A 72,089-nucleotide genomic window follows, 5' to 3' on the forward strand; every position below is an offset into this window, starting at 1 on the left:
TAGGGTGGTGGAAAGCTTGTCTAGAGGACATTTGGAAGGGATGTGATGCTATTAAAGTCAATTTCCTCCTATGGAAAGTGTTGCACATGTGGCTACCAATAATAAGGGGCTAAGTGGCCAAATGGTTGTGGGTGAACCCAATGTGCCCACTCTGTGAGGGATCTGTTGAAGACATTTGACATTTGGTGTGGTCATGCAAAGGGACTAGAGGGCTTTGGCATCTAATTGAGGGTTCAATAAGAAAGGTGCAGCTAATGGCACACTTCTCCCTTGGGGCCAAATAGAGGTTTGCTCTTACTAGTGGCCCAATGGGGTTCACATCGACTTTGGTGGCTTGCTGGCCTTATCTTCAATGGTTGTGTTACTAGTAATTAGGTGAAGAACCTAGGTTTGGGGCATCGAGAGCACACTATCTTGGGCTATCAAAATGAATGTTGATGGACCTAAGTGGAGTGACCAATAAGAACGAATCTCTCGTTAGTTATTGCATGTTTGGAAGTTAATGCTTCTCTCAATAGGATATGATCAAGCTGTTCAGGTAGACTCTCTCAGCAAGATGATCAGGATGCTTAGGAAGCATGTGCTACAGGCAATGTGCCCACATGAGATAGCCAAAATTTGTTCCTTTGTGTGCTTTTTGGAAGGTGACCTCCCCTTTAATATAAGTCGGCTATTTATTCAAGAGAAAAGCTTGCATTTTCTTTGTAATAGGTAACTCGCCCCATTATGAGGGTGTAGGTTTAATAAGCCAGGGTCTTGCTCTATGATGAAGGGACCCTATTGTGAGATTAGAGTTGTAAAAGTGCCCTTGTACATGGTTCAATAAGAATATGGCATTAACAGGGGTCCAAAAAAAGTATGGACCTCTATGAACATCATACATAAAATATACATCCATAAGGGGTATCCTTAAACCTAAAACACTTTTTGTTGAACACACGTGATGTAGGGGAGTTTGAAATAGTGAACGCCCTAGGAATGAAACATATAAGTAGTCTCTCCAATTGAAAAGAATTCAAAAATGTATTAAATAGCCGAAAAGTGGAGAGGAGGGGTAAAGAGGAGGGTGATTAATGAAGACTGGTGGGGAACTTGTGTGCTGCTATGGCAAGCAATTCACGATGAATTTTTGCATGTACTACATTAGATTCTTGAAGATACTCTCTCATTGGATGTTGTTATAAGACTCTATAATCGCTACCCTTTCCTTATGCTGTAATAGTGATGATTGTAGCTTTTCTACATTTCTCATCTTGACTTCCGCATCAACATCGCCCACCTTAAAAGTTAGCTTATCAGAAATTCATGCTCTTGACTGTCTTGATTTGTGCTTTTAGTTCACATATCCATACCATCTTCATAATCCTAGAATATGTATGATGCCTTACACTTAAAGTATCCTGAGAACTTCACTTTAACCTTCTATCATTCCAACTTCTTAGAATTTGGTACATAACAACACATCAACGTCTTTGTGTAGGTCCTCAACATGGACATAGTAGCCAGATCAAAAGCATATGTTAAAACAATCCAAACATCTTACAAAAATGATATATCTACGATATGTGTGGATTGATTAATCAAAGCAAAGAGATCCCTGCAAAGGGCATTAGGAAAAAAGGGAGCTCATTTTGGGGCCTTTTACGGTTTGGAAAAATAAGCTCTCAACCAATCAATAGAGGGCCAATGTAACGTTGGAAATTCACGAAAATAAGAGAAAATAGAAAAAAGAAACAATACTTTATGTAGGTACAAGCGTGCTACATTAATGTGGAGATTGGTTTTTTATTCTCACAAGATCTTTGGACAAGAAGATAGAATCTAGTCTAACATTTTATCTGACAAGGGCCTTCCCGCTTCCACCTTCCTTTGAACTTTGAAATGTTGTGCCGCCTTTCCTTTGAAAGGTCTACCATTCTACACCACTGCCTCATTGTGCAGCAGCCTCTTCTTTTCCAAAACTTTTCCCTTGATCTTGTTTGGCATAGAGTAAGATGTTTCTTGTCAACTATCTGTCTGCCCACTTTCTCTTTCTTGAAACTTCAATTTGTTATCTTGTTTACATTACTTTGCTATTGTTACAGATTCAGAAGGTCTCCATGGTGAATAAAAACCATGGCCGTTCTTGTGGAAGATGCTCTGTGGATGATAATGCTATGAAGGCAGAATTATACCACACATCCTTACCCCGTCGACCTGCTTCTTCTATTTCTTCGGTAGAGAATTCAAGTACAGTCAAAATGGAAGGAACTTGGGAAAGGTTTAATGTTTCGAAAGGAGCATGGGTGCTCATGCAACCTAGCAAAAGAAAAAGACCCCAGGACAAAAAACATTTTCTTGGCGTCATGGAAGGGAAGAGTATGAGATTTTAAAATCACCAGAGGGAAGATATCCGTGAAAGAAGTTTTGATTCAGCATGTGTACATGCATAAAGAACTTGTCTTGCGAGACTATCCAAATGATCTTCCGCAACACAGGCCTATTGTATATTTTTCTATTGTGGTTTTTTTCTTTACAAGGTGTATGGATTTTTAAGATGAAGCTTTCTTTCTTTGCTTATTGACATTCTTGTGTTGTTTTATTTCAGATTTATACCCTTCATCGTATGAGACATGGCAAAACATCAATTGTATTCTGTGATTTATAGATGTTCTGCATGGATCGATAGGAGAACAACAATGCCAAGGTCGATGTGCAACATATATTTTTTACTGATCATTTTTATCAGTTGCTGGACAATGCTAACACACATGGTGTGTTAAGGAAACAAGACCTTCTGGCATGGAATTCAGTGGATTGGCCTCACCCACATTCTAGTGTTACAGAGGCATATAGGGCCAAGCTTTTCAAAGCAGTACAAAAAGCTCTGAGGCCCAATATTGCCACAAGGATAATAAAAATTTATTTATGCATGCCTCTCACAGTTTTTGTGGACTTGTTTAATACCTTTCCAGTGAAGGTTTCAAAAACAATGTTCACAGTTAAAGCAACAAGTTCGGCATGCATGCCACAATTTTTGGATAAAGGTTGGGATAAGAAGACATGTAGTTCAGTGTTTTGTGAGGTTGTCCAACCTTCTATGAAACTGAAGTACATGGTTGCATCACAAAATTTTATTTTTTCTTTTTATTATAAGTGCAGTCGAATGCTAGGCACAAAACTAGTCCCGATGGATCAAGATGAAGATTCTGTTGGTGCAAAAAATAAACTTCATGATATTGATGTTGTTGAGAATGGTGATTTGCTAGTCAATATCTCATTAAGAGAATATTGCTCCCTAGCTCAATTGCGCAATGACATTCTGTTTGCGACAGAAGGTTCTATTTCAAATGACTTTTTATTTATCTACAACAATAAAAAGGTACACCATCTGATTTATCCTAGTCTCATTAAGCACTACTATTAGTTTACTTTACCTATTGATTCATATTGCTTTTTTGCAGGTGCTCAAAAGAAGAGAGAGCTCAATAAAATGCAAAGACATTGAAAATTTGAAAATTGAGATAACACAGACTCCATAAACAAAGGTTTTGTATTCAATCAAGTAAAATTTTGTATAGAAGTGTTTAGTTGTACATGTAGAACATATTCCTGACATCCATTTTCTATTTATGTACAGCTTCATCCAGAGGCTTCTCTACATGGTCCAAGCTCTCCCTATCATCATTTTTTGGAGAATCTGATTTCTGCTGCTCCATCCTGTCCTATATAGTATGTTGGTGCTGCTCCATTGTCTCCTCTACTGCCCCAGGAGCATCTGTTTGCTGCTGCTCCATCTTCTCCTCAACAACATCAGTAGCAGGTCCTTGCTCCTGTGGCTTCTCCTCATTAGCACTAGGTCCTTGTTCCTGTGGCACCACATCAGCTTCATCTATGGCATCAAGGTGTATGACACCTTCTTGTACTTTAGAGCTCTCACCCAAACTCGACAGTAGCTGGTACAATAAGTTTGGGGGAGGCATAGCTCAAAAACTTCCAAATTGTATGAGCTCTGAAATTATATACATAGTTTGAGCTAAAGCTATCTTCTTTCATCTGCAATGGCATATGATGATTTAGAACACTTTGTATCACTATCAATTATCTTCAAGCTAAATGAAAATTATTTTTTCTTACAAGGTTTGGCTGTTCTTTCTCAAAATAGCTTGAAAGTAGATATTTGGCACTGATCAGCACTCTCCATCTGCAGCTACTTGAATCATCTTATTGTGGTGTCTGTACAGTTGGAAAGATATGTTAGAAACTGTTAACATCTGAACAAAATAAAATTATTCAATAAGTTCAAAGGCATAGCATGAAATAGACATCAGTAGAGGGAACGACTTTTTACCTCTAGATTTATTGGCTCTATTGAATCCAAAAGAGAGACATTAGGAGGATAGTGATCCAATGCATCTAGAAGCCTTCTAATACAACTGCAATACATATAATTTAGTTAGTATGATATCAAAATAATGAAGTTTTAAGTTCAAAAAGCACATAAAGCACTTACAATTTCAACTCTCTATGTGTGTTTTTAAGAGTTGAATATAAAGCATTGCTTCTGCTGGATGTTAATAGAAACAAAACTCCAGTGGTCACTACGTAAGGAAAAAAGCATTAGGAAATTAAAGGCTACAAGAGTTTTCAATCTTAAAGAAGAATCTTAAAAGAAGCAGTCACCCACATACTTGTTATGGTATGGAAGTAGCAATCACATCGATAACTTCAAAATTGCAGTGTCTGAACCAGTTGGAAATGCTAATGGGAGTTTCCTTTGCATCTCTTAACTTAGAAGAAATAGCAGGATCAATAATATGGACTGTATGATGCTGTACAGAGGGGTGAAGCCAGCTTCTCATCATGCTGCATAGGACCAAAAAATAATTAGGGTAGGTTATAAAGGAGGTACAAGGAGGATTGTTTTGCAAAAAATATAAAATAATAAACACTTACTAGAGCATTGCGAGAATGATAGTATCTGAGCAATACTCATTCTTATGAGCCAATGCTGCCAAGCATGGTTTTGTCAAGTCAAGATCATTCACTGAAAATTCATCCTCAATATGGACAACTATATTAGGGCCCAGCTCCTGCAACCTTCTATGTATCTGCAGCTCCCTCTTTCCAGTCTCCGCATCTATAACAGATTTTGTTTCTTTTATTTGCTGCTTCAGTGACTCCTCATAAGCAGCCTTCCCTCTGGCGTTCTTTGAGTGGGTTACTTCAACAACCTTAACCTCATCTACCTTCAACTTCCTTGTAGGTGGAATTAATAATATGTCTCTCATCTTTATGTCCTGCCATTCCATAGGATGAACAAGCTTGTCATACCTCCATCTCACTCTAGACAAAGTATTGAAGTCTTTGGCCATCACAGTCACCCTGTGAGCATGGGCTGCTACCAGTATTGCATCTTCAAAATATTTTTCTAAGTAATCCTCTACCATTTCCTATAAGGAAATAATGGCAGTCCTATTCCACCTGAACCCAAGGTGCCAACTATCACATATTTCTTTCACCAGTCTTTGAAAAGGTGCCTTGGGAATTGCAAAGCCTATAGCTTTCTGTTTCTTCCTGATCTCCCTTAGCACACCTGCACCATGATTCAATCTCTTGGCCTTTTGCTGGAGTAGGCTCATTGGCTTACCCTTCCTGCCATGTGCAGCTCTTCCCTTTGGAGGCACACTAAATTTCTTGGTACCTGTCCCAGCTGCTGTTGCTGCAATCCCTGGCCCTTTGCCAGCTTTCCTTGCAGTTGACGTGGTTCTTGCCATCACTCTGACAAACTGCATACAAAGCAATGGAAAGAGATTACAGCCATGGAGAACATGGTATGACACAAAAAGGCAATCACAGGGGTGGATGAAGCAACATTGAAAATTTTGCAATAAAATGCGATATGGAGAGTTTGAAATTCCTAACAGGTCCAAATCGCGTTTTCCTGCAAATACCTGAAGTGACATGCTAGTGCATTCCTACAGTGATTTCTCTGTCTTTACAACTAAATACAATATGAATGGAGTTTATGCAAGAAGAGTACAGCCATGGATAACTATGGAAGTCACAAAACCAGAATGACAGGGGTGGATGAAGCAACATTTCAATATTTGCAACAAAACGCGATTTCAGCTATTTGAAATTCCTAAGGCCTTCTCCTCACGTTTTCTTGCAAATTCATGAGGCAGCATGCTGGAATATGCCTTCAATCATTTGAAGGTGTTTGCATGTCCATGTAGGATGGATTGAGTCTATGGAAGGCAAGAAGTGTGCACAGACTGAAGGAAGAACCCATAAGTACAGTTTTACCCTCACATGCAATTATCACACTTGAAGATCTGCATTCCTACAGTGATTTCTCTATCTTTACAACTAAATAAAATATGGATTGAGTCTATGTATTTCCATGCAGGATGGATTGTTTCTATGGTAGGCAAGAAGATTGCAAAGACTGAGGGAAGAACCCATTAATACTGACCTGAAATCTATCTGTGGGTGTGCTGTGCTGCTGATGAGTACCCTATGCTGGGGATGAACCTGTGCTGCTGGTCAGGATGCTGATGTTGTAGAGTAGGGAGGTAGGGAGGCAAGAGAGCTGAGACTGGAGGGCAAGAGGGCTGAGATAGGATAGATTAGACAGGAGGGAAAAGATAAGTGCAAAATACAAATAAGGCAGCTACTAGATCCCACACATGTGGAATGTAGTCATTTTTCACACGTGTGGATGGGACCCAGATCTCTTGGAGTTTGAAACTTGGCACATGTGAAAGGTACACTTTATGCCTTGGAACTTGTGCCATTCATGATTTCATAATCAATTCCACAACCGCTCTTCCCTCCCCTGCCTCCCAATCTTTCATCCCTGCCAGGACCCTCGCATCTTCCTTTTCCTTCTCTCTCTGATCCTTTCCTACCCAGCACACTCCATCCAGACTGCAACCTCGGAGGGTCACTCATCATATGTAACCCTATCACGTGAGTTCAAAAGAAGGATATTTTTTATTCCTAAAATTTACAGAAATAAATATACATAAGGGACTATTTAAAATAGTTTTGGAAAAAATTTACAGATTTGTATAGAAAAGGGGAACATTTTATTAATGAAAAAATTTACAGATAAGGGATTTTAAATATAGGCCTTGAACGCACGTGATATAGAGGGTTTATACATAGTGACCCCCCTGAGACTGCAACCTGCCTGAAGACTACTACCACTGCCAGATCTCCAAGTTACCTAGAGTGCAGAGTTCAAGCTAGTGAAAGAGTAGGAGATTCACCAGTGCAACTCCAACAGCATGGAAAAGGAAAAAAAGGTCAAAATTCTAGATTTTTTTCAATGTTTTTTGACATATATTTCTTCCATCCATTGGATTTTTTATTTCCAAATGTCTTCACTCAGCTCCCTTCTTGTTACATATTCAATTGATACTGTCCAAGAATGTGGTAAATCACCCAGGAATTTGATTGGAGATGGATTTGAATAGAACCTAGAAATTTACAACAAAATGCGAGGAGAGTGCTTTATACATCTCTAGGTAGCCCATATCCCATTTTGCTGCAAATTCCTGTTGTTGACACATCCTCATGAAAAGCTTCACTCAGCTCCAACCTTTCTCTTGCATATCAACTCATACTGTCCAGGAATCAATGAGATGAACCTAGTGTTTGATTTGACATGCATATCAACAGAACTGGAGAATTTGCAACAAAATGCGAGGAGAGTGCTTTATATTTTCCAAATGGTCCCCCATTGTGTTTTCTTGTAAATTCCTGTGTCTCTTTTGGTTCTCACTTTTACCTCATTGTTTTGCTATCTTTGGCCCTGTGGAATTCTTCCTTGATGATGAGAAATGTCGAGGAATCAATGAGATGAACCTAGTGTTTGATTTGACATGCATATCAACAAAACTGGAGAATTTGCAACAAAATGCGAGGAGAGTGCTTTATATTTTCCAAATGGTCCCCCATCGCGTTTTCCTGCAAATTCCTATGTCTCTTTTGGTTCTCATTTCTACCTCATTGTTTTGCTATCTTTGGCCTTGTGGAATTCTTCCTTGATGATGAGAAATGTTTTTGCTTTGGAACAGTTGACTCCCAGGCCCCACCTTTCAAGAGGAAGCTAGACTTTTCTGCCGCTATTATTAGACCACAGCAATCATCAGGTGAGTCATGAGAGCTCATGAAGGAATTTTCTGGTGATATCCTATGCATTCACTGATTGCATATGTCAGCATATAAAATTCAATGTATTTAAATTTTGGAACAGGCAAAAGGAAGAGACTAGAGCAGAATGTTGATTCTTTCATCACAAAACAAAAGGAACCAGAAGAGGACAAGTCTCCAGATTTGCTCCTATTTGAGTTTCTTCACAAATGCAAGGCTCAGAGTAACTTCCACATATACCACAGTATTTTCAACATGGAGTTCACAATGAGCTCTGTACTGGAGCATCACAAAGATTTTCTTTCAGACCATTGGGATACCTTCAAAGAACTAACAGAGGTAGGAAGAATTGTGGAAGGTGAAAAGGTTTTTGTGCATATAAATCATATTGTCTCCATTGACAGGCTGAGGTACCATGTGAATAGAAGATTTGATAGCCTGCCTGATCAATATAAATTCAACTGTAACTTGCACACCAGAAAGTGCAGAGTGCTTGAGGAAACCATGGCATTCCTTATGTACATTGTCTTCAGTCAGGACTCTTTGGATGAACAAGGGCAGGAGACTAAAGAAGAAGACACATCTGAAGCAGAGGAAAAAGAGGATGTTCCTTTGGTAACAGAAATGGCAGAGCAAGAAAAAGATATCAACCTTCAGGATGAGGGGCTGCAAGTGGCTGCTCTTGACCTTGTTCAACTGAGGACAAAAACTCTTAGGGGAGCATAGCCAATTGAAGATTTTAATGTTCAGAGCAGCAACTATGTAGCGCCCATGCTTCCAAGTGTCTTGATTGGTGGAAAAGATTATGTTTTCCTCCATGATATAGAGTGTATGTTCAATTTGAGGGAGGACAATGCCATTTCCCTTATTGCCCAGGCTTCAAGGCTTGACAAGGAGGTTGGCATAGAGGATGACCATTCACTACTAGCTTTGGAAACAATTTTTGATCCTGCAGAGGCCCTTACTTTTTGTTTCAAAGAGGCTGAAAAGTTCCAAGAGCCAGATGAAGCTACCTTCCAGCTCACACAGGAAGCTATGAATCTCTCAGCACTATACACGGAAAAGCTTAAAGAAGAGGTTGGACTGGAGGGGAGAGGAATAAATCTTTGAAAAGATGAGCTGCTTGTTGCTGATGAAAATGAGAAGGTACTTCAAATCAAATAATTTGTCTTCTACTTAAATGTTTTGTAGGTTGTGTATTGTCTCACTCCAATCTTTTGATATGTGGCAACTACAAATTGAGGATGACACATTCCTTCAGAGATCAAGTGGAAGCAGGCCGGTTGGGTTTCGCAAACTGTCAAGCCTAGCTCATTATATTCATGATCTAGGCAGGCTAAGATCTTGATTTACCATAGGCAGTTGAGCAACAATGGAGAAGCCATTGTTTACTTCTTAAAATGTTTGTTCAAGGTTTTAGCTGGACATGATCTTTCATGGCAAAAGGAAAAGATCATTTTGATAGAGAGGTTGTCTGCCATAGATATATTTGGAGATTATGTGAATAAGCAGGCCTCTAGGGCCTCTTACTTTTTGTCTTACACTTCTTATGCATTAGCATGTGGTGTTAAGGAGCCCAAATGTCTGGAGGGCTATGGAAAACACAAGCTCATAAGGTTTCAAGAGCCACCCATGATTGCATCAGGCGACACAATCCAAGAAGAAGAACATGTGGAGACAACTGAAGAAAAGGATACCCCTCCCAAACAAGCAATAGAGGCAAGCATTGATAAACAGATAGTCGACATCAAGCCAATAAAGAAGAAAGAGACTCCAATCAAGATCAAAAAGAGAGTTCTGATCGACAGGCCCTGGGAGAAATAGGATTTAGTCATCAAATATAGCACAAACATTATATTGAAGTTGAACTGATTTGTACAAAGTCTTTGATGTCTGGTATGATCTTGTATAAATGAACAATAAGTTGAAGATGAAATGATTTGTACATTTAGATAGAGTGTGTCGTTAAATATTAAACAAGCAATATATTGAAATTGTGAACAAATTGTATTACGTTTAGATCATATGTTTCACAAAAGAAATACTGTTGATGGAGTCTCAAATCATATAGGCATAACACCAAGAGTCACTTGTTCCACAAAAAAAAATTCTATTAATTGAGTTTGAAAACATGTGGACATAACACCAATAAGTTACAAATGAGTCCTATTCATGTTTACTTGTCCATTTATGGTTTCTAAATATCTTCGATTCCCTCGATTGTCTATGTCTCTCTGTTGCCATTGAATTTTGTCTTCGTCTTTGCTTTTGGGCTAGAAGAAAAGCAAGCTTGATTTTGGAGCTAGCAACTTTTCTTTTACCATGCAGCCTCTGTAGTATGCCTCGGTAAAACCATTGGAAGACTTCCTTCAGACTATTTGCCTTCTGACTCCCTCCATAGTGTTGTGTGTGTCTGAAAAATGCATTACGTGCCATGTAGTGAGACTTCTCCATGCCTTGGGTAGACCAAATTGCTGGGCATCCATACTTTTTGACAAAATAGGGAAGGTGATTGTAGATGATATGCTGTAAGACATAAGAATGCATAGTAAGTAATAAAAAAAAGAGGATCACATTTAAGTAAAAGAAGAAGATAGAACCTTACCATGTAGTGAATTATATTGCAGGCTGTCCACGCGTCTTTCATTGACTTCCCAAAATGTTTAATTGCCTCCTCAAAGTTCTTGTAATCGCTCTTTGTCCATGTTACTTTGTCACAGAACATGAAGAGTTGTCGATCAAGAGACCTCCACACCTCTGCCTTCACATTTCGTGCTTCCCCATCTGCCTCATGATCTTTCACAACATTATGGACTTGCTTCCACAATCCATAATTAATCTTTGAAACCGTTCTACCTTGCCTTACTTGCTTACTGTGTTTGGGTCGAGACAAGAATCTTCTTGCCTTAACACCACCAATAGAGGGCTTGATTGGTACCTCCTTGCCATTGGTAGACTTTTTAAAATCCTTTGTGATTTGAACATCTCCTCCATGCAGACCTATATCGGATAACACTTTTTCCAATGCTTGAAGAGCATCCTTTCTATTTTTTTCGAGACGGAGTTTCCAAGCAAATCCAATATATAAAAATACCAATTTCTCAATAATTTGACATAGACCATGCAATGTGCAGATGTGAACATTACATAGTGGAATGTCCAGAATGGCCTTGAAGTCAGGGTCAACTTTATCTCTATTAGGTGCTCTCTTCCACCATTTGGAATCCATTACTTGAGCTGATTCTTTGCAATAAAGACAAATAGACTTTGAGTTGCCTCCTTTACTAACGTTATACATGCACTTAAGTGTTTTAAGATCCCCGGCCATGTGCCACCCTACTTGAAAATCACCTTTTCCTGCAACATGGAGATTCTCGCCTTGCACTTGTCTTTTGATTATTCTTGGTATTTCCGTGTGGTAAAACACCCAATCTAGTTTTTCATGGTCTTCTGTCTTCACCTGCCAGATTATAGAAAACAAAAGTCTTACTATAATAGATTTGAAAACAATGACCAAAATCAAGTACAAAACAAAAAATGATCATACCTGGAATGAGCCTAACCACCATATGTGTTTCTCCAACTGCACACTAAAATACTTCGAACTCGCTTCAGTCAATGATGTATCAATTGCTCCATTCATCAATGTAATAGTAATTCTTTTCCTTTACAACCTCACACTCATCCAGTTTGATAACAAATTTCAAAATGCCTTTGCACTCCTCAAATGTTATTCCATAAAACTCGACCATTCTTCTTTGAAGTTGTTGTGGATCTACAAATATATTGTTCCAAGGATCATACACAGTGGTTCCTTTACCACCATGAAATATTTCTTCAATATGGATATATTGCCCAATAAATTCATCTATACTTTCATTCAAATGACCTCTTATCCTCCACACGGTCGCTGGATTTGGTAGTAAAACTCATTTAATCCTTTGATCTTTCAAAGTTGAGGATATCGCATGGAAAATCGAACTATATCCCTTCCTGCTAACTCCACTAACATCAAGAGCCTCTTGGATTGTAGTGCCATCAACTTGATTATTGGATACAAAGTCCTCTACAACATTGCGTTTGATTGTTTTGTATTTTTTTTCCTCAATCAAACCTTTTGCTACACCACAAGAAAGCAATCCTTTCATTTGTTTAACAGGAAGAAGGTTCGGATCCATATTTTCTTTTGCAGGCTCCAATAATTTCCTATAGTAACAACACAATATGCCTATATTTTTCAGCACCTCCATTCTTGTTTTGCGGTAAGGGACGAAATATATATAGTCATTTGAGAGCCTTTTTGAGTATACAAAATGATAAATTTCAATCTAACCTTGCTTCTTGAATTTGTTGCTTGCATCCACCAGTCCCACCCTTCAAATTTGCAATGTTTTTAATCTTCCTACTACGTAGTCTGTCTCCAAGCACGGTTCTCTTCTTTCTTGCTCTTATCAACTCTTTTTTACTCTTTGAATGCTCCTCAATTTCATTCTGCAACTGCTGCTCCAATTTTGCACGAATGGCTATCTCCTGCATCTTGGCCCCCTTTTCTTGTAGGTACATCATTTTATACATTTCCGCAAATGCAGACTATGCTGAAATATAACCAAGAAGTCCATTTTGTCCATCGCCGGCAAATCTTAGTAATGTGGTGGGATTGACAAATGGAGGTGTAGAGTTTTTTACTTGACAGTTTGGATATATGCTTCCATCGCACCATAAGTCAATATGTTGAAGCCCTTCTCTTCTCATATTTTCCCGCTGTTGAGCATTCAGCACCGTATCCTTTCGTCCTTTTTGTGCTGGAGCATATTGTTCTTCTAAGTTGATGTGAAGATGGTGTAATCGCTTCTTCTGAGATAGTGACTCACTAGTATCGGCCATTTTTTGTGCTTCTGAGGTTGCGAAGTTTGCTTGTCAATCTCATAGTCGTTTTGTAACATGAATCGTGGAAGTGTGGCGGTATCCATGTGAATATTTTGAAAACTTGCAATCACCAATTTCAGTGATGGATTCTTTATGAAAGGCCTGCACACGTCGGCAAAAGAGATGCGGAATCTTTGGTAAACAAAAAAAAATCTAAGGAGATATTTAATGCAAAATCGTGTTAGTCAGGCAAAAGATTATCTTATTCCTTTCTGAATTGACAGTTCTGTAGTCCTTACTGACAGTTTTGAGCCACGTTTTCGTATTTTACTATTTTTGAGGTCTTTTAGGAGAGAAATAAATCAAAAAATAGTGAATTTCTTACAGGGCCCCAAAATGAGCTCCCTTTTTCCCTAATGGCATGTTCTCCTCCTCAAGCGAATGCAAATTCAACTACCTTCAATGCCGATCACCTTGTTGTCATACTCAAAAACTCCGTATGCATCTTTGCAGCTCTAACTTGCCTATGATATCTGAGTTAGTTGTGGATCGACAACAATGTTTAAATACTAGATCCAGTTGCCCACTGCAAAGAATAACCATGGAGCACCCTAGCATCAGTAGCTCCACTTGCAAGTGTAGTTTGACGAGTTCTTTATAGTAAAGTCGAAAATCTTTTGAGCACTCTGGATCAGGGTCATCATCATCAAATGACTCCACAAAAAGAGAGAGTAGCATTGGAAGACATAAGCTAGCAGATGAGCCTCCTCATCTTCCTTTCCTACTTGGTCTTACGTCCACAACAATATGTTATTTAGTTAATATTGCTCGCTGTCACACATCAGGACCAAAGTATGGAGATCTCTATAGATAATGTCAGATGGAATTGCATTGCAGTGAGGGATAGGGGTCTGGATCACCTTGAAGAGGTTCTTGGGTGATAATTTTCATGTCCTATTGGAGCATCTTAGTGACGTGTATATGGCTTAAAAGCGATGTCAAACAAATGCCCGAGCTAGTTGCTAGAGAGACTGGCAAAGCAAGAGCCAAATCCTTTGCAAGGTCTTATTGCAATTCTTTGAGAAAGGTGATGTTTAGAAACATTGTAGGAACACATTTGGATTCGATTTCGTCTCCCTCGCATACGTCCCCAAATAGTGGCTTCTCCCTTTCTTCTTCCTCACCACATGCTTCAGCTATAGCCTCAAATAATTTACCCTCTCTCCCTTCAACAACCTCAGTGCATCGAATCTGCCATTGAACCTTTGTGCTTTTGCATTCAGCGATTCATTCTTGATTTAGCTTCGATTCACTTGATTACCTTCAAACCTTTGTATTCTTCCTCTCAAACATCTTTCCTCTCAATGTCTTCACATGTCCACAATTGGTTCCTCCTTGCTACCACATGTCCTAGTTTTTTTTTCTATTTACCAGTGGGTTATAAATAATAGAGATCTCCCTCTATTTATGGGAGGAGGGGCCCCTTGCCCTCTTATTTATAAAGAATTGAAAACATAAAACCTAGGGCTAAGACCTAGAGCATGGGTTGTGGATGTCTTGTGTTCAAGTCCCTCCCTTGCATGAAGTTTTGAGGATATGCCTAAATAAAGGACTTTTTAGCTGCCTTCCTCCTTAAGTTAAATTATATGTTTGGAAATAACTTGTTCAACTAAGGGCCTCTAGAATAGGTATAGATAAGCAAACCATTGGTGGAATACATAAGAGCCATTTAGGGGTATGATAATAACACGATAAGAGAACCCTCTAGTTGACCTTCCAGGATAATACAAAAATGATTTTTACACCACCATCCAAAACTCCATTTTATGAATAGGGTGCTAGCATGTCCCCCCAGTCAATAGAAAATTAAAATTCAAATTAATTAGTTCAACCCCCCCCCCCCAAAAAAAAAATTTGGTTAATTTAATGTAAATTAGATGCCCCCCCCCCCCCCCCAAAAAGAAAAAAGACAAAATATTATTGTTAGTCAAAAAATTACCCCCTCCCCCCCCCCCCCAACCCCTTACAAAAATTACCCCCTCCCCTTACAAAAAATTAATCTTGCTCAGTTTGCTCCCCTTGCTCTCTGTCTCCACATGCCTCCCTTCCCATCCCCTTCTACTATCACGCCTCCACTCCGTTCCTCTGCTTCTGTCTCTGTTCCTGCCTATGTTGTTTCCCCTTCCGAATGCTCTATCTCTCTACCTACACTATCTCTCCCTACCCATGCTCTCTTCTAGCTTCTCCTATAACTCCTTGCTAACCTTCTCCCCGTGCCCTTATCCCTACACCACCTCCCCTTTCCCTCCATCTCTCCCTGGCTCCCATAGGTCCCCCTCACCATTTGTCTCCCCCTGACCCACATTTCTCCCTCTCCTTCCCTTCCTAGCCCCCCTTGCTGCCATTTTAGTCACTCTACTTCCCCCTTCTCTCAACCCCCCCTTCTCCTCTGCTTCCCCCTTCTCTTAGCCCCCTGCTCCCTCCCTCACACCACCTTGTCTCGCCCCCTACGCCTCCCCCTTAGCCCCTCTCTCCCCCGCACCCTCTCTTCTCCTCCTCTTAGCATTCGTGGGATAATATCGACGGGTACCTTCTCCTTCATTATTCATGTTAGGTTACGTTTCGATTAGGTTAGGTCAGGCTATACATGCTAGGTAAGAGTAAAGTATTTAGGTTAGCTTAGGTTAGGTCTCTGTAATAAAGTATTGCCCTTTGCGTTATGTAGGTCTGCCTAATTAATGTGGAATTCAAAATCCAATGCACATTTCTTTTTTGGCCCGTGGATTTTCTAGGCACAAAATTAAAAATATTGGTATCTGAATCAGGGTCATATCAATTGTACTCTATAAGTTATGGTTTTTTAAGGAAACGATACTCAACATGTCCCCCCTTTGATAGAAAATTCCATCTAGTTGACTTTCAAGGAGAATACAAAATGAGTTGCACACCAACATGAACCATAGACTCAAAGCTGTCTTGTAGTGCATGCAAGAGCTAGGAACTAAAATGATTGTTAAGAACAATTACCATGGGACCCCCCACTCGTCCATGGGACTTTTGGCTAGAAGTTAGGGGTGTTGGAGACCAAAAGACCTTTGCCTAGAGAAAAATTTAAGGACAATAACTATGGGACCATTACCTTTGGCTAGGGAAAATTTTAAGGACAATTACCATGGGACCGTGATGGGAGGTGCCCCCACTATAGAGGCCGAGGGTGCGGGAGGCCAATGCCTAGGGTAAAGGGGCCAATAAGTAGGCAACCATGAGTTTTGCAAAAAATGCCCTTCCATTTTTGGGAGCAATTTGAAGCCCTTTACAGATAAAGGATTGCCCAGCCTTTGTTAATAGGAGGACTAATCAGGATGCTCCTTTGGAGTATATGAGTACAACCCCCCTCCCCTCTGGGACTTTTGGCTAGAGGCTAGGGGTGTTGGAGACCAAGGGACCTTTGGCTAGGGAAAATTTTAAGGACAATTACCATGGGTCCATGATGGGAGGTGCCCCCACTGTAGAGGCCAAGGGTGCGGGAGGCCAATGCCTAAGGTAGAGGGGCCAATAAGTAGGCAAACAATGCCCTTCCATTTTTGGGAGCAATTTGAGGCCCTTTATGGACCAACCGTTGTCAATAGGAGGACTTATCAGGATGCTCCTTTGGGGTATAAGCCACCCCCCCCCCCCCCCCCCCCCCCCTAGAGGCTAGGGGTGTTGGAGACCAAGGGACCTTTGGCTAGGGAAAATTTTAAGGACAATTACCATGGGACTGTGGTGGGAGGTGCCCCCACTGTAGAGGCCAAGGGTGTGGGAGGCCAATGCCTAGGGTAGAGCGGCCAATAAGTAGGCAACCATGAGTTTGCAAACAATGCCCTTCCATTTTTGGGAGCAATTTGAGGCCCTTTACAGATAAAGGATTACCCACCCCTAATTAGGATGCTCCTTTGGGGTATATGGGCACCGTGCCCCCCCCCCCCCCCCCCCTTTTGTCCCCCCTTTACACAGCAAAAATTCCAAAAAGTAGAGATCACTCCTCATTAAATGCTATCCTTTAATAAAGATTCTTGGTAGGGCACCTTTGGGGCACCTTTTAGTAGTGTGAACTCATCCTAAGAGTTCACATAGTAGCAATATTTATCTCGTGCCAATCTTGCCACATTGAAGGTGTGCTTTTGAATTTTGAAAATCCTCAATGTTCTTGGAAGTGATTTGGGACATTCGGGGAGTGTAACTCTAATAGAGGCCCCTCTACCCTTATAGGGAAGGAAAAAGGTCAAACCCCTTTGAGGGCTATGTACACATCATTTTGAAAGGCAGGATAAGCGGAGCTTTCCCCATTTCTTATGGATGGCAAAAGCCCTCAAGTACAAGTCAACAAAGGCTGGGGCAATCTTATCGAGACACATGGAGAACGTAGAGGAACTTCCACGTAGAGGCTAGTTTTGTGGAGGGGCATGAGTGGCTAGGCTCAATGGCACGTTGTACCTATTCTCTCTAATCTCTACAAAATCTGTGTGTGTGTGTGTGTTTGGTGGGTTTTTGCTTGAAGCCTTCAGTTTCTCCGAGTGCAATCTGAAGCTCTGTCCAAGCTTCCCACTTCCTCAGAGCATGCTCATATTGTTGGGTTATCTCGTGCCAATCTTGCCACATTGCAGATGTTGAAAAATTCCCCAATGAATTCCGATAAAAATGATTTGGGACATCAAAGCGTGCAATTGTGGCCCCTGTATAGGAAAAGGTCAAACCCATTCAAACCGCTTTGAGGAGACGCCTCTGGCACCGGTGTGTAGTTGACAGAGTAGCAACATTGATCTCATGGCAATGTTGCAATAGATCTCATGGCATCAACGGTGTGCTTTTGAATTTTGAAAATCCTCGTGATAGGAAAAAGGGATATGTATGGACACGTCATTCCGCGAGGGCGAGCTTTTTCCCCTTTCTTCGTCATTCTTATCCAGACACGTGGAGGACGTGGAGGGAGTGCCACGTAAAGGCTAGGCGTGCGGAGGAGGATGAGTGGCCAGGTTGAGCGGCACGTGGCGCCACGTCGATCTCTTCTCTCTACTCTCTAAAAAATCTCTCTCTATGATCTTCTCTCTCTTTCTGTTTGGTACGTTTCTGGGTTGAGCCTACACATTTTCCGAGGATCTCTCTCTGCAACCGGCACCTTTTGCTCGCACCCTCTTTGTCCAAAGCTTCCGGCTTTCTCTCAGCACTCTTCGGAGCTCTTTCACTCCACCTTCCCTCGAGAATCACGGCCAGGCCTCCTCCTCTTCCACCTGGATTTCATCTTTTGCTCCATCTTCTCTTTGGGTTCCTTTCCTTTCACTCCGAACCGATGTGAGTGGCCTTCACACTGGGAAGGAAGCCTCTTGACGTGGGTTCCTTCCGCAGATGGCCAATTCTATGAACGTTATCGCTTCGACTATAGCTCCTGCCCATTCCCGAGAACGATACGTCATCAGAGACGGAACTTCATGCAGCGCTCCTGTACCTCAAGCCCAACACAAAACAAGTCGTGCCTGTGATTGGAATGTCAACCGCATCAAAATTGGCCAGAAAGCATTAAAATCTAAATATGTAACTCGCAAGCTGAGATATATACGTAGAGAAAACTCATCTGCTTCACTGCGTACGTGGAACTTGCGATATATCGAGAATGGATCTGAATGTACTACAAGACGGAGTTGCTTATCGAGGCTGCTTGAAGGAGGGGCGGAGCTTGACGAAGAGTTGGCTGAGCGTGGATCGGACGTCGTCGACAGCACACTAGGGGGCCTGTCGATTGCCAGTACATCAGATACGCAGCATGCGCAGATGGGATCTTTAGTCTTGGATAGACATGATCGGCTTCTTCACCATAATGAAGCACAATTGAGAGGAGACGATGAATCGGCCGCGGCAGAAAGGAATGCAGAAGACCTTTGCAGGCGGCAGTTGCTGTTGGGAACTGCTTTCTCAGGGTTAGTCATAGCCACGTCCTTTCAGGCAAGAAAAACTCTAGCCGTTACAAATGCTACTGTCACGGCAATGAAAGGAGACTCGTCCAAAGGGGAGGTCGCACCATCTCAGGTTGTGGATCCTTTACAAAAAGCCAGTGTCTCCCGGATTTACGACGCCTCCGTCTTGGGTGAGCCAGTAGCAGTTGGCAAAGACAAGGGGCGAGTGTGGCAAAAACTGCTGACTGCTCGAGTTGTATATCTTGGGGAGGCAGAGAGTGTCCCTGATCCAGATGACAAGGTATACTTTCATTAAGGTAGTAGGTTCTCTTTATGCTTTAGTCTCTCTTTGTTTATCGTTGAGAGTCTCTGGGGGCTTTAATTTTATCGTTGTTCTCATTTTTAAAGTGTTCCTTGTCATATTTATAATGTTTCAGTTGGCAGGTACTTGAACTTGAAATCGTCCGAACATTAAGGGATAAATGTTTTGAGCAGCAACGGCCTGTGTCTCTTGCACTCGAGGCATTTCCTTGTACCCTACAGCAGCAGCTTAATCAATACATGAGCAAAAGGTATTCTTTCTTCTGAATTGATAAAAAATGCAGTTTATTCACGTCGAGAGCTTTTGCCACTCTAATTAGTTCACTTGAACTATAAATAAACCTGAACGAGCATCAGCAATCAAATTCTGTGACTTTTAAGATACTCTTGCATAGGTAGCAAATAAGTTAAGCAAATAGGTGGCGTCTGCTTAGCCATGCTTTGGCTCGTTCCAGCTCTTTCTGATTTAGAGAGTTTTGAGGTACTGTATAAAGCGTTTTGTGCAAATGGGTATGAAATTGCTGAAGTCTAACGTCTAGGTTGGCATTTAATGGAAAGTGGTGGATCTGCCCAAAAATCACAAAGACCCTATGTTGAGTAAGGACAGCAACCTAATGCTAGACCTCACAACGGACTATGAATGCAGAGGACCCCACACGAAACGGAACCTCGGAACCCAAAATCCAGAGAGATCAGATTGCAGCCAAAAGAACCACTATATGGGTCCACCAAACAACTTCCCTGAAAGTACAAAACACTTGTGCAGCAAGAGCTGCCTGGGCTAACAAAAATGAAGACATGAATGCTGTGTGTGTTACGTCAGCCATAATCCCGGAGTCGACTAGTGCGATTATGGTGAGGCGGGAAACCAAGAGGACTTGACATTGCAACGGTGGATGTAATTAAGTGTGGCTGGGAACAAGCGGGGCCTAGCATTAGACCCTAGAAGGACACTTGGCATCTAGAAGTCCACATGGCATGCAGTGGGCTAGGAGGGAGGATTCTAGAGGGAGCCAAAAAGAAAGGAGGTTTTGGGGAAAACGGAGGACCTGAGGACGAGAGGAGGCTCCAGAGGGAGAGAGAGAGAGAGACTCCGTGGCTGGGTGGACTAGCAGAAAAAAGCCATCGAGGTTTGTCTGCGACACGAAACAAAAGGCTTCTTCACTGTAGAGATTCATTGGAGACAAGTATAAATGGTGCTCCAAGCCCAAGGGTGGAAGCTTGAAAGTTCAGTGTGAGCCTGGGAGTATAATAAATGGGCAGTCGGCTGTTTGCGCGCTACTGCTGCTGCTGCTATCACAGGCTGAGGCTGAGTGCGTATTACTGCCCCAGTGTCCCGCAATAAGGATGACGGCCATATGGTAGCCATGACTGCTTATCCTTTTATTAAAGGTACCGGGGAATTTTTCGACTAGTTGGCGTATGCATGATCCAAGCACCTTCTCGTGCTCCTGCATGCTGTCTAATGCGAACCCCGCATCCACCACCAGTCTTCGTTTTAACGGGTCGCATACAGGGGTCCGATCCTGCTCGCCTAGCCACCCATCACCCCTTAATAGTACCTACAGGACAGTGCATAGTCTCGGACAGTCATATTCTCAGACCTACAGATTCTCCTGTGTGCGCATCGATCTACGTACTCAGAGGCAGCAGGCTCATTTCAGGATTTGGAAGACCGTGCTACAATACACGATTCACTTGGGTGAAGGGCTACAAGAATAGAGACTCCTATGTAGTAGCTTGACAGAGATTTCGACTCCCGAGGATCTGTCTGCAGAGCTACAGACTCATAGAGACCGTCGCCGCATCATGAAAGGTTTGAAAACCTTTATTAAAAAAAAAAAAGGTAGCCACGTCATCCAAAGGTTAAGGAACCTTTGGAAAAAGCCACCTCATTAGAGCATTTCTACCCCTCTCTTAAGTCATAAGCACCCCTTATGAACCTCAAAAGAGAAGCTTTGAAAAATTAAAGGGGCAAAGAGTAAGAGTGATGGTCGATGATAGTGCAATACATAATTTCTTGAACTACTCGTTAGTTAAGAAATTAAAATTGCCTGAGAGTCCCAGTGCCCATAAATATGTGGTCTCTTTGGTGAAGGGTAGTGATAAAAAAGTTTGGGACACCATGATATATGGTGTAGAGGTGGATATTCAAGGCTATCAGGATGCCTTGGATTTCCAAATCATGCATCTCGACCGAACAGATGTAGTGCTTGGTCGAGAATGGCTGTATAGTCTTGGGCATAGCTTACAAAGGAGTTATCTTAATAACTCCATTATGTTTGAAAAAGAGGGTAGAGTCTTTCAGATTCAAGGAGAACATGATGTACCTAACTCTCCTCTTATTTGTTCGATGGAATTGGAACGACTACTACACCAAGAAGAATGCGAGGCATATCTTTGTGAACTTACTTTTATTGGTGATTTTATGTCTTCTGTATCAGAAAGAAGTAATGTTGTTTTTTATAATGTTAAAAAGTATAAATCTTCTTTCAATGATTTAATGTTTGAATTTAAAGATGTTTTTCCGTCTGATTTACCTGATGGTTTACCTCCTGAGAGAGAAGTAGATCATAAAATAGATTTCATTCCTGGATCTACCCCTATTTGTAAACCCCCATATAGGCTTAGTCAAATGGAGGAACATGAGGTCAAAAGACAGTTAACGGAATATCTTAGGAAGGGCTAAATCCAAACAAGTAGCTCACCTTGGTCTGCACCAGTTTTACTGGTAAAGAAAAAAGATGGTACTATGCGTTTATGCAGAGATTACCGAGCACTAAATAAGAAATAAGTATCCTATGCCTCGCATTGATGAGCTCTTTGATCAATTGCAAGGGGCAAAATACTTTACTAAAATTGATTTAAGATCAGGATATCACCAAGTACGAATTAGGGAAGAGGATGTCCCTAAGACATCATTTCATACTAGGTATGGGCATTATCAATTTAAAGTAATGCCATTTGGGTTAACAAATGCTCCAGCAACTTTCATGACACTTATGAATAGTGTCTTAAGACCATATCTAGGAAAATTTGCTATAGTATTTCTAGACGATATCCTTATTTATAGTAAAACCAGAAAAAAACATTTGAAACATTTGCGAAAAGTGTTCCAGATACTTAGGGATAGATCACTCTTTGCTAAAGAATCTAAATGTGAATTCTTTGTAAAAGAAATGAAATACTTGGGACATATAATATCCCAAAAAGGGATGCGTATGGACCCTGACAAAGTAAGGGCCATATTGGAATGGCCACATCCTACAAATCTAGAAGAATTACGAATATTCTTAGGTTTGTCCGGATTCTATAGGAGATTCATCCAAGATTACGCTAAGATTGCTGTTCCGATGATGAACCAGCTTAAGGAGAAGGGAAGCACCTTCATATGGGATGAACCTAAAAAGAGAAGTTTTGAAAAATTAAAGGTAGCTATAGTGGCAGTTCTTGTCTTAAAAGTAGTGGATCCCAATGAACCATTCGTGGTTGAGACAGATGCCAGTGATTTTGTTGTCGGGGCAGTACTTATACAAAAAGATTGACCAGTGGCTTTTGAAAGCGAAAAGCTAGATTGCGCCCAACGGAATTACTCGGCATATGAGAAGGAACTATACGCTATAGTCTATGCTTTAAAAAAGTGGAGGCATTATTTATATGGTGCAAAATTGGAGATCATCTTTGATCATATCTTTGATCAGGAGAGCATTAAGTGGATTTGTAATCAGCCAGAGCTTAAAGTTAGAAAAGCTAGATGGGCTGAGTTAATGTAAGAGTTTGATATACAATTGACATATAGGAAAGGGAAGTTCAATGTGGTAGCAGACTCTCTTAGCCGAATGCCAATTGTTAATGAATTGAGTTTTACTCAATTTGAAAATGACTTCCTAGAGTCCTTAAAGGGGAAATGTGAGTTTGATCCTTACTTCTCTGAAATATGGAAAGCAATTAAAAATAGGGATCCAACTAATCGAGAGGCTTTCACTGAGGAGTCGCATGGAAATGGCGACACACCACAGGTTGGTGATAAAGAACTCAAGTGGAGAAAATATACTATTGAAGATGGCTACCTGCTCTATAATAGTAGAGTATGTGTCCCGGATGATAATGATATTAGGCGTCAAATCCTTCTTGAATGTCATGATAGTCCGAGTGCTGAACACCCGGGAATTTAGAAGACATATGTGCTTCTAAAAAGATAATTCTTTTGGCCTGAAATAGGTAAGGACGCCCAAGATTATGTATGAAAGTGCCAAAAATGCCAGGTCAATAAGGCTGAACGCCTTAAGGTAGGAGGTCTCCTACACCCATTGGAGATTCCATCTGGCAAATGGGAAAGCATCTCCATGGATTTCATTGTGGGGTTACCTAAGATACAGAGGGGGCACAACTCTGTGTGGGTAATTGTGGATCGGTTGACCAAGATGGCTCATTTTATTCCTGTCAGTGAAGATGTTAAAACTCCAGAATTAGCTAGGCTATTTGTGGAGCATATCTATAGACTGTATGGGCTACTAGCCGGTATTGTTAGTGACCGGGATAGCAAATTTAACAGCCATTTTTGGAGATTTGTGTTTAAGAGGTTGGAAACTTCATTGAATATGAGCACCGCGGATCATCCACAGAGTGATGGTCAAATTGAAAGGGTCAATCAGATCAAGGATATGCTTCGAGCATATGTAAGTAAACGGTAAACTAATTGGGAACAGTATCTGCCCATATTAGAATTTGCATATAACAATGCCAAACATTCAGCTACAGGTTTTAGTCCATTCATGATGATGTATGGATTTCAACCAAGAGCCCTAATGACAGTGGGACTCGAAAAAGAGAAGGTTCATGCGGCCAAAGACTTTCTTGAGGATATGAATCAAACGCTTAAGTTAGCTAAAGATAGTATAGGAAGAGCTCAAGATAGAGCACAAAGTTATGCAAACCCCCACCATAGATAGTTGGAGTTTGAAGTAAATGAGAAAGTCTACCTTAAGGTACCTGAATCTTCAGAATCTCTAAAGACAGGTAAATGTCCGAAGTGGTCTCCTAGGTATTGTGGACCATTCACAATACTTAAGAGGATTGGAGAACTTGCTTACAAAATAGCCTTACCTGAGGGATGTAGAGTACATCCAGTTTTTCATGCTAGTAGGCTAAAAAGAAAATTATGAGATGATGATAATCTCATTGGAAATGAAGTCCTAGTTGAACTCATTGAACCCGCATCTTTACCACATGAACCAGAAAGAATTTTAAATACACAAGAAAAAAGAATGCAACATACTATATGGAAAGAATGTCTGGTTAAGTGGAAAGATAGATCTGAAGAGAGTTCAACATGGGAAAGGGTAAGCAGTCTCCAGAGGAGGTTTCCCAATTTTGTTTTCGAGGACGTAAACCATTCTTAAGGGGAAGGGAATGTTACGTCAGCCATAATCCCGGAGTCGACTGGTGCGATTATGGTGAGGCGGGAAACCAAGAGGGCTTGACATTGCAACGGTGGATGTAATTAAGTGTGGCTAGGAATAAGTGGGGCCTAGCATTAGAGAGGGATGCCAAGAAGAGGTAAAGACTAAGGTCCCCTAGAAGGACACTTGGCATCTAGAAGTCCACATGGCATGCAGTGGGCTAGGAGGGAGGATTCTAGAGGGAGCCAAAAGAGAAAGGAGGTTTTGGGGAAAACGGAGGACCTGAGGACGAGAGGAGGCTCTAGAGGGAGAGAGAGAGAGAGAATCCGTGGCTGGGTGGACTGGCAGAAAAAAGCCCTCGAGGTTTGGGGACTCGTATTAGTATGTGCCATGAAGAGACAGTTTTGTGGGATGTTTGTAAGAGTGGTAGACTGCCACTATTTATTGGGAGGGCAGTCTGCCCACCCTGCCTCAAACGCCAGCCTGCCTCAAACCTGGCGTGGACCCTAGCTTGGTTCAGATCTGCCCTGAAGGCAGCCTACCTGCTGCCTACAAATGGCGGCCTTGTGCCTCTATTGCAGCCCCTCTGGATTTGCAAAACCGCTCACTAAGGGCATGTGTACACAGATTATGTCTGCATGCTTGCTATCTAAGCTCAATTTCGTCCTCAAATTAGTGACTCACGGGTAGGGCAGTGACCAACTCTGACGCCCCCTCTTAATGACCAAATTGTGGGACCACATCCATGCATCCTGTGAGGTTCATCATTGCTTTAGGAAGGGCATTGTGAACATGCTAGGAGTGTTCTTTGTAGTTTGGTAATAGATAAACTCGAATTGCTAATCCTGGATCAGCTATCTGATGAAAGGGTATCGATATTGATATGGCCTGTCAATGAACATGGGGCTTTTGGCACTAGCAATTCCACTTGCTGTAGAAGATCACCCTTGCATCCTCTTGAAGGGCTCTTTTTCCTCTAGTATCCATATGAGCCACACAGACTCACAGGTCGCTGCACTTACCACTCTGCACTCTGCTTCTATCTGATAGAGAGTCACGGTTGATTGTTTCTTAATGAGCCAGCAGTAAGAAACAGTATCATATAATAGACCATCTGCTATCCCAACCTGTAGCCCAATTTGAAGCACGATGTCCTCCTTGGGTTTGTCATGTAATCCCATAACCACATCTACAATTGAGACTATTGGCCCCCTCATGCTGATCTTCCTGTGAGCCACAAATGAGTAGTGACATACTAATTGCATTTAGAAATTGCTGTTTGGTAGTTCCACTATCCACCAACTCTCAGCTCATCTCCATTCTCAGAGTTATATGCCAAGGAAATAGTGAAGAAATCTCAATTCTGTCATTTGAACTTCTTGAGTAGACTCTCTATATATTGGATCTTCTTAGTCCGATCATTGCAGATGATCAAGTCATCCACATACTTAATCATGATTATCCTTTCCTTCCCCTATGATTAGCCCTCAGGTGTTTTTCGAGGGACATGATCCAGATTCAGCTCTCATTGTACGACGACACTCAGTCGAGTCTTGTTCCCTCCAGGATGTTCCCTTCACTTCTTTCAGATCTGCTCATGCCTCAGTAGACACGTCTTGGGAGATTCTAGCTAGCATTGCAGCTTGGCATATTTGGAGAGCCAGGTGTACAGAGGCGATGGAGCGTATCCAGGTTCACCCTTCCTAGGCTATGGCGAGTACTTGGACCGACACAGTACACACTTTGATGGCCATATGGGCGAGCATGCAAGGATCCTCCAGAGCAGCCCCTGCTAGGAGAGTTACTTTTTTTACAGTTTGGAGAGGATCTCCTTTCTTCTCCGAGTCTCCCTCAGGGTTGAGGTGGTATTTTCAGCCTCCGCCTTGGTTTTTTATTAGCTCCTTTTAAGCTGTTTTTCCCCCTCATGCATTGCATGATGTACTCCCTCATTTGAGCTTGCTCTCGCGGTTTTCATTCATACTTATGACTTAATGAAGTAATTTTCTTGAAAAAGAAAAAAGAGTAGAAGCTGGCATAGGATGGATTATGAGTGAGGCCATCCTCATGAAATAGTTGTTGGTCCTCTGACACCAAGCTGTTGGAACTTGTTTCAGCCGATATAGTGCTTTGCAAAATTTCTGCACCTTCTTTACTAAAATGAAATTTTTGTGGCTGCTCCATGAAGCCTGTTAGAATTATAGATATAATTCAGCAGTGACCAATGTAATGTAATAAGCTAGTTAGGGGCACTTTTCCCTCTTTAAGAGGTTTTTCCCCCTAATCGCAGTTAGTTCACTAACTATGGTTAGTGACTACTAAGGTTTTGTCACTGGGACAAAACCTTATCTCTCACTCTTTCAGTTGTACTCTTTACACTCTTCTATTGCAACTCAGCTCTCAAGCTTTCAGCTCTCCAGCTCACTCTCTCTTGCTCTCTCTCTCTCTCTCTCCAAACTCTCACATTTGGTATCAGAGCAGGCTGATCCTGCTCCCTACTCCTTCCTCGTTGAGCTCTTGCCTTCAGTCCAAGCTCCTTGTGCCCATACAGCCCACGCTCCTGTTGCTACATCCCGTCTGTACCTACTCGAAGTAATCAAACAACTGTCCGTACAGTCCGTACGACTGTACGGAATTCGTACATGCCGTACCGTCCTGCATCACCGCCAGTACAATGCCGTACAACTGCGCCGTACATCCATACAAGCGACAATAGTCTGCAGCTCCATTCCGTACAGCCGATCTTCATCCGTATGTACCTGCTCGAAGCAATCAAACAATTGTCCGTACAGTCCGTACGACTGTACGGAATTCGTACATGCCGTACCGTCCTGCATCACCGCCAGTACAACACCGTACAACTATGCCGTACATCCGTACAAGCGACAATACTCTGCAGCTCCATTCCGTACAGTCGATCTTCAGCCGTACAGCCCATCGCCTGACTGTACGGTTCGCCGTACAGTTCCGTACGGTTTGTTGTTGCCATCCGTACACCTGCATCGACCGTACTGCTCCTGCGTCATTTTCGTCGTCAGTTCATGAGGCGTCCGTACTGTTCCGTACAACCTTCCGTACTTTCTGCGTGCAGCCCATCCGTACAGGTATAGTACCTGCAATCCGTACATTGATTGTACCTGGCCGTACAGGTTGTACCTGCGCACAAGCTGTACCTTGCAGGTGATCTTAGGCAGGCACATCTTGCAGACAGCCATTGTTTGGCTCAGTTTTTTGGAAGAATTTGGGGCATCCTGTTTGTTGCAGACATTGCAATCAATTTGCAGTTGTTGAAGAAATTTGGGGCTGCACTTGGAGCAAACATTGCAGATTTGGTCTGAAATTTGGGGCTTTTTGCTGAAATTGCAAAATTTGGGGCTTTCTGAGCTTTTGCCCCTTTCTGGTTGCAATTTCAAGCTCGAAATTTGGGGCTTTTGATTTTGCAGTAGAATTTCTTGAAGAAATTTAGGGATTTTGTAATTACACCTGCAATTTCGCAGTGAAATTTGGGGCTTTTGCAGATAGAGCACAATTCTTGCAACATTTGGGGCTTTTGATCAATTTGCCCCTTTCCGGTTGCAATTTCGGGCCTATTTTGGGGCTTTTGTGTTGGGAGAGCAATTTTTGGAGATTTCAGTTCATACTGCCTTTCTTGAAGTGTTTTGCAGCACTTTTGGCAGATTCTGGAGAGTTTTTGATGCTTGGACAGATTTCTAACAGTGCAAGTGCAGAAATCTGAGTTGCATTTACAGCCAGTGCTTGGCTGTGTTTTTTGGGAGTTGTGCATTTCATTCCCAGTAAGGGAATTCAGTTTTGTATCTGCTTAAATCTCTTTCTCAGATATGGCCCAACAAAATCAGAATGACTTCCAGTTCGGTGGTCTTTCACAGGAAGACAAGTTGGATGGTACCAACTACTCCCTCTGGTGTTTTATGGTATGCAGTATTCTGATTTCTCGCAATTTATGGGATTATGTTAATGGGGGTGAGATCCGACTAGCAAGTATGGCACCTAATACCCCTCCTCAGCAAGGAGGTGGAAGAGGTCGTGCACAGGGTGTAGTTGCAGAACAAGTTGTTGGTGCAGCTATAGCCACTACTCCAGAGCAGAAGAGATGGGATTCACGGGATGTCTTAGCTTTGTCATGCATCTCTCTTTCAGTGAAAAGATTCATCATTCCGCATATCCGGTCGTGTAAGACCTCGAAGGCAGCGTGGGATATTTTAGAAAGCATGTATGCAGCCCGGAATGATGCAAGGGTATCTTTCTTGAAAAGAGAGTTAAGTAATACACATATGGAAGAGGGTGACTCCATGTCAGTCCACCTCACAAAGCTATAGGATCTCAGAGAGCAATTATTGAACATAGATGAGATTATTCCTGATTCAGAGATGATTACTACCACTCTGAATTCTCTTTCTGAGTCTTATCTCAGCTTTCATACCTCGCTGAACTTATCATTGAGGGGGGGTGCAAATCCTCTCACTTTTCATGAGTTGATAGGACTTCTGCTTCAGGAAGAGCAGACCAGGAAAAACTTGGCTTCACGTGCAGGTGAACAAGCTATGCTCTCAAAGTTTAAGTAAAAAACAAAGGGACAGGCAAAGACATCAGTAAATCAGCCTTTCAGTGGGTCAAGGCAGCCTTCACAAAAGGCTAAAAATGATGCAAGTAAGCCCAAGAAGAAGGGTTTTTGTCATTACTGCAAAAAGCCTGGTCATCACATTGCAGAATGCAGGAAAAGGCTTGCAAAAGAGAAGAAAAACAGCTTCGGTATGGCTGTTTCAGATTCAGCTCCTCATGCATCTGACAGTGGGGATGCTGCAGCCAACTTGTTGGACAGGATTATGCCTTTTTATCTTGCATTTCAGATTCTAGGCTGGCTGCTCCAGATGCTCGGGATAGTACAGCCACTTGTAATGATAATACATATGCATTTTTGACTTGCAGTTATGACTCTTCTACGGATGCATCTGCTTTCAGTGTCAATGAAACACTGAACACTTGGTATTTTGACAGCGGTGCATCCAAGCACATCACTTCTAGGAAGTGTCTTTTTACTTCCTTGCATCCACCTCCCGTTGGTAAGAAAGTCACTTGTGCCAATAACTCATCATATTCAGTATGTGGCACAGGAGAAGTTGAGCTTACTGCCATTGATGGCTCAGTTTTCAGGCTTTCAGATGTCTTATATGTGCCTAGTATCACCAAGAATCTTCTTTTAGTGTCCACTCTTAACAGAGCTGGATTTCAGGTCATCTTTGAGGATGACAAATGTGCTGTCCGAGATAGAGAAGATGATTATGCCTTAAGATTATCTGGTACTCTGCTGCGTGGGCTTTTTCAGCTTGATCTTTTTGAGAAAAGAGCAGCCCATGCTCTTGCAGTTTCTACCCCTACTGCTGCCATGCAGAATGCAGAGTTATGGCATGCCCGATATGGCCACATGCATTACAACAGCTTGATGACACTTCAGAAGCACTCTATGGTTGATGCATTGCCACCTCTTGAGATACCTCCTCCACATTAAAGCTGTCCGTAAATTACAGCTTATACACAGTGATGTCTGTGGTCCCATGAGGACTCCATCATTGGGTGGTCATCTCTACTTTGTTACCTTTATTGATGATTACTCCAATTTCACTTGGGTCTTTGGGCTGAAGCGCAAATCAGAAGTGTTCATGGTGTTTAAACACTTTTCAGCCATGGTTGAAAATGAAACCGGACTCAAGATACAGACATTGCGCACAGATAGAGGTGGAGAATACTTGTCTGCAGATTTTGATGCTTTTCTGAAAGGCAAGGGTATTGTGCATCAGCTCACAGTGAGGCTGACCCCTTAGCAAAATGGCAAAGCTGAGAGGAAAAATAGAACTCTTATGGAGATGGACAGATGTATGCTGAAAAGCAAACACATGCCTCATAAATTCTGGCTTGAAGGTCTGATGTGTGCCAATTACATTTTAAATTGGGCTCCCACTAAGGCTTTAAAAACAAAAACTCCCTATGAGGTCTAGAATGGGAGAAAGCCCTCAGTGGATCATTTCGGAGTCTTTGGATGCCTTGCTTATGCTGATGTGCCAGTTGAATTTAGGCACAAGTTGTCAGATAAGGCAATTAAGTGCATATTTGTTGGGTACAGTGCAGAAATCAAGGGGTACCGTCTCTACAATCCTGCTACACGCAAGATCATTGTCAGTAGAGATGTGATATTTGCAGAAAATTCAGCTCACACTCAGGCTGAATTTCAAATGCCTTCTTCTTCAGAGGATGTCTTTGAGGGGTTGCTACCCATTGCCTTGGGTTCCCCTGCTGATATTTCTGATGCAAATCAGAATTTACAGCCACCTCCCAATGCTTCAGTTCAGCCACAGGATGTCTTGCCACCTCCACAGGCAGTGGAACAGGTGGTGCAGCAAGAAATTGCAGACATACATGCAGCAAAAACAGTCCCAAACTGGCTGTTACAGACTCTCAGGGAGAGTAAAATTGATGCTCCATTACCTGGCAGGACTCGCAGTGCAGTAAGGCACATGGAAGGTGCTAATTCAGTGGAATCAGCATATGCAGGTACTCTTCTTGATGAGGAGGAGCTTGCCACATTCGAAGAGGCAAAGGACAATGTGCATTGGATGAATGCCATGCACGATGAGTTGCAGTCCATTGAAAAAAATCAGACTTGGGATGTTGTAGACTTGCCACCAGGTAAACATGCCATTGGCACACGATGGGTTTTCAAGGTCAAACGGAAGCCAGATGGCTCCCTTGACAGATACAAGGCAAGGCTGGTTGCTAAAGGCTATGCTCAGAAAAAGGGCATAGATTATGAGGAGACATTTGCTCCTACATCCCCGATGACCACCATCCGATCTGTTATTGCAATGGCTGCACATTTTGAGTGGAATGTTTATTAGTTGGACATAAAAACAACCTTCTTAAATGGAGACTTGCTGGAAGAGGTGTATGTCAAACAACCTCCAGGCTTTGAAATTACAGCAAATGCACTTCAAGTATGCAAGCTAAACAAAGCTTTGTATGTGCTGAAACAGGCCCCTCGTGCATGGTATGCCAAGATTCATGCCTTTTTGACCAGCAAGGGGTTGCACAATAGTCCTATTGAGAGTACCCTCTACATCAAGATGGATGGGGGGGAAATTTTAGTCATCCTTCTTTATGTTGATGACTTACTGCTCACAGGGTCCAATGAAGATAAAATTGCAGATTTCAAAGCTGATTTGCAGACCACCTTTGACATGTCAGATTTGGGACTGCTTCACTTTTATTTGGGGATCCAGTTCTCTCAAGAGAGACGTGGCACTGTTATGTCTCAGTCCAAGTATGTGCAGAAACTCTTGGACAGATTTAACATGCATGATTGTAAGCCCATAGCCACTCCCATGGAGCCGGGGCTGAAACTCACAATGCATGATGCAGGAGAATCAGTTGATGCCACATCTTACAGTCAGGCTATTGGATGCCTCATATATCTTTGCAACACTAGACCTGATATTCAGTTTGCAGTATCTCAGGTGAGCAGGTACATGCACAGCCCAAAAACTATGCATTGGCAGGCAGTTAAGCGCATCTTCCATTATTTGTAGGGCACGAAGTCTTTTGGCTTGTTATTTCCCAGGGGGGGTGACTTGCAGATGCATGCCTACAGTGATTCAGATTGGGCTGGTGATTATGACACTAGGCAGTCCACTAGTGGCAATTGTTTCTTTTTGGGTAAATCTTGCATTTCATGGCTGAGCAAGAAACAATCTAGAGTGGCTACCTCATCATGTGAAGCTGAGTACAGGGCAGCTTTCACAGCAACAGTTGAATGTGTCTGGCTGCGACATCTATTTGCTGATCTTCATCTGTCTTTGGAGGGTTCTTCTCCAATTCTCACTGATAGTCAGAGTGCCATTGCAGTGGCAAAGAATCCAGTGTTTCATGCTCGCACGAAGCACATTGAGGTTCACTATCACTACGTCAGAGAGAAGTTGCATGTAGGAGAGATCAGTATGATCTTTGTGTCCACACATGACAACGTTGCAGATATTTTCACCAAAGCACTCATTTCGCAGTGTCCTAAACTTATATCCATTTGGTGATTGATCAGCCTTGTACATGACATTGGCACTGCAGGGGGGTGTTAGAATTATAGATATAATTTAGCAGTGACCAATGTAATTTAATAAGCTAGTTAGGGGCACTTTTCCCTCTTTAAGAGGTTTTTCCCCCTAACCGCAGTTAGTTCACTAACTATGGTTAGTGACTACTAAGGTTTTGTCACTAGGACAAAACCTTATCTCTCACTCTTTCATCTCAGTTGTACTCTTTAGACTCTTCTATTGCAACTCAGCTCTCAAGCTTTCAGCTCTCCAGCTCACTCTCTCTTGCTCTCTCTCTCTCTCCAAACTCTCACAAAGCCATCCTCCACTAAGACCGTCTTCAAAACTTTTGACTTCACATTTACTGAAATGAAAATTTTGAGGCTGCTCCATGAAGCCATCCTCTTCTAAGACCATCTTCAAAACTTGTGACTTCATATCTGTTTGATGGATTGGCGGTGATGCATTGCCAAGCCTATGACCATTTAAATGGTAGTCGGTTTGCTTGTCAGGGCAAATGTCTCATAATAGGCAAGGCCCTGTGTCTGTGCATGATCTCTGGAAATTATATTTATCCAGAGTGTGGGCCCTATTATTACATGCATGTGTCTGTTTTTTCTCGAGGCTGAAAAATGTATCACATGTGACTCATAAAGTTGTGAACTCGTTATTTTCATTTCTTTGTTCCCTGGTGGGTACATCAGGCTTTAGAATAGGCAGGGCAGCTTTGAATATGCAGACTAATACATTAAAAGGTTCTACTTTTAACCATTCTTCTTGGTCTCCTTTGTTTGGGCCATTCAAAACTTATGCTTCTCTTTGTAAGAGTGTGCTTATATGTGTCTTGTGTGAGAAGACAATCTTAAGATTTCAAAATGCAGGCTTTCTGACATTGAGCTACGAGGACTAGTTCCACATTGGAGTGATGAACGGTGGCAAGAGTATCAACCATTACTGCATTACTGTCGAAGCAATGGTGTACGACTCATGGCCGGTGGCACACCTCTAGAGGTATATACTCTGCTGCATTGTTGTTACATTTCCACAGGCTTTCTGCGTGTCCTCTCATGTCCTTTTTATATCTACCGTGATACCTTTGAGGTTTTGTTATTTGTCCTGGTCTTTGTGCTTGGATGTGGTGAGAACCATGCAATTACACTCTCTAGAAATATGATTTATATGTATAATTTTGGGGTATGTTTGTATAAAGGACAACCACCTAATGCTAAACCTCACACTGGAGTATGGATGCGAAGGACATTACAACTCTCTTCAATCTCCCATACAAGTTGTGCACAAAGTAAAAACAGAACAGCAGATACTACAGCCAAATGAGCCTCAAGATGTCTTCGTGAGATGTATAAAACAGTGCTCCACAACTGCAGCTAAGTGCAGCCTAGAATGGCCATCCACAGGGCTAGAAAACTCAAGACAAGGACATTCAAGGGTTGCCGCTCTTTAAACAGTAAGACGTAATATATTCCATTCAAAACAAATTAAACTAGAGGTCTGAGACTGAGAACTCTATCTCTGGCCTGTGCAATATGAATAAACAACCATGGGGTTGCACTATAATGCCACGTCATCCCATGTTAAACACTACTGCGGATCACGGGAGCAGCACCGTTTCTTTCCTCCCAGCCAACCTTGCTGAAGCATACCAGCTGACAGAGAATTACGAATCCCAAAAACATACTTGAATCCCACATTCTCTTCTCTCTCTAGCTTCAACAAGCCCCATCTCCCTAGATGGATCTAGATGCCACATGTCATCATCACAGGGCCTTCCTAATGCAACATTTCACCCCTCTCTTGGGATGCATTAAAATCCTTTGCCCCTAGGCACATTCCTTGCATTAGGCCCTTAGCCTTAGATCCACCTAGTCTGGTGCTATCAACCCTCACCTAGGACCTTGACATTAACTCCCTCTGGATCATTTACATGAAGCGCAAACAAATAATTACAAACATAGATCCTTTAAGGGAAATGTTGACTGATTCTTCCGAGGTCATGCTACCTCGGCTAGAGCGTAACATTCCTTCCCTCTTCAGATATCAGCGTCCTCGATGATAAAATCTGGGAACACTCTCCGCAACTGGTATACGGATTCCCAGGTAGCTTCGGATAGAGGCTGACCATGCCATGCAACCAACACCGTGGGTTTCGTATTTGCATTGTTCCTCGGTCCAGGATTGCTTGGCTTAACCACTCGGCTGAGAACCACTCCCTCTACTAATCCATTTCTTCTTAAACCCAGATTTCTTTGGATACCCATACTGGGTTCCGACCTGTACAAACCCACTTGGCCTGCTGCCCTTGGCATCTTCATAGTTCAGGGCTATGGCTATTGCATCATCTAGCGTGTTCGCGTACTTAGCTCGAACTTCCATTTTTATTTGATCATTCAATCCAAATATGAAATCTTTCACTTGGATTGATTGAGGTAGGGGTTCATCAACCTTCATTACACTCTCTTGAAACTTATCAGTGTATTCTACCACCGATAAATTTCTCTAACAAAGGTTCCTATATTGATCCCAAGCTTGGGATGCTTCGTCAAGAGGTAAGAAGTGTTTCCTTAATTCTCTTTTAAACCCCTCCCAAGTAGTGGATGCTATACCATCTTTTTGTTGCTTAATCCACCACCTATCCGCTGCCTCACTAAACATGTGGGTGGCCTCGCAGATCTTCTTGATGTCATTTCTGATTTCACAAATGGCGAACGCCTCGTCCCATTTGTGTAACCAGGTCTCAATGACATCGGAACTACGGTCGTTCATCCGACCAGAATACTTTTCCGGTTTGTAATTGGCAATATTTGGTACTTTAGCCTTCCTAGGTTCGACCGTATGGACACTAGACTCCGGTTCCATTGGAGCCTTTCCCCTCTCCTCTCGACAAGGTCTGGCAGATATACTGTGTATCGCTCTCCTAAGTTCAGACTGCCCTGCATTGGCCTGCAACTGCTGTGCTAATAACTGTTGCAAGGCATCCTCAAGCAATGCAATCCTGCCAGATAAAGTGTGAGCTATTGGGCGCGACACCTGCTGGGTCGGCCGGACTCCTGACTCACCAGGGTCCCTCCTGGAAGCCCCTTTTTCTGCTTCCATTCAGTTCAATGGGTGTTTTGTTTTTTTAAAACACCGCTAGAAAACTGTATTTACAAACTGACGCAATTCAGTGTACTGATACCCTAACACAATTCCCTATACTAGGGAATTCCTGCAATCCCAGATTCACACTGACTAGGCATTTGACACAGGCATATATCTCAAACAGCGCTTTTCCCTATCCTAGGGAAGCTCCTGCAAACTAACTCTGACTGTAGCACATAGGCATAATCTCAAGCATAATCTGTCCCTGCTACAGCATCAAAGCTTCATGCAGACTAATCACTTACGAGATCCTGTTTATGAAAGCAGAGCATCAACCGACTAAATAAAAAAAAACACGGAACTGACGGAGGTCAAAGAGAGCTCCCTGGTCATCAACAATTTCGTCACAGCCTTCTTGGATTGCGTGGCCCCTTATCCTTGCCTACGTTTTCTGATCTCAGCTCCACACTGTTCAAGCCCCTACGCTCCTGCGACAAGTCTGCAACCAATAGCTTTGCTTGAGCGTCGCTCCAGTCACAGCTTACGAGCTGGCTGCGTGGCATTGGAGATCTTTGAGCGTATGTGCGCCAGGGAAGCAGGTCAAAGCTTATTACGGGCCAGCCAGACCCGTAGCCAGATATCGGGAGATACGACGAAGAGACAAAGCGTATTTTTACAGGCTCCCCGTAACCTCCGTAATCCTACGTCGCTCATCCCCGAATCATCGAAGGCCTCCCGTCAACCATTGCTAGTTCCGTCGTAGACCACGATCACTGGTTTTGTCGTAGACCACGTCGATCTCGTCCGTCCATCCACAGGTCACAAGTGGTCGAGTCGCTACACCTACGCTCCACGCCTGCTGTCTGCTATCACCGATCCCCGCATGGACTCTCTGTCACCGAGACCGTCTTTCTCACCTAACAACCTCTTGGAGGCAGTGCGGGATGACCACCGCTCGAAATCTGTCCCCTCTCTAACTCCTAGCCTTGGGCTCTGATACCAAATATTAAACACTAAACTATTCCTACTGCGGATCACGGGAGCAGCACCGTTTCTTTCCTCCCAACCAACCTTGCTGAAGCATACCAGCTGACAGAGAATTACGAATCCCAAAAACATACGTGAATCCCACATTCTCTTCTCTCTCTAGCTTCAACAAGCCCCATCTCCCTAGATGGATCTAGATGCCACATGTCATCATCACAGGGCCTTCCTAATGCAACATTTCACCCCTCTCTTGGGATGCATTAAAATCCTTTGCCCCTAGGCACATTCCTTGCATTAGGCCCTTAGCCTTAGATCCACCTAGTCTGGTGCTATCAACCCTCACCTAGGACCTTGACATTAACTCCCTCCCCATCATTTACATGAAGCGCAAACAAATAATTACAAACATAGATCCTTTAAGGGAAATGTCGACTGATTCTTCTGAGGTCATGCTACCTCGGCTAGAGCGTAACATCCCAAGTGGAGTAACATGAAAAAACAAGGAACTATCCCATGTCCTCATGAATGCTATCAATCTCTCTCGAGCGGCTGCAGAGGTCCCAATGCATCTCTCCCACTGACTCTGGATAGTAAAAAGGAGGTCCCAATGCATCTCTCCCACTGACTCTGGATAGTAAAAAGGAGGTCAGTCGAAATGGAAGCCAGTATATCAGCAGCAGTGGATGCGTGTTCACCAATGACCTAATCACGAGCACCATATCTAGTGCTGGAAACCACCTCCCAAGAAGCTGAGCCCATTTGTGAAGAAGGCAGTGGGTCTTGAGATGCGATGGGAATTAAGATCAAATCTTGAGGCTCCATGGCATAGTTAGGGGAAATGGAAACGGGGAACGGAAACAGAAACGGAAACGTTTCGGGATTTTTGAGAGGGCTGAAACGGGGGAAATGCCACGTCAGCAAGGGAGGTTTAGAAAAGGGAGTTTGGAGATGAGAACACACACATTTAGAATGCTACAGCCTACAGCCTACCTGTAACTTAAAATATAGTGCATAATACTTACCACATGGCACAATGTCACTTAGAAGTTAGAAGTTAGAACTTAGAAGTTAGAACAAGTTACAAATTATAACTTAGAACTTGGAGCTTAGAAGTTAACTTAGCAATGAGCAATACATATTACAAATATAAATGACAAATCTGAAATCGATGAGAAAAACTGAAGATTGACAAGTTACAAAATGCCAAAGGCAATATAATATATGATTCATATATTATTATGTCTCATTGTCAAGAGTCAAGACTCAAGAGTCAAAAGTACAAAATTCAGATTCCCAAAAGCCTAGGCTCTAAGCCTTAAGGCCAACCGCTACATCACTGATGATATGATCAAAATCCATAATGTAGATTCTAGAATCTAGATAGCTCAGCTGCTCAAGAGTCCTCCTCCTCCTCCTCCTCCTCCTCCACTGCCATCTCGTCGTCGTCGTCGTCGTCGTCGTCCTCCCCCTCCTCATCATCATCAGTGAGGGTGTCGTCAAGCTTATGAAAACCAATGAACTTGTCATGAGTGTACTCCTGTCTCATCCTGTTAAGCAAACGCAAGTTTGCATTAACAAAGACAAGATCGTTCGCCTTGTGTGCTTTGAGACGGTTCCTCTTCTTTGTATGGATGTGGGCAAAGCTGATCCACATGCGCTCACAAGAGGAGGAGCTACAACCCTGGCTGAGAATCCGAATGGCAAGCGATTGCAGCTGTGGGGAATCAGCTCCATAATCCTCCCACCATGTAACAGACCCAACTCGAAATCTGAAATTTGAAAGATCATAAAATTCAGATATATGGCAAAGCTCATGAAATCTGAAAATTATGAATCATTAAATAGTAAAATTTAAGAATTTAAATGAGTTAGGATTACCTGTCATGCTGGGCATCTGGCCATCCAAATATGCCCTCCTTATTGCGGTAATTGGTGAGCTGGTCCTTCACTATCCGGCGAGCCTCTTGCATTTGAACCATCTTCTGAAGAGTGAGGTTCCAACCACGGACCACCTCTGCATCACTTTGTTGTGCAGTTGCCTTGTGTTGAAACTCTGGGTCCAACACAAATGCAGTCGCATGAATGGGAGAGTAGTACTGATTCCACCTAGTCACAGCCAAGTCCTCCAGCTCTTTCAACCTGTGGGGATCTTTCTCTAACTCTCTGATATTTTCTATCATACGATCCATCCCCTCATATACCTTGCCAATAAAAGGCATGTCTCCATAAACCTTTTTTAGCAACAAGACAATCGGCTTACACAAGTCATAAAAGTGTGATGCATCAGCCCAAAAGTCATCGCTGCCTATGCACAAATCGTACACCAATATCCCAAGAGCCTGCTTTGAAGTGAGCCATGCATCCCACTGTGGGCTTGCCACAACCTCTTAAGAGCAGGTCTCATTTCAATGAGTCTGTGAAGCATCATATAATTGTATGCAAACCTTGTCTCTGCATACTTCAAAAGCTCCTTCCTTGCATAGGTGCGATACAAAGAGAGAGAAAAATGATGGCGTGTAATGAACCCAACTATCTCTCTTCCATTATCAATTACAATTTTTACCCAAGGTAATTTGCCAATGTCTTTCAACAAATTATTCAAACAATGAGCAACACAAGAACTCCATTGAATATGAGGGTACCTTTGTTCCAATAATGCACCTGCAGCCCTATTGGTATTTTCACCCTCTGAAACCAACTCATAGTTGCATATGAAACGTGTTTCATACTTGTATGAAACGCGTATGAAACGTGTAAACGTTTACACGTTTCATACGTATGAAACGCGTTTCATAAAGCCCCAATTTTTGGGTAGGGTTCAAAAGAGGGCAAAATCACAATTTCACGCATTTCGCCGTACTTGTCCGTGCAGCCCGTACGCTCCCTCTTGCTCATTCTCGAGGTTTGTGCCCCCAATCACCCCCAATGTGCATTCAATCGTCCTTTCTACAGTCTACCCTTCTTGAATTTGGCGCTGCATCCTGTCATGCTGGCTGAAATCTGCTCTTTGAACTTTCTGATGTTTCTGAAATCTAAGTTCTAACGCTCCTCTCTTGATTCATCTGCTCATCTTGCATGCATGATGTAGGTTGGAAAGCTGCAATTACTTTTGCTATTCTACATCGCTTTTTGCAAGCAAGAAGATGCCTCAAAAAGGTAGTGCGTTGTGGAGCAATGTCACCTTCAATTCCTTTGGTGCACACTATGATAAGAGTGGCACAAGCAAGTGGACCTACAATTTCGTGCTGAGCCGCATCATGGGACATTTCAGAGATTGCAGGCTCACTTTTCTCGAACAAAGGGCTTTGGTATTGGCCCTTGTTCTCGTGTGCCAAAGGAGGTGTATGATGGCTTGAAGGCGTGGAAATCTAAAATGCTAGGGATTCCAATTGATAGAGTCAATGCATGGGATGAGCTTGAATTAAATATCTCAACTATTCCAGCATCAATGAGGGAGGAGAATGACATTTTGCAGATGTCACAGTCTTCAGGCTCCACGCCCACAGCTAAAAGAAGTGCCCTCCCCGTGTTTAAGCGAGGAGATATGAAGGCAGCCATGCAAAAGGCAGCTATGAAGGAGGCAACTAGAGAGGTAACAAAGTTGTTTGTGCAATGTGCATTCTTTCAATATTACTCGAACCGCCCGTTGGAAGTCTACTATGCGAGCTATCTCGCGTATTGGGTGTGAGTGGGAGGGTCCGAGCTATAAGACATTGCGTACAAAAGAGCTTTGCCATGAGAAAGAAGCATTGATGAGAGAGCTAGAGCCTCTGAAGGGAACATGGCAGAAGTATGGTTGCACCTTGCTATGTGATGGCTGGTCAGATGTGAGGAAAAGAAATGTCTACAACATTCTAGTTTCCTCTTGCAAAGGAACTATGTTCCTTCGTGCTATAGATGCATCAGCTTCATGGACAGTGGTGACAGGTGCATATATATGGTCTCATTTGCGCACAGCTATTCTTGAGATTGGTGTAGCAAATGTGGTGCAGGTGATCACAGATAATGGCTCCAATTGTGTGTCCATGGGAAGGATGCTTGAGGATGAGTTTCCCACTATTGTTTGGACACCATGTGCTTCTCATAGTTTGGATCTTGCCATTGAGGACATGGCAAAGTTGCCTTGGGTTTCTCATATATTTTCTAAAGCTTTGAGCTTGGTAAATTTTGTAACCAAAAGACCCAAGGTCTTGAGCATGTTCAGGGAAAATAGTGACCTCGAACTTTTAAAGCCCTCAAAGACACGGTTTGCTTATATGTTCATAATGTTGGAGAGGGTTGTTCAAGTGCGGCATGGCTTGCTGCGTACAGTTGTTTCTCGTGATTGGCAGCAATGGGGAGATAGGAATGAGCCCAAAGCAATTGGTTTCAGCCACATGGTCATGAGAGATGCATGGTGGGAGGAGGCTGTAGCTCTAGTGAAGACAATGAACCCCATGTACAGTGTTCTCTGATTGACAGATATGGAGGGGAGCACCATTGGGCTTCTCTATGAGTTCATGGACAAAGTGGGGGAAGCCCTTGATGCGTGTACTCACCTATCTGCAGACAGGTATCCCGTACTCATGAGTCATCCTTTGAAGTTTAGCATTTTTCCAATTAGCAAAGTAGCATGCTTAGAATTCCTTTTAATCTATGTTTTCATTTTTTCTGAACATTATTGGTTTTGCCTTTGATTCATAATTTCTTATGAAGGATTGAAGACCTTAAGGAGATCTAGAACACGCGTTGGGATTGGTTTAATAGGCCAATCCATACTGTTGCTCATATCCTTCATCCTCTATGGAGGAATGAGCAGCAATATCTCGATAGAGAATTAGAGGACGGGTGGTCAGCTTATATGAGCAAGATCGTGGGAGATGATGATGATCTGCTTTTGAAGCTAGAGGATGAGCGTCTTCTTTTCTGCAACCGAAGCGGTGTTTTTGGATCACGCAATGCACAGAGAGAGGAGACTCAGCTAGCAGCAGTTTCTTGGTGGGAAAAATATGGCATTGAGGCACCCCACTTAGTAATACTTAACCCTAGAGGCAATACTTTCTTATTACTTGAAAACATGTGGGTATAGCTCAGCAATTGGAAGCTGCCACTAAACTGTAAAGTCTGAGAATGTCTCTTGTTTTGTTTCAGAGACGCATAGCGATGCGAGTTCTCTCACAAGACTATAGCTCTGGACCTTGTGAGAGAAAATGGAGTACATGGGCCTTACTCCATACCAAGAAGAGGAACAGATTGTCCACTGTGCAATTGGAGAGGTTGGTCTTTTGCCACTGCAATCTACGATTGCTCGAGCAAATGAACTACCCCATTGAGCCTTGGCAGGTGAATCCCTACAAAATCGACATCACAAAGTGCAAGGAGATGCCGGTGATTCCACCTGAGGAGGGGGATATCTACGCCATGTTGTATGAGGAGATCACGGCTTCATCTCACCACACCCGATCCTCCTAGGCAGCTGGTGCCAGTACTTCAATTGCACCTGCATCTCATGTGGATGCTTTTTATGAGTCTTCTGGGAGTTCCAGTAGCAGTGAGGAGGAGGCTGATGAGGACATGGATTTGGTTGAGGAGGAAGATGCTGACATTGATGATGAGGCTTGACTTTTGATTTGTGACTTTGTCACTTGTGACTTATTATTGATAGACAGTATTTTGAATTCCAGTTGTAGTTTGACCTTTTTACCTTCATGGTCCATCACCATGGAGGTCTTGGGAGGTTCATTGATGACTCTAGTTTTTATTATTATCAGTATTCAATATGTGTGATCAGTATGATCAAGATTCAATTATCAATATGTATGATCATTCAGTATGTATGTGTGAAGATGATCATTGAGTACTCTAATATGTATAATGTATGATCATTGATGACTAGCTTTTTGTATAATCAGGATTCAGTATGTATGGTGCTTATACTTGATATGTATGTTTTTTGTATCATGTATGCACTATGGAGTCACTTACAATCTTTATTTGCACATTTTTGTATATGGCATGATGCATACCCTAGGTCTGAATGCACATATTTTCACATTCCGAATGAAACCCGTTTCATTCATTTTTCGAAACCCGTTTGAAACCTCCCGTTTCAGAAACTCCTGGCAACTATGAACCAACTGCACAACATTAGACGGGCCCACATACTCCACTGCATCTGCCCATATCTGCATCAAAACATTTGCTGTTTTTTGTTGTACTCCGCACTCTATGGAGTGTATGTACAAAGAAGATCCTCTGCAATATGCCAAAATACCCTCTAGTGATCGACTACATACATCACTCCAGCCATCTGCTACCAAAGTGACCCCATACTTATGCCATTTCTCCTTAACAGGCTGAATGGCCTCATTAACTGCCTTCACCTCATCCTCTAGAAGCTTTCCCCTCAATGCATCAAAAGTGGGAGGGGTGTATGTGGGCCCAAAGGCTGTAATTTCAGTCACCATCTCCTTGAAATAAGTAGACAGTGCCACATTGAAACTAATCCCATTCGAGTAAAAGAAACGGGCCACGGCTGCATCTACCTGTGCCTTCCTTTGTGGATGCCATGTAGTATAAAGGGTGCTTTGCCTTCGTGTAGGTGGGAGAGGTGAAGGAGATGCAATAGGAGTAGAACCTGAAGCTCCAAGAACATGTGCACTCCCAGAAGATGAAATTGTAGTAGCAGCAGCAGAGGGAAGAAGACTCCTTTTTACAGTAGCCATATGAGCACCTGAAGTAGCTCCTCCACAAGTGGATGCAATATTCCTACCTTTCTTCACGGAAGGAAATGCCTGGACCTCTCGTGCCAACCTTGCTTTCTCTTCCTCGGATATTTCATTGCATATTGTAATCCCCTCTCCCTTTGATGCCAAGAAGATGGGCCTTCACCCTATCAGGAATCCCACCTCTTTTCGATCCACAACGCCTGCACATGAACTTGCGAGTGCCTCCTTTCTTGGAGTCGTAGGCACCCAGGAGATCGACTTGACTCCACCAAAAATCTGATTGGGTGAATTCTACCTCAGAATGAGACTCAGGGGTAGGGTGTCTTGAAGCCATGGAAGCTTGTTGCTTGAAAGGGGGGCTGAAACTGCAAAGAGAGCCAAGGGTTGAAAGAGAGGGCTGAAACTTGAAAGTGGGGCCAGACAGAGGAGGGAACAGAAGGCTGAAAGAGAGGGCTGAGAGAGGGGGCTGAAGGAGGGCTGAAGGAGGGCTGGAGGGGAGTAGATGATGATGGAGGGCTGAAGCAAGCTGCAAGAGAGAAAGGAGAGGAAAGGAGTGAATGGGGCTGAAGGAGGGCTGGAAAACCTTGAGGATGGAGAGAGTATGTACTATGAGGCTGAAGGAGTGGAAGGAGGCCAAAATCGGAAGCAGAAAGACAAAAAACGGGGCTGGCGGCGGATTTCGCAAGATGTTGGAGACCTAGCAGCCTGTCTTGTCTGAAACGTCATGTTTCAGGGCTCTGAAACGCGTTTCAGACTCTCTTATAAGTTGCCACGCATGTTGTTCAGGGATTTGCTTCTATCAAAGCGAGCCACGAGATGGCTCTAGACCCTAGCAAGAAACAATATTCGGTAGTAGACCATCTGGTATTCCAGGGTGTTACTTGTCTGTTACATAATCCAATAATCACAACTACCTTCGAGATACTTGAGTACCATCATGCCGACCATTTAGTGTGTCACTTTTGGCTTGGATGGGAACTAGCATAGTAATCCCAGTAAGAAATTGATAATTAGTTGTTTATTGATCAATACATCAAAATTACCAATACATCAACTACCAATACTTAGTATCGACTAACTATGATGTGTCCTCATTGCTAAGCTTACAATCTTGATCTGGGTTACACTTTGAAAGTGCAGCGGAATGCAAATAACAAATTGAGAGCACACCAAGCAAACTTGAATAGAAGACAAATGTGATAGAAGGAGAGACAATTGACACCTGTCGATAAGGGAAAAAACTCACATGGAATGCTGAGAAAAACCTCAAGAACAAGGGCAAGGGGCCCTATATAGGGGTGATGCCACTGCATAGTCGGCCTGGCTGACCAACAGGTCGTCCTCCGGCATTGGTACCCTGGCAATATTGTGATAAGATGCCCCTGCCCTAGTAGTGGTCCAGTACCCTCCTAACCTGATAATCTACCTTACATTGGGTGGGCACACCCACAAAGCATCCCTCACTCCCTACTGTACATAAACGAGATGTCAAACTTTAACACCGCCTCTCAGCTTCTAGATGTCGGATCACCCAAGGAGCTGGTGTGTCACTGGAATATCTACAGGAACATCAGAAGAACCCCCTCTTGGCTTTAAACAGCCTAAAAAAGATTGCCTTCGATCCTACACTGTATGCTTCTAGGCTTTGGGTACAATTGGCTGGTTGCAATCTCCTCATGTCAGCTACTCTGTAACTTGATCCTCCTTCAGTGTCGTCAATGAACCCACGATCCAATTGGTGTTGCTGCTGCCACAAGATCCGTACGAAAGCCTGATGGCCAAGGTTTCTGCATCACTGAGCCCATTAGTCCCCTTTGGAGACCTCCGGTCCAATAAGGTATGCGGCAACATAGATCAATGAACCTCCATGATCACAAGGCATGCAACTGCTCCTATGGATTAACTATTGTTTTTAGGTCCCCATGCTGGCAATCCTCAGCACGCTCTAGGTCCTCTGAGCAACCCATAAACCAACCGCTGTTGTGACATGGAAAGCCCCCTCTAGTTTTGTCAGTCCTCAACGTCTCAACCAAAAAAATGGTCTGCATATGTCCACCAGAGTCAGCAAGGAAGGCTCTCTAGTGGTCTCAAGATCCACTAGAGAGCGTGCCTCAAAGAAAAAGCTCCATATGCTACTAACCACCAATTGCAAGAACAATAATGTCCCTACGCACTGGTAGCCATCAACTAGCAAGCCATCCACCGTCTAGTACCCCGCAGCATATATGCAACCAACATACACTCATCATCATCCTATTCGCTGGTGAGATAACATGGAATTAAGGGTTTGTGCACATCATGATGCATTCTCCCACCCCAAACCATGATCCATTCTTCCACCCCAAACCACTTGTCCTATGACAATGTCCCGGATGCCCACAAAGCACTGACAACAATTGAAAGCCTAGTGCTGGTCGAAACAACACCTTGGAGGAATTCTTTCGCCCTCCGCCATCCATAATGATCTTTATCCCTCCCTCTCCACATGGAATTGTGAAACTGCCACCGAGGGACACGTTGCCTAAAGTCCTGGAATTCGACCGATGATGGAGACATGTGCTGAGAGGCTCTGGTATCAAGAATTCACTTGGAATCACCGATTTGCAGGGCAACCCCCTCTCCTTCAAAAGAAGTCAAAGAATCCGAATGTTGTAGATGTACATGCTGGAGTGATAGCTGCAGTTGAGGAACCAGCACCCTCTTTTGATTTTTAAGGGCATTTCCTGGAGTAGTGACCTTTCTGGCCACAACGTTGCAACTTGCAAGTGCATTCTGCCTTCAATGCTTCCTTCTTTGCATCAAACTATTTCTGTAAGATGAATGAAGAGTCCCAATTCCCTTTACCTGGAGCTAGAGCTGGACCAGAGAGAGAGAGAGAGAGAGAGATGATGATCATCATATGATGACACTCTTGGAGAGCACAACGTAATGGTTGCTACTAGTACCGTGTGCATTGCTTTGAGATTCCTCAAGAGAGTGTTTTCTAGGTTCCATGATCAAAGCAATGCAAGTGCCTGTAGCATTGGTACAGCCCTGCTATGATAGCAGGTGTGCAATAGTGTCATGTTTAAATTGCAAATCCATTTGCTAAAAGCTAATGTGTCAATAAGAGAAATGAGGATTTGATGCTGTACTTTCTCCTGAGAGATTTTGTTAATTTGTTTGTAGGTTATATTTTTCATGTATCTACCTTCTCTGAAAAGAGTGATTTGTACATTATTATTTTCCATGTTCACCTGCCTCTCTCTGGAGGGAATGAGTCTTCTTCCATCCTTGATTGGAGTGGCTATTCCTGACGTTTGAATGCTCTTCAGGTGCTGCGTACTGTTCAAGCTAAAGGTGTGCAGGGGTTGAGTGACAATGACAGACATAAATATGTCCCACCCACTGGAGGTGGTTTCGGTGTGAATTCTGCTTCCATGTTTCAGCAGCTTTCTTTAGCTGAGGTTCTACCTAATGCCTCAGTACCATTTGGTCCTGGGCCATACCGGTTTGCCCAAGCACGAATGGTTGAGGACCATACTATGTCACAAGTTGTGGTACAAGCCATGGCAGATGGAGGCTCAGTGGGGTTATTAATTGTTATTGTTGGAGCAACACATGTTTTGTTTGGATCCAAAGGAACTGGGCTTCCTGCAAGGATTTCAAAGAAATTGCAGAAACGAACTCAGGCAGTTATTTTACTAAACCCTGAAAGGCAACGTATACGGAAAGAAGGCGAACTACCTGAGGCAGACTTCTTGTGGTATTCTGCTGCAAAGCAATGTTCTAGGAATTGCTTTGATCGGGCTGAGATTGCCCGGGTCATGGATGCAGCTGGGAGGAGACGAGATGCTTTACCTAAGGTTTTTTAAAAATCATTTTTCAATATTACTTAAACTCCTCTCATTTCTTTGTTTCCCTTTCTTGAGTGATGCTGAAATAAGAAGTATCACATTGCAGATATATAGATAGATTCGTGTTCTTATATGCACATGATTTCATTGGGGTTGTAAACGAAAGAGGGAGGGTGGCTGGGATTTGGGTGACAGCAGAAGTACAACAAGTCGAGGATACCTAGACCTTTCATATTTTATAGCTTATAAGTGTCCCCTGGTATCTGTTGTATGGCAAGCAGGATCTCCAAACTGGAATTGATCTTGGCCTTATCTCGCCAGAAGTATTGAAAGACTTTTTTGATCTGGAAAAACAACCTTTTATAGCAGAACTAACGCAACGTTTTCAGGTAGCAATGTGATACTGAGCATTCTTTCTCTGTCTCTTAACATTCCTGATCTTTTAACTCAGACTGTTCTTTTTCTTTGTAGGGTTTTCGAGAAAGATGGTTAGCAGACCCTCGTTTTCTTCAACGACTTGGCATTGAGGAGGCAATATCAATAACCACCACATTGATTGCTCAATATGAACGCAGGAAAGGGCGTTTCTTCAAAGAGCTGGATTATGTAATAACAGATACGGTCAGGGGTGCAGTGGTAGATTTTTTCACTGTGTGGCTACCTGCCCCAACACTGTCATTTCGTGCATCTGATGCACAATCTCATGCATCAGGTGCTCTTGAGGGGTTGAAGGGCCTACTTGGGTCCTTGCCAGACAATGCCTTCCAGCGAGCTACAGGCGTTAATTGGGGTCTTCATGCTAGAATATTGGCTGTAGTAGTAGGTGGACTCAAGCTTTCCTCTGTGGGCTTTGTTGCAAGCCTTGGGACTGTGACTCTCACCAATACAGTACTAGGCATAAGACAATTTCTGAATCCACAGAAAGCTGGAAAGAGACAGAACAAGAGGTCTCCGGTTGTGAAGACAGCACTGGTATATGGTTTTTTCTTGGGAACGTCAGCCAATCTCCGTTATCAGGTACCACTACATTTATGTTGTGTCAATGTATATTGCGGTATTCATTTCTGGTGTAGTTTGATAAGCCTCAGTTGCTACCTTGCTGGTCTGTATTTCTTCTGTATCTCAAGAAACAATAATTGAATGATTCTATGCTTGCTATTTATGATTGCAAGTTGTGGCGTAAGATCTAGTCTGCAGTTACGCAGATAAAAGCCCAATAAAAAAGTATGGCAATCATACTGGTTGAAAGCAGGCTGACTCGATGATTGCATACAGGCTATTGCAGGAATTGTGGAGCATTGGATTGCCGATTATTACCTTTCTTCTCAACCTGTCGCAGGAAATATTTTGTCCTTTGTGGCACGCACTGCAAATTCTTACTGGGGTACACAGGTAGGTACCTAGTAAAGAGAACTCTCAGATTCAAATCAGTAGTATTTTCATCATTGCACATGCTTAGTCCTTCATTGGTTGTCCTTCCAGCAATGGGTGGATCTTGCAAAGATCACTGGTCTGCAAGCGCATAATGATGAAACATCAGCTGTGGCAGAGCAGTTAGATTTCAGCCAGGAGATGCGTTCTGAGACAATTGAAGCACTTTCATGCACATCTGAACTACCCGCTGACCAACTTAAGTCTGATACCAAATCTTGGGAGGTTCCCCTAATGGAAAGCATGATACCCTCAGCTGCTCAGAATGAAGATTTGGATGAGAAAGCAGTGAACAATGCTGATGGACGTGAAAGCTGAGACTCTCTTGTACAAATTTACAGGTGCAAAACTGAAAATGCCTCTTGTATGCTCTCAACACTAGTTGGGACAGAAATTGTATTTGCTGTCAATCAGGCTCATGGAAATAATTATTTTTGTAATATTGTTACTTAGATTGTACACTTGATTGTCGTTCCAAGTTCTCCTACCTACATTGCATGTAGGTCAGAGGTTTAGGGGAGTATCCTTTTTGCAAGAGGAAATGGCATATCATTTGTATGCTCTTTATCATGAGGAATTATATTTATTGATCCAACCGATCTGTTAAGTGAAAGAAGCCCCTACTAGTCCTAAACCCAACATCCTAGGGTCTGTCAAGTGAAGAAAGCCCCTTCTAGTCCTAAACCCAACATCCTAGGGATCAGCCGCCGCTGCCTCCCAAGGCTGTTATGGAGAAAGCACATCTCCATGCATAAGTCCATAGTGGCATCAAATAGCCCCCTGGGCCAACATGAATACATGCTAATAAGTATAAGCATGACAAATGTGGAGTTTTTGTTGAGCATGAAGAAAACACAGTAGAAACAAGTACACTCATGTGGATGCTCTTTCCACTCCATTTAGAGAACCAAATTACCTCAACTTTGCATAATCTTGCTTTCATTTGCATAGTGAATTGTAAAGGAGTCCCTTGTTCATCACAATACATAAGATTAAAGGCGATTTTGGCTACCGTACCATAGACTTGGTATCTAAGAGTTTGTATGTGTAAGTAAGGGGAGGCTATAGGTTAGGCCATCACACTATAATACATTTCATGAAGAACTGCATCTAATGAAACATTACATGAATTCTTGGGTATAGTGTCATTTGAAATCCGAAATCGGCAAGTCTTTATTTTCCTGTGCACAATGTCAAGGGTTGTCTTGAGGTAGACACTATGATATCGATTAAACTACAACTCCCTCATTTTATGTCAAATAGCAAAATTACTTTATATGCAAGCAACATATGGTGTAGATCTTCATTATTGACAAATGTTGAAATTATTCTATTTAAAAGTAAATCTCTAAGGTTTGGAAAATTTGAAAATTTTACCTTTTTATGTGCACTTTATCTTAGGAACTTAACCGAATATTTTGACATATAGGGAAATACGGGATACATAAGGTTGTCTAGGCCACAAGGTTAACTTAATGATCTTATAGCTAAATGTACTTTGGACTTTTACCTTAGGTTGTTATGAGGGTTGGTTTAAACATTTAAAATAAATGTAGTCAGTTGTAACAAAGTCCAAACTTATCCAATTTTATAGGGATTACATTCCTTAGTGTGGTGAAGCAATAGAAACGAAATAGGTGAAATTTGAGTAGGGAAGTGCCAAGTTTCACCCTTGTAAAATACTACATAAAAGTTAAACCCCACCCCAACACAATATCAAGGCTACATAGGCTTGGTACGAGGCAGGTTTTAAAGATTACCAAGACTAGTGGTGGCCTTTTTAGTGGGGCAGATGGTCCATCTAGAAGGCCTTCATGGCCAACCACATATGGCATGTTAGCAAAGTACTAATGCTATTTCATCACTTAGCCATACCACCAAAATTTCCATGACACCTCACATTGCCACCTTAGCGCTTAGATTTAGATTTAGATGCTCGTTGGGGAGGGAAACGTTTAGACTTCACAAGCAGTCGTAGCTTGAATGAAGAACTACCTTTTAGTTTTGTGGTGAACAAACAATTTGCAGCATGACCATTTGGAAGTTCATTTGACCGTTTTCTTTTGGAGCAAGGAGTTCTAACTAAGTCATTGCCATGTAAGGAAGATGCAAATAAAGAAAGGTGCTACACATTGCATGTTGAATGCCTTTGTGGTAAGACTCAAAGCATCACCAAAGATATTATTCAATGTCTTTTTGCTTTTGTATTCCTTATATACTCTATTGTATTTCTTTTGTATTCTATTCCCAAGACTTGGGGACTCTTTTAGCTAAGTTTCAATGTACTTTCTTTGGCTTTGACATCTATTATACTATTATACTGATAGCATAATGGATATTTGGTCAAGTCAATGTCTTATTGCTTTTGTATTGCTTATATATTCTATTGTATTTCTTTTGTATTCTATTCCCAGATGTTTTGTTCCTTTGATGGACTTGAAGACTCTTTTAACTAAGTTTCAATGTACTTGCAAAGCTTTGGCATCTATTATACTAATATATCATTAGCCTTCTCCTTTAGTGCTAGCCTTCGTCATGGCTTGAGTCTGCCCTTCACCTCCGGAGTGCCGACAGAAACTCAGTACGAAAACTTTGTATAAATGGATGCTCAAGTATGTGTGGGTGTGTGGATTTGTATGTGTGAGAGCATATTTTTATACTATGGTCTACACCCACTGTTGGGCGCTGATGACGTCAGTGGGGATGTCATAGTAGCTAGTTCCTGCTATGCATGATGGAGTTTATGGTTTTAATTTTGTGAGTGACTATCATGAGATTGAAATTGCACTATGTTGTGTTTTTAGAGGATGAGTCTGGGAATGTTCCTAGATTCATCTAGGTATAGATTAGCGCTTATCGACCTGCCAACTCATATTGACACTGGACTTAGCAGCTCATTGACCTGCCAACTCGTCTTGACACTCCAAACGTAATGACACATCACATCAAGTACATGTAATGTGTCGCTTTAGCATGGTCACCACTTTCCCCTTCCATCTAAAATTGCCACCCTATACATGAAGAAACATCATTAAGGATATATTATCTACCGCCTCTTAACTATGCTTGTTGCATGAGACATGTTGACACTATAAGAAAATAATACAACGTCTGTGCTTAACAGATAACAGGATCTCGTACGCAAGAGAGAAAACAAAATAGTATGGAGAATCAAGAATTTGATTACTGTAGAACTGATACAATAGATGGCGCTGCCTCCCAACCGTACGCTCCTGTGAAAGAAGCTTCGATGGCGTGCTGGAAACAGTAGAAGACGGAGGTTGGATGCTAAGGAATCAGGGTTGCTGTAGCCAGTGATGAAATGGGCTTCACGGGCTTACTCTTATATAGCCACCAGTCGTAGTCGGTTAGGCTCAATTGGGTGACCGACCCAGTCCGCCCAAAATGGTCGACTGGGGGTCGGTCCCGAAATAGGCCACCGACCATACGATAGAATCGGTGCGCAAAACAGAGCAACTTACGTACGGTTTCTGTTCGGCCCAGAGCCATCCGGGATCATCTGAGGCTCCAAACGGGCCCCGCAACCCGAGAGTGGGCTGCCTCGGGAAATGCTCCGTCTACCCTCAGTGCGGTCAATCAAGGGATGCCTTCCCGCACTTGCATGTAGCCTAGTTGGCGGTGTGCCAAATCTATCTGAAGCCGTCCAGCCATCAGGCCACACATGGCCCCCATCTGGTGTCTAAACTAGGACCTACCGGATAACCGAGCTACTCAAATGCCTTCTCCTCATATGGGGGGCTTACAAGTAGAGTTAGCTGGTTCCCGCGTAGTTATACGAGAGTGGAGCATAGATATCTAACAAACACATCATCAAAGAAATCTCCTTTGGGCACACAATGCCAGAGAATCTCATATGCAACCACCTAAATACTTTCACCTCATGCATGGTGATACAACACCTATGAGAAGTCATGTGATCTCCTAGTGCCACATCATATTCTCATGCAAGGTCTAGCTTGCCACATTAGGCTTCTGCACGGTCATGGACGTAGTAGATGTGACATGTTGCATCATTGATGCAAGTTGCAATTTCATCACCACATGTGCTATTTCATCATCCCATGCATAGAAACATGTGCGCATGAGATGACATGCCATCCTCTCACACTAACATATGCATGAGATACCACTAGATGCAATGCCATCCTCTCGCATTGATATATGCATGAAATACCACGAGATGCAGTGCCATCCTCTCATGCTTGGATGCATACATGTCGTATAAAAGTAATGTACTCAAGCCACCAAAACATGCCATAGTCCCCAAAACTATACATGGATGCATGCAATCTATGCAAATATGAAATATCATTAAATATAAATAGAAACAAATAATATGTCTATTGTCCAATTATTAGCTCACACACCTATCAAATATTGATGTTTATCTCCTATGCTTAGATCAATCAATCATATACAACCATATATGATATACCATTGGATTAAGATCACCAGATGTCCTATCAACTCATAAACATAATCAATCAATCAAACCATGTATTTGTGTCTTATGTATTCTTCAACATCCAATGAAATGTAAAGGCAAGAGAGTATCTTTCCCACATAAAGAGACACTCTCATGCTCATTTTTTTCACTCACAAATTGCATCTTGCTCCTCATTGCATCTCCATCATCTTGATCTCTTTTCACCTCGCTGGAGAATGAATTTGCAAAGACATCAAATTATGAAAGTTGTTGATAGTAGGAATAGAGAGAGAAAAGAAGGAAGAGGATAGCTCGTGGCTGAAAGAGTGCGAAGCACACCATCAAGATACTCCTAATGAAGGTGATGAATCTCTTCCACTTCCCTACTCCCATCTAGTTTAGAGAATCCCTATGAGATGAACCTAAACCCCCCCCTTCCCTTTGGAGACCCATGCTACGATTAAGAGGGGTGGGCCAAGATGAGACATATGGAAGTCAACCATGCAAAGTCATGTCCATAAGATGTTTCATTCGTTGTGATGTGATTGGATGCCTGCATGCATCATTCATGTCCAAAAGATTTTTCATCCATTCTTTTGTGATCGTGATCGTATTCTTCATTGTAGTCAATTATTCTTACCTCCTTTATTAACCATCTTGACTTGGCATAGTGTTATCAATCCTAGTGCATGTAGAGAGGGCATAGCATGTAGTGAAGTATTTAATAGTGTTTGCCACTCTTATGTCCATCCCCAAGTTTTCAAGATTGGTCCAAAATCCTTTGAGAGGTGGAATCCATTGACTTTTTAATGTTCACAAGAGTGTGAAACATGTTGTTATTGATACTATAAAATCATTATATAACGTCTTTCATTCCCTTAGCAGTCAACAAGGTAGTGGCACCTACTTGTCTACATGATTTTACTCTCTTTATTTCATTCACAAGAGGTTGACGTGTTATACCATTCCTTACTTGTGTGGAAGATAGGTGTGATGCATGCAGTTAATTGTCTAAGCTCCCAAAGTTGAGAAAAATGCAAGTAAGGTGGAGATCATCCATTGATATCATTATGTATGTTACAAATGTCTACATGGTAGCCACTAGTCGACGAGTTTGCAAATTGTGGAGACTTCATGTATGGTCTTCATTAGTGCTTTTAGTAGGCAGATCTAGCTCTAAATGCTGCACATCTACTCTGCAAATTGACAAGATTGCATTTCCTTGATGATGATTAGGTATGCTTGATTGGCCTACTTCCAAAACCTAAAAACTCAAATCCCTATTAAAACTGTTATCATTAATCAACGATCTTGAAAATTGATTTTTAGCATGATCCTGTGTGCCTAAAGCATGTTCTGTAGTCTCGTAAATGTCTTCATGATTCATGGAGGAAGAATTTGATAGTACATTCTCTGATGTATTTGCTATTGTGATTGAGTTTGCATTAGTGCCCACTGACATGGAAGGTAATAAAAAAGACATCATTTTGGTATTTTTTCTCAAAACTTGAACTTTCTTCTTTCTCCCCATGGTAAGTACCTATTTTAAAATTTATTCTTGTATTAGTTGAACATAAAATAGCACAAACATTCAGTGATAATACAACCAAGGGAAAACACATCCAATTGTGGATTGTATCTCCCTTGTTTTGCAAAAACTTGTAACTAAAATTTTGCAATTCATGAGTACATTTTCTTTAGGACTCATTGTCCCATTTGTGATCTTTACCAAGGACTACACATTCATGCTACAACAAAAATCTAGTCTTAATATTATTTCTCTAGGTAGGTAAAATTCTTTCCGTTAATTGATTTATTTCCTTCAATCGATGGAAGGAGATAATTTATTTTCATGATCATTTATTTCCTTTCTATTGTTCTCATTGTTTAATTTTTCTATGTCCTAGCTTAGGTCACCCATTTTTTGCACATTAAATTACTATGATGCATAATCATAGATGGATGGGGATGACAACACTCCTAAGTCACGAGAGATTATTAGAGAGTACCATTTTTATATCAATGATTCGCATTCTCATGATAGACATATTCTTGTACATTGCTTCAATCACCATGATATGCTATTGAGAGATCATGGAGTCACATTGCAACAACGTTGGATTTGGTCTTATGCATGTGGTGCTAAATTCAAATCCACTAGGCAATTATTTGGTTGTACATGCAACACTTAGTATCCAAGTGACTTAGAGTAATTTCGAGACTAGCCATGGGAAATGAGAGCATGATGGTATAGGTGCATATGAAGCATTCTTTGTGGAGACACTAATTGTAGTATAGCATGCAATGGTTCAAGGATGCACAATATGTGGTCAAGTGGTGCACACAAAACTTGAGTACTAGTAAGGCATGTTCTTATGACAAGAGATTGAAGAGGATATTCTTTTGGTATGTGGATGCTACATGATTTTCAGTCAATGTATGGGACTTCGGATGTCCCTTCTATCAAGAGCACTAGTTGCCATGTATGAGAGGTTGCACCCTCTCATTACTTTGGGTTACACTCATTGGCATCCCCTATTCTATCCTTATCCGTATACACTTGATGGATACAATATTAACGCAATACCCTTCCTATACCCTTTCTAGGATCTACATGTGTGACAACATATCTTTATTATATTAATTCACAAATATAAGCTACATCTTCCACGTGATCCATAGGTAATCTATAGATCTATAGATTTTTTATATCGATCCAACAAGATCACAATAGAATCCATTTTAGTCCAAAGAAGTTGTGTTGTCTTCCACTCCATTTGTGTAAACAATTAGGGTTATGGTTTTTTCACAGATGATTTTTCATATCTTTAAGAAATTTGATTTGGGAGGCCACTGGGACCCTAGCAACCATGTGCATAAATTTTATGCCAAAAAAACCCCTGCAAGCCCAAAATCCGACATCATGCGACCAGAGCGCAGTTTTTACAAGGGTCTTTTTGGGCATAAAATTTATGCACATGGTTGCTAGGGTCCCAATGGCCTCCCAAATAAAATTTCTTAAAGATATGAAAAATCATCTGTGAAAACCCTTATTCTTATTAATTCTTGAAAAGTGATATTTTATTAATTTATCTAATCTTTGGGTTTTGATGTGATATGTTGGTTGTAGGATATCTTATGGGTTGATGAGTATACTGGACACAAGGGTGGAACCAAAGGGTCTTCTAGTGGGGGGATGGTGTCGATCGGCCACTATATCAACAGAGTGGCTCAACACATTTTGGTGTTCCATCGACAATTATTGCCAGATGGAAAGATGCATTAGGGGAGATTTGGGGTCCTGAAAGGGCCTCGTAAGGAATGGATTAGCAAAAGATTAGTCTCCCTAATACAATCCTATGTGTAGGGGTCATAAAGGAGGACAAGGTGGTTTTATAAGACTATACATGGTTTTGCCTTGCATTTATGCTCGAGGATCCACCAAATGAAGAAGTGGGGCTATTTTATATTTCACGTGGTAGGGAGAAGTGTCACCATTGGCTTTGTGGCCTAGTGGTCAAGGCTCTTCAATGATGTACAGGAGGTTGTGGGTTCCATTCTTCACAGGCGAGCCAATCGCATATTAACTTTTTGGTAGGTGGGTTGGGCGAGTGGCGGCGGGTTGTGCCATGTGGCAACCACACAGGGCTACTCATTGTTTTGGTCATTTCTTTGGGAAGCGCAATGCCACATGTCCCTCTTGTGGGATTTCCTCCTTCCTCCCACTTGCAAGTCCACTTGCCATGCATTGAATGCCTTTTTTGGACCTTTGTAGGGGTGAATTTGAAATTTTTGGTGCTCAATGACACGTGGAAGCACACGCTTCTTCCTCCCCCAACTTCATGGTTTTCTCCTCAAAATCCATGGTTTTCTTTCAGCACAAACCATGGTTTTTCCAATTGAAACCACCTATTTCCTTGGGCATTTATTATGGGCATGCCACCTCAACATGGCATTGCCCCACAAAAAGGAGCATTCCCATTGGTACACCTCAAATCCTTCACTAACCCCTTGAAATTAGGAAACACTAATTGGGGGCCCTTTGGAGACCCCAATTCTCCCCTAATGAACATCATGAAGTTGAGGGTCCTCAATCGGATGGTGAAGATGAAACCCATCCGTCCTTCTACCGATCGTGTTGTTCTGATTAGGCATAGTGTATCTTTATTTTTATTCTCGGACACACGATGCGGTCCACTACATAGTATTATAGCTATTGTAGGGCTAGCTCGCATTACAGATCCCCAAGCTATAGAGAATGAAATTGTGCAGCCCTCTCTACTTTAGCAAGCAAAAAAGGGATCTGAGCCAAGCAGGAAGAAGAGTAGACTAGAGTAGCTTATGCATTCAAGCGATGATCTTTGTGATACTACTCAATGTAAATAAAGAATACCATTTTCAAATTATTTTCTCTTCCCGTTACAGAACATTGTTTCCTTTTCTATGTTAAATAAAATTGAGTATTATTTCCTTTTGCATATTCTATTGTGATTTGATGTTTATTATTTCATTTTGTTTTTGTATATGTCATTAGAAAGTCTTTCGTAAGTAAATTGAGAGTGCATGTAAGTAAATTAATGGATTGCAAATACACGTAAAATAAATTTGAGATTGCACATACAAAGACAATTCTTAAAAAAGACATTTTATTATATTGATGCCCGTAGGCAGAGTACAGGGTAGATGCTTGTAGGCAAAGTACAAGATAGATGCCCATAGGCAGAGTACAAGGTGGAGCATACAAAATCCCTAAGTGCCCTTGGGCTTCCTAAGATGTACAATAAATTGCATGTCTGTGGCGGTCACCGTGACCCTTTTCCTATGGATGGCAACTAGCTGGGTGTCATCCATGAGGTTTACTAGGTAGGCCTCAGCTGCATGCTGTAGGGCAAGCAAGGCATCTCTAGAAATATGCAAGGGAGCCTCCACAACTCTGTGCCTATAAAACTGGGACGTTGGGCTAAGGTTGAGGTCCTGCATGACCTCGCGTACCACCCTTGCGAAGCTGGCCATCAAGATGAGCAGATCAATGGAATTTTGAAACTTTCTAATCTCCTGAAGTGCCACTGTCTCTGGCTTGAATTTGTACCACCTCACTGGACGAGGGCCTCTTTGCCCTTGATGTGGAGGGTCTTCCTAGATGTTGAGGGCCTCTTCGACCTGCACTTGGAGCTCGGGCATCTCTCCCCCATTGGCGTGGACCCTGATTGTCTGTTCTTGCCTTGGTCCTCTACTCTGTCCTTCATTGTTCCTCTTCCTCACGCTCCTCCTCTGTGCTCTCTGAGTCATCCGTCTCTATCAACAAAGGATCTTCTTGTGCCTTCCTCTGTCCCTCTTGTTCCTTGTCTGGCTTCTAGATTGGCAGTTTCTCCCTTTGACGGGGATCATTAGGGGGAGAGGGGGGGAGGCTATCACTCTCTGTCTCTGAGTCTGGAGGTGGGTCTAGTTGTGCCAGTCTCCGTGGTGCCTCGACTGGCCATGGGGGATGGAGAGAGTGTGCGAGAGAAAGGGTGAGGGTGTGAGTGGAAATGTCAGGGGCAAGTGGGAGGTGGTGTGGGAGTGGAGCTCTTAAAACATTGAAATGAAAATGAGGGCACATTCTTTTATATAGGGCCCAAAACCCTAATTATTAAAAATACTTGTTTCAATAAAAACCCTTAAAAAAGTAAAATTAGTACAACCTTAAGCTAAATACTTATAATTAACATACAATGACACAAAATCATTTATACTGCAACTCATGTCCATTATATGTTGGCTTTACTGCAAATCACATAACTAGAGTTACAAAGAAATTCTGAAACTTATGCATGGGCATCCACATTAGAAGAGTCTACACCATCATTTTCATCTGTCTCCACCCATATGTGCCCTTGTCTATGATGGGTTGCACGCCACCTTGCATGATTTGTCTTGCATTCAATGAGTTGCATTCTTATTCAACATTCCACGTTAACATCTTGCACTGCATGGGACACTAAGGACTCTTTGAACGCTAGTGTTGCAGCTGCTCTTATTTCGATATGCCTATACCACCATTGAACCAATTGAATTATTGGGCTTGACTTAGTTCTACCACCCTAGTGTTGGGTCGCTCTATTATATGCACAATGTGCTTGCCAATGTGATCTTTCCATGCTTTGAGTGGACCACACTCCGATGCTTCCATAATTCCATGCCATGTATGGTGCATGATCATATAAAATGTGCTGCCAAATAGAAAAACAAATAAGTAAATATAGGACCATACAATATGAACATCTCAATGTCCAAGTTAGAGATTACCATGTATTGTGTGAAATGATTCTTTCCCCAACCTATCTCCATATTTCGGCTAAAGTCATTCACAGCATTGATGAAACATTGTGCATCATCTTCTTCGAATCTTTTCTTTTGTAGTAAAGGCACCAAGCTATCAAGAGCTAACCACACTCGTGCCTTTTCTAGTCTTTTTTGTCCCTTCCCCCCTCATTCACAATAGGCATTGTGTAACTTTCTCCATACATCAAACTCATTAGCACGTTTGAGCTTGTCATCCTTCTTCTTTGCAGAAAGAAATTTTAAAGCCTTGACACCACCAAAGCTTGGCTTACAAGGAACATTGCCTAGTTTTCTAGATCTTTTCTCATCTTTTGTAATCTTTACTTACCCAAAGTGTAGTCCCATATTTGAAAGAACCTTTTCAATTCTTACAATCATCCTCTCACTCTCTTGTTGGGGCTTCAAGTTATATGCATCAATGTACAGATGCACCAACTTTTCAATTATTCTCACAATAGCATGAAGCACACGAATGTGTACTCACTCAAGAGGAATTTCAAGAATTGGGCTCCATGATGGATCTTTCCCTGGAGCATCCCTATCTGGTGCCTTAGTTTGATCCATCTCTGCAAGTTCACAGGCTCATTGCTTTTGATTCTTTTTACCACCCTTTGTAGGTACTCTCGTTTGCATGCACAGTGGACAAGGATGGCTTGTATTTGCTCCATGTGCCACATTAAACATACATTTAATAGTCTTGAGGTCAGCAGCTAGATGCCATTCTACATGGTAGAATCCGTAGCCCTCAACTTCAAGTAGCTCACCATTGTTATGACCTTTGATCACACTTGGGATATTGGTTTGGTCAAAAAACCACTTCAAAATTGAATGTGACTCTTTTGGCACCTACAAAAAAAACTCACATGTTCTTTCAAAATATTCTAAGTCTTTTTGCATTATTGCATTAAAATTCAAATTTCCATCATACCTTAAAGGCAACCAACCACCAAATCTCCTGCTTTGATTGCACACACTAAACTGTCTTGCATCATCAAGCTCAACTTCAGGGTCCAGTATTCTATTCACCATTGTCAAACTAACTCTTTCTAATTTTTGACCTTTGACCACCTCACTTTCATCAAGCTTTAGTACAATCTTTAGAGTACCATTGCATTCCTCCATAGGCATATCATAAAACTTCACCATGGCTTGCAGAACTCTTCGAACATCCATCACAAAGTTATTGTTGACTGTCAATTCCAATTCTTTAGTCTCTCCAACCTTTGTTTTCAAAGTTAGTGTACTACATACATGTTGGGCCTCACTGACTAAATCAAGTATGCCCAAATTGAGTGCATGCCTTGCCTTATCAACATTAGTCAGTGTAGGAAGCGGGGCTTTAACTTTTGCTCCCATAGAAAGATATGCTATTTTTAAGCTCTTAAATATGAGCCAATATGCCCTTGTACTTATCCCCACAGTATCACAAACTCCCTGTGCACTAGTTGCATTGAAATGCTCCACAACTTTGTTCCTTGACTCAGATGTTATCTCTAATTTTAGACTTTTGAATTTTGGATGTTGTATAACAGAGTCCAACATTTTTTTTGTAAACATTTCACCCATAGCACCATAGTGTTCATCATGGATAGACATGAGTTCTGAAACACTCCTACAAGCTCTCACTCGATGCTTCTAGTGACCACTTTTCTTGGATATTTCATCCATTGGGACGCAATTTCTGCTTATGTAGTCTTGGACCCATTGGAGTATCCTTTATGAAGGATAATTTTTTTTCTAACTTCTTGATCTCATCCTTCAGAGCTGTGTTTTGCATTTGTAAGTGAATTGCATTTATAGTGCTCTCTCCCAATTGAGCATCTAATGTTTGAACCTTTACCTATAATTCCTGATTTTTCTTCTCTATGCCATCATATGCAGACAATTGAACACTTGTAGCTTACATAGATGATACCAAATGTTGATTACAAGCCTCCAACATTGCAATACTTTTGTCTCTTTCATTAAGCAAAGCCTTGATATTAGCTGTAAAGGCTACTTGCTCCATGACCAATCAACCTTCGACAATATCTGAAGATGACACATTCCTCCTGAGGGCGGCTCGAAGTAGAATTCCTGGGCTTGGTAAAACAAGCCTTTCTTTTTATATTAAAGACCTATCTACTGCGAAGATATTTAGCAAATTGCTTAGCAATGATGGGGTTGCTCTTACTTATTTTTTCAAGTGTTTCTCAAAAGTTTTGGGTGGTTATCCTATATTGCGGCGCAAACAGATAAGATCATACTGATAAATAAGCGGTTTGCTTTACTTATTTTTGGGTGTTATGCTGGAAAGCAAGGTTCAAGAGCTGGCTACTTTTTGACATATACTGCATGGGCACTAGCTTGTGGTGTAAAGGATCCCCTCTCGTTGGAAGCTTATGGAAAGCATAAGCTCATTAGGAATCGAGAGCCTTCTTTGGTGGCCCTTCTCAACAAATTAGTTGAAGAGCAAACTGCGAGCACAAGAGCTCTTGCACAAGATGAGAAGAGTTCAGTTGCTCCTCAACACAAGAAAAAAAGGTCTCCAATCAAAGTCAAAAGAAAGATTCCAAGCAAAGTTGGCAAACCATTGGAAGGATAGCCTGTATGGCATTGTATATTTTACAAAATAGAAGTAAGGTTGAATTCTGAGAACATTGTCATTTTAGAATGCCTTAGTTATGTTTATGTGTAATTGTGACAAAAACAATGTACATTTTGAAATAGAAATATATGTAGTACATTTCAAATATTTCAATGGCTGCATACAATGACTTCTTATGAATGAAAGATCCAAGTCTTGGTCATTGCAAAAGAAAAAATTGTTACATTTGATGATACCAATTGATGATCAAGGTTTAGCACTTAGCTTCTTCTATCTACCCATTTGTGGTTTACAAATATCTTTGAGTGTCTCCATTGAGCATGTCTTTGTGCTGCATTTGAGTTCTTTAGAATCTGCCTCCTTCTTTCCTTTTGAGCCAACTGAAAGCTAGCTTAACCTGTGATGTGTTAACTTTCTTCTTGGCTTGAAGTCTTTGTAATATTCCTTGATAGAACCACTGGAAGACTTCTTTTAAACTATTGGCTTTCTGTTTTCCTCCAAAATGTTGTGTATATCTAAAGAATGCATTTCGTGCCATGTAGTGTGATTTCTCCATTCCCTGTGTGGACCAAATTGCAGGGCATCCTTTTTTTTTCACAAAGAAAGGAAGGTGATTGGATATTATATGTTGTTTTGATACATAAGCAAGTGGGCATTAGAATATACAAAACTAAGATTGCTTGCTTTAAAAAAAACATGCACAAAAATAGGATATTGTTCTTACCATGTAATGAGTGATGTTATATGTTGTCCAAGCCTCTTTCATTGCCTTTCCAAAACTCTTTACCACTTCTTCAAATGCTTTCTGATCATTTTTGCTAAAGGTGGCTTGGTCACAAAAAACAAAAAGTTTATCTAAGCATTTCCACACTTCTGCCTTGACATCTCTTGCCAATCCATCTGCCTTTTCCACCATTTAGGACATGTGCTGGTTTGTTGCAGTACAAGCAAGGAGATTTCGAGTTACCCCCTTTGCTTATATTAAACATACACTTCAGTGTCTTCAGGCCATATGCCATTCAATTTGAAAATCACCCTTCCCTGGAACATGAAGATGGTGTCCTTGGACTTGGCTCTTGATAATTGATGATATATCTGTTTGATGAAATACCCAATAAAGTATTGCATGGTCCTCAGTCTTCACTTGTAATTTAAAATCATAGGTTTGAAAGATTTATGAGATAAAATTTATTACATTTTGAGCAAAGACTAATTTAAAAATGCGCCCAACCAATATACGTGCTTTTTCGATTGGACATTGAAGTACTTTGAGCTGGACTTTGTGATCAATTAATCAAGTGCTCGATTCATCAAAGTCATAGAAACTCTCTCTATCTTTTTTTCCTTGACAATTTCACACTCATCGAGCTTAACAATAAACTTCAAAACTCCTTTACATTCTTCAAATGTGGTACTGTAGAACTCAACCATAAGTCTTCGCAATTGTTCAAGATCTACAAAAATATTATCCCAAGCATTATATGTAGTGCTTCCCTTTTCACTTTCATATACACTTTCGATATGAAAGTACTGTCCAATAAACTTATCAATTTCTTGGTTGAGATGACCTCGTTCCTTCCATACTTGTGCTGGTGTTGGTAACAACACACGTTTTATCCGTTAATCTTTTAATGTTGATGACACAACTCTAAATATTGAAGCATATCCCTTTCTACTCACTCCACTCACATCAAGAGCCTCTTGAATTTTTGTGACATCAGCTTTACTTTCCAATACAAAGTCTTCAAGCACTTCACATTTTACCTTCTTGAACTTCTTTTCCTCCATCATGTTCTTTGCAACAACAGTGGAGACTAAACCCTTCATTTGTTTGACAAGAATTAAATTAGGATCAATGCTTTCTTTCTCAGATCCTAAAATTTCCCTGCAACAAGTAAACTTTGCAATAGTACAGATTTTCTTGCAACATAGACACATACATACAAATACAATGTACTCTAGCTACCTTGCTTTTTGTACTCTATGCTTACATCCTCCAGTGCCAGCTTTCAACTCCACAATGTTTCGAATTCTCTTACTTTATTGTCTCTCTCCAAGAATGGATCTCTTCATTCTTGCTCTCCTTAGCTCATTCTTTGTCTTTGAATGCTCCTCGATTTCCCTCTGAATACATTATCCATATGGCATTTAGCCATATAAACCTACCTAGCCTACCTTCTAATTATTACATTTGATCATGCTAGCCTAATACATTCTAGACTACAAATCATGTCATGACACCAAGCCAACCTTCAATTTCAATTATCTACATGGGTGTGGTGCCCAGTGATAGGTGGCAAAGCTACGGCAAAAGGCTATGCAATGATAAGTGGTCAGGCGGCTTAGGCTAGAGACTGTGATGTGTGAAGTAGTGCAGAGATGCCATGTGTCAAGCTATGCAGTGTTTAGAACAACTCTTTTAAGTCTGAATTTATCGACATTTCTTGGTCCTTCTCTATTCTTTCTCAGACATACAATGTCTTGTACATTTCTAGAGTTGAATATTGAGTCGAAATGTATCCATACATTCCATTGTTCCCGTCACCCATAAACCTCAATAGCATTGTCAGATTAGAGAATGGAGGGCTTGAATTTCTCAATGGATATTTTGGGTAAATCTGTCCGTCGCACCATAAGTCATATGTTGGGAGCCTGCTCTTCTCATGTTTTCCTTTTGCTCAGCATTCACAAGCGGAACCTTTCCTCTTTTCTATAGTGGCACATATTTTTCTTCTAAATTAATATGTAAATGGTGTAGTCGCTTCTTTTGAGGTTCTTCTTCAACAGCATGGTTGCACGCAGCCATTTCGTGAGGGTTGGTTCTTCATCTTGTCTACTTTTTATAAAACTCATCTAATCTTTCGTGGTAACCATTCAAATATTTGAAAACAAATGGATTACTGATGGAGTGATGGGTTCTTTATGAGAGGCCGCCATCGAAAGAGATGCGGGATCTATATGGAGAGAGAGTTTAATGCAGCGTCTTCTCAATTATTTGAAAGGACCTTTTTATTCCTCCCTGGACTAACACACTTGTGGTCCTAAATTGACAAATATTCGTATTTTATTTCTTTTTCCACATTTAAGAAGAGAGATAAAAGAGAAAATAGCGAATTTCTTACAGGGCCCCAAAAAGAGCTTCCTTTTTTCCTAATGACTATGGTGGTCTAGATCAAGCGAGGGCCACCATGGTGGGGCTCGAATTGGCAACTAAACCATAATTCATTTTTTGCGAAACAAAATGACATGCATGTGATTAAGTGGTATTCAATTAATTACCAACCACCGCCGTGGCTCTTCTCTTTCATGTTTATTTAGACGGGTGGCATGTCAATAATTGGTGGCTCAAATTTTGATTGATCGAATGATGGCACTACAAGGCATGCATGTGATTTAATTACCACTTAATTACCAATCACTGACATGGCAGCTCCTTCATGATTATTTCGATGGCACCATTGGGCTTGCATGCGATCTAAGAGTGCATTAAATGCATTTGCGATGTGGGAAATATTGTCCATCTCACTGTCAATCTTGCCCATCCATGATCCGTAAGGTGGACTAGTCATAGGCATGTATGCAATTTAATTACCACTTAATTACCATTCACCGATATGGCAGATCCTTCATGATTATTTGGATGTCCTAATTATTTTTAGTGCAGTTAATTATGGTGGCATCTGATTAAATAGTGGCTCATGATTATATAATTGGACGGGCTTGCATGTGATCATTTTTTAAACAAAACAATTCTTGATTATTTTTAGTACCATTAATTACCAATTACCATGGTGGCATGAGATTAAATAGCAGCTCATTATTCTATAGATGGGCTTGCATGCGAACAATTTTTTTTGGGGCAAAAGAAGCAGTCTAGTCCCAATGGCCGCGGTGCCCTCACCTTTAATGAGAAGGCCAAATTTTCCTCGAGCCTTCTTAAATTGCACCCTTATTTTGAAGCCCAAAATTGGTTTAAGGCCTTCTAATGAAGCTTTGGCATGGCTAATAATGTCTGTCTACAAAATATAGCACAGCACAGGCATCTAGGCATGTGATTAATTGATAGCTCAAATTTTGATTGATTGAAGATGGCTCATGATTATTTGTATGGCATCACTGGGCCTCCAGTCACAACGTGGTGGCTCCAATCTTGATTAATTTAAGGTGGATCATTATTATTAGAGTGCCACTATTACTATGCAACCATGGTCTTGAACATGGAAAATGTTCTTTGGCTACTTTGCTCTCATCTACTGCTAATCTGCTACTTTTTTCCATGCTTCCTTCTCCACCTCTCATCTGCCCTTGCTCTACTGCTTTGTTGCCCTCCTCCAGCTCTTATCCGCTTATCTGCTCCCTTTCTCACCCACTCTTTTCACAATGGCAGGAGCGGTAGCCAACAATACTACCCCCCCTTAATACAACATGATCACGGTCTTATCTGCTTTCTCATAGGAGATCATTCTGTTGCACTCACCAAAAATTGAAATGCTTGCTCTTCTGGAATGCCTTTGTAATCTCCATCAATTCCCCCACATCTCCAAGTCGCCACTTTAGATGGCATGCACACAGCTAGCCTCTTTATGTCTATGCTCTATGGATTCCTTGGAGACGGTGACGAAGGGCTAAGGACTTTGAAGGCAGAGTTTTCTCATGTTGTTGTCTAGGCCGAATTCTAACTCCTGCAATGGTGCACGGTCTTTGGCCTCTCCATTGTGCTCTTCATCATCTCCCCAAAAATTTGGACGTAGCAAACTGGGCTAGTCTCTGTGAATATGACAATGTATATTGATCTATTAGCAAGGCTCAATGAGACTCTTTGCAACACTAATTTGTACAAATATACTCTTTGTGAATTTTGTTCAGTGAGGCTCATGATGGCTGAGTGTTATCCTGGTCGCATGTAATCTTTTGGGCTCTACGGCTCTCAGCAAATGTTGAGTTGTCTCTTTCGTTTAATTTTTTCTGCATAAGGTTCTCAACAATTTCTGAGTTGTTAGTTTTTATCAACTATCTTTGGATGTAGATGTAATCTCATTTGTGGAATTTTTGCTAAATGAGGCTTTCAGCAATTGCTAAGTTGTTATAATTTGTCTTTCGATGTAATCGCTTTGTTCAAATTTTTCTCTCATCAATGGCTGAGTTGTGATATTCGTCGAGTGTAATCTCTTTTAAGTTTTAACTTAAATATAAATAATACTATTTTCGCAATCACTCTTGGGTAACAATCATTGTTGGTTGCTGGTGGCAGTCTTTGTACAAGGAAATATATTTTCCTTAACTTTAAGATTAACTGCAAGAAACACTAAAATTATTCCAAGAAGTAGTGCAAGAAAATACATTTTCCTTAGTTTAGGATTAATTACAACCTGCACTAAAATAGAACTAGGACAGTGGTTGCACAAGGAAATACATTTTCCGTGGTATGAGAACTAGTTTCAAGAAGAACTTAAATATTTCCAAGAACTAGCATGGTGGTTGCAAGGAAATACATTTTCCTTGGTTTAGGGTTAACTGCAACCTATGTTTTGTGGGACTTCAGCACGGGTCTCATGCGTGACTAGCCAATTAAGGTAAATATATATTTTTTGATTTAAGAGTAGCTATAGCCACTACTAAAATAACTCCAAGAACTAGTGCGGTGGTCGCATTAAGCCAACACCAGCACAGTAGTTGTGAATCTAGATCAACACAAAAGTGTTGTGCATAGATGAAAGGTGGCAAGTTGCAGGTAGATAATAGGTGATGAGCTATGGGTAGGATGACAGGACATCAATCTAATGCACAACTATTGTGTGTAGATGAAAGGTGGCGAGTTGCCGCGGGTAGATAATAGGTGATGAGCTATGGGTAGGATGACAGGACAAACTGTGGACAATCTAATGCACAAAGATAAAGCATAGAGACTGCACAAAGGAGGTCAGAACTAGTCATGTAGTGACATGTGTCGAGCTCTACAATGTTCAAAACATCAAGTTTTGATAGATTGCATCTCATTACTATGCCAAAATTTTCGAAGGCAATCGTTACCAAGAAAATTTTCCGACGAGAGAGCAAGTTCGTCCGAAATCAAAATGTTGCCCACCAGTGGATCATGTTACAACCCCAAAACTGCCCCTAATCTCTTTGGAAAGATGGCTCACAAGGGAGTCCCTATTAATTGGATGGTGTTGTACACTATGTAAGTATCCAATCCGCCTTGTCCTCAATGATCTTCCTTTCCATTTTTAAAATCGATCTTTAGTTATATTTTCTAAATTGTTACACGTCTTAACATTCTTAGGGCATGAGCTAGGATGAGGATGCAGGTGAAGGGGCGGGAGGAGATGCGACTAGAGATGTAGATATGAGAAAGATGAGGACTGCAAGGATGAGTAGATTTAGCTTCGATATAGCTATATTTACCTATGATTTTGTACATAGCCACCTTTTGACCATTTTTCCATTTTGTAGCTCTCTTTTGCCATGCATTCATACTTTATACGAACTTTCTTTCGAAGGGGCCTTTTGTAATACATGATGTGAGAGTTTACGTGTTATATTTTTGCAATGTAATCAAACACTGCAGAATACTCCACATGATACTCAAAATTGATTTTGGCTTTCAATCATAGTTGAATATAATGGGCTAAAACAAGCCACATCCTACTCCCCAAAAAATAAAAATGGGGGCACAAAGTCGGTGCCCAACATGAATACCAATGATGTCAAATTTTGTAGGGTTGTGACGTGTATACCAACAAGGCTCTTCTGACATGGACACGCTAATGCGTATACTAAAGGTTCCACACTTAGAAAAACAATATTTTCAATGGTTTCTACTTCAAAAGTGGCATATATCTTGTATTGTTTTTAGCCCAAATCTCCCCTAATATGGTAGACCCTCACACTCGTTGAGATAAGGAGCAGATTGATGAAAAGAAAAGAAAAGATGAGGAAAATGGAAATATAGAGCGAAGTGGTGCTTGAGAGGGTTTTTATAACACTCAACGATGGAAGGTGTCACTTATCATATATAAATATGACCATGGGTTATATAATAAATAGCGCTTTTAAGTAGCAAAAATTCACAAAGTTTTATACTATGAAGCGGTTTTTTGATTGGGGTATTGAAAAAAATTAAACACCATCATTTTGAAATGTTATAATTTTCAAATAAGGGGTTTCAATAATACCCCTTGAAAGCATGTCATATATAGGGTTTTCAACAAGTAGTGACCCCCTCAAATTATAACAGTAAAAGACTATGACAATCTCTATCGGTATGAAATTTCTCTCTTTGATTTTACTACATCTTTAACAAATCATTTTATTTCAAGAGAAAATTTGGTATGTACATGTACCAATCTCATCAAAATTCCTTTGTATTCATAGGGTGGAGGAGCAAAGTGTTGTAAACTTTTGACTATTCTTTTAACTAATCCATTGCAAAGCCAAATGTATGCCTTTTTCTTTCTTGTGTATTGTCATGGTGGTGTGTTTAGCTACGTTCTCTATTTATATGATAAATTATGACTACACGTCATTTGAGGAATTAAAGAGAGATATTTTTCCTTCAATGTAGATGAGTGTATTCAATGAAACAACTCAATTACAAGTTGTTAAAAGTTATTTATCACTAAATAAATAATTAGAATAGAATGCTCCGTTATAATTAGAATAGAACATTTGCTAGGTTACACTCACTTAGGATTTGTGTTGAATAGAGGTTGAATATTTAAAAGCTACCTCTTATTACAAGAGAGTATAATTTATTAACTACCTTGCCAAAGTGTAGGACATTAGAGCATACATGATGTGTATTGTAAAAGCGTACAAGTGATGAGTGATGCATTTGTAGAAACATAGTCTCTAAAGTAATTTGACATGACATATGTGATGATATGACACCCAATCAATTTTTTAATAGATTCAATAAAATCCCTCGTATCATAGGCCTCAACCACTATAAAATTATTGGAGCATATTTTGTCTCTCCATTCAATAGAGCTATACAGAACAATAGCTAAAATTATTTCATATCTTTAAAAAATTATGTTACTTGGTTCATAGATATGAAAGTCTAGTATAAAGTGATGAACCTTACATTTTTATTAAAACATAGGGTACATTCTTCTCATGACTACGACTTCCACGAATAAATTAAACAATATTCTTGTCTTATTGTAGATGTCAAGTGTCCAAGAGAGTACAACACTCTCATTAAAACATCTTTTAACTTTGAGGCAAGCTCTACATTTTATGAGGTAGCTAAGAAATTCATTTATATCTTATAATAAATTCTCGTGGACCGAATGATCCGATCCTCAACACTGCCAACCCTCTGGAGCCTCATCACGTTGTGATAAATCCATTGCAAGAGAGGGCAATCACCCATAGACGGATGCAACCACCCGTTTCAATGAATGGGCTTCTTATTTTGGTTTTGAGGAGGTGGACTCTAGAACCTTAGGCCACCCCTTGGAACTCCCTCAAATGGCTAGGAATCTCCATCAAGGGTTGTTTGATTCTTTTGTAGAGGGGGACCTCCTACCCAAAGATCCCGATTGTAGAGCGGACGGGTCTAGTTTAAAAACTAAGAAGCAAAATAATCTAATCCCTAAAATAAAGTGGAAGCAAAATATCCCTACACGAGTTTTTTGAAAATGCACGTCCACAAGCGCGCCACGTGCGAAGTGATGACATGGCGCTCGAGAACAAACGTAAGGGCATGCAGAGGATCTGAGTCGTAGAGTGGGAGAGAGATCGGACGGGGGATATACGATCTAGGTTCGGATAAGGACGTCGGTGCATGCAGAAGATTTGGACCGTTCGATTGAGGATAGGATGGGAAAGGCTGGAACTGAAAAATGTTATATATAATCACAGCCTCTTCTTCGCTATCGGGAAGCCTCCTTACTACTCAATTCCCTTGCGTTGTGCCCCTCGTAACGCCCTGCATCCTCGATTTTCCCAGGTTCTATCCGCCGATGAACGAGTGAGCCAGTGAGCGAGCGAGCGAGGGATAGATAGCTGTCGTAACGCTCCGTAGCGCGCATTTCATGCGCTGTGTGATCTGTGAAGGACAACAAGAGAGAGAGAGAGAGAGAGAGAGATGAGCGTTGAGAGAGAGAGAGAGAGAGAGAGACATATTGAGAGTTGAGAGAAAGAGAGCACCGAGAGAGACACCCAGAGACACATCATCGGCGTTGAGAGAAAGAGAGCACCGAGAGAGACACGCAGAGACACATCATCGGCGTTGAGAGAGAGAGAGCATCCAGAGACACACAGAAAGGGACATGGAAGTTCTATTCGTCCATACAGTACCCTTTCGATAGCACCCTACTTCGTTTATTTAATGCGAACGTCGACTCCGTCTCACGAGAGGACCACGGTCATGGCAGCGTAGTGACCACGGGACTAGCTACGTGCGGGATGGAAAGCACATAAACAATCACTGGGCACCAACCTCTAGTTGAGCAGTGGTTATCCTCCTTCCAGTCTTCGTTTTCCCTTCAATCACCGTAGACAGCTCCAACGCTGTTTTCTTCTGGGTTTCTCCGATCACCGTCATGATATACAGCTTGCGCGTCCTCGGTTCTTCTTGGAACGATAGGATACCTGCTCGTCGAAACCTCAAACCGAAATCGCAGGATACCTTCAGTTTCATGCCTAGCCTCCGCGATGTCTGGCTTGGAATCAGGAACTGTAATGTCAGCCTTCGTTGCTTTAGAGAGGAGTCGGACGACAGCGCTCCACCCCGGTGAGATTCTTAAACCCAAAAGCTCGTTGAATTTGGGACCGCCGCGCCAAGCTTGTTTTGCCAAACAAAGCGATGCTCTTCCTTAGATCCTCGAGGCCGCATTCAAACCGTTCTCATTTTTTGTCCGTCACTTCGACACAGAATATTTACGAAGTGCGTGGATAACTTGAGACTAGCCCTG

The 72,089-nt window shown here is 41.6% G+C and overlaps 2 protein-coding genes and 1 pseudogene across 3 annotated transcripts in view; all 3 read left to right on the plus strand.

Moving 5' to 3' along the window:
• Positions 1 to 18,137: 18,137 nt before the first annotated feature.
• On the plus strand, positions 18,138 to 49,277 carry LOC147902837 (protein RETICULATA-RELATED 5, chloroplastic-like). The gene is made up of 8 exons (XM_087373840.1): positions 18,138 to 19,239; positions 19,383 to 19,510; positions 33,636 to 33,765; positions 46,859 to 47,389; positions 47,662 to 47,769; positions 47,852 to 48,397; positions 48,656 to 48,772; positions 48,863 to 49,277. The coding sequence occupies exons 1-8, from the start codon at positions 18,394 to 18,396 to the stop codon at positions 49,127 to 49,129; spliced, it is 2,673 nt and encodes an 890-aa protein (XP_087229966.1). The 5' UTR covers positions 18,138 to 18,393; the 3' UTR covers positions 49,130 to 49,277.
• Positions 39,981 to 42,438, plus strand: LOC147902838 (uncharacterized; annotated as a pseudogene).
• Positions 49,278 to 71,367: 22,090 nt separating the features above from the next.
• LOC147902839 (E3 ubiquitin-protein ligase At4g11680-like) overlaps positions 71,368 to 72,089 on the plus strand; it is a 2,079-nt gene continuing 1,357 nt past the window's right edge. For both annotated transcript variants that reach the window (XM_087374024.1, XM_087374025.1), the window contains exons 1-2: positions 71,368 to 71,908; positions 72,050 to 72,089. The exon at positions 72,050 to 72,089 is cut by the window's right edge and continues 86 nt beyond it. In XM_087374024.1, the coding sequence (XP_087230150.1) occupies positions 71,718 to 71,908; positions 72,050 to 72,089 (231 nt within the window). In that variant the 5' untranslated portion in view covers positions 71,368 to 71,717. The remainder of the gene's footprint in view (positions 71,909 to 72,049) is intronic.

This window comes from Dipteris shenzhenensis, chromosome 4, assembly GCF_047967505.1.
Source record: "Dipteris shenzhenensis isolate YYH24624 ecotype China chromosome 4, Dip_SZ_1.0, whole genome shotgun sequence".
Classification (NCBI taxonomy): domain Eukaryota; kingdom Viridiplantae; phylum Streptophyta; class Polypodiopsida; order Gleicheniales; family Dipteridaceae; genus Dipteris; species Dipteris shenzhenensis.

Coding starts and splice junctions, on each gene's coding strand:
- LOC147902837 (XM_087373840.1), top strand. CDS start 18,394: ATGGCCAATTCTATGAACGTTATCGCTTCGACTATAGCTCCTGCCCAT. Junction 19,511..33,635: donor AATCAATACATGAGCAAAAG/GTATTCTTTCTT, acceptor TTCAAAATGCAG/GCTTTCTGACATTGAGCTAC. Junction 48,773..48,862: donor ATTCTTACTGGGGTACACAG/GTAGGTACCTAG, acceptor TTGTCCTTCCAG/CAATGGGTGGATCTTGCAAA.